Below are 72,089 nucleotides of genomic sequence, written 5' to 3' on the forward strand. Positions count from 1 at the left end.
TTATTCCATTGCTCCACGGTCCAGTTCTAACACTCACATGCCCGTTGTAGACACTTTTGGTGGTAGACGCCTTTCTCTCATGACAAGCATTACGTTCTTCATCAATTTCTGCTACAGTAGCTCTTCTGTAGGATCACAACAGAAGGGCTAGCCTTTGCTCCAGACATGCGTCAATGAGCTTTGAGTGTCCTTGATCCTGTCACCAGTTCACCAGTTGCCCTTTCTTGGCCCAGTTTTGGTAGGTACTAAGCACTGCATACTTGGAACACCCCACAAGACCTCCGGTCTTAGAGAGGTTCTGACCAGTCATCTAGCCAAAACAATTTGGGCCTTGTCAAAGTCACACAGATCCTTACGCTTGCCTATTTTTCCTGCTTCCAACACATCACCTTTAAGAACTGACTGTTCACTTGCTGTCTAATATATCCTACCTTTTGACAGGTGCTGTTGTAATGAGATAATCAGAGTTATTCACTTCACTTGTCAGTGGTTTTAACGTTGGGCTGATGAGTGTATACACACAGCATACAGTATATATTGCTGATTTTTAAAAGCAGGACAGCTGCCCTTGGAAATCCTGTGTTGGTATACAGGAACAGTGGCTCCGTCCATAATTTAAACCTCAGATTCTCAGAGGGTCAATGTGAATTCCCTCCCAAATGTAAAACACAGGACCAACTCTTTTTATTCTAACAAATACTTGAGGAGTCATGTCTACATATGTTTTGTGGACATGGAAAAAACTTATAATTGTTAACCTACAAGAGTATGGGGTTTCAGCACTTGAATGGTTCACAATGGAATGTGCAAATTCAACATTTTAGTCTTCTCCTACAGTTGTTAAAGGAGGAGAATGAGTACCTCGGGATCTTGTTCACAAGTGAGGGAAAAGTTCATTAGAAGATTACCCAATGAATCAGTAATTGACAGCATTTTCATGGATGCTATATTAAATCATGGTAATAAAGTGGGCATTAAGTCCTTAAGCAAAATAGTTTATATCCCCGTTCACACCTATGATAATAAATTCCTTGTACTGAACAAAATAAAAAACTCACAAGTGTTAATATAAGGCTTCTGGGAAGTGTTGCTCTGCTCCCTTGTTATCAGGGAGGTTAGGAGCTCTGCAATGTTTGAAGACCTTGGAATGGGACAGTTACTAGTCTTGAACGAGAGCAGCTATTTAAGGTTGCTTAGGCATGTTGTTAGGATATCTCAAAGTGCGCCCCAAAAGTGGTGTGCCTTGTAATCTGTGAGAAGAATCAGAGGCAGACCCAGGATCTACAGTAGGAGTTATATCTCTCAGGTGGCTTAGAAGCACTTGGGAATTGCCCTGAAGGAGTTCGATTGCTTTGAATGGGCATAGTATGGTTTGTCCAGCTGGTGCATTATCACTGTGACCCTCGCTAGTAAATTAGAAACCTGGAGAATATCTATATAGACAGAAGGAGAATGTGCTAATTCCAGTAAAACAAGAACAGGTCTGACAATTCATCTTAGGTCCTGGAGCTGTAAAACAGCAGTATTAACCACTGCTCTATTCATCTTACTACTAAAAATGAAACCAAAAATAAATAGTAAAACATTTGCAATTTAATTTGGATCTTAAGTCAAAGACAAAGCCTAGCTAATAGCTGAGACCATTTAAAGGCTCACGCTTGTGAGTCTGTTGAGTTAGTGCTGGAGTTAGGAAAGAGACTAGAATGCAGGAAATGCAGAAAGATAGAGACAGGGTTTTCCTTAATAAAAATAGTTGATGAATTATCATTTCCAGATTTTCCTTCTTCTTTAATGGTGATTTTGAAGGATCCAAAAGCACAATGTGCCCAGATATAATTTTACTCTTCATGTAATTTCTGTCAGTCCTTTCTGCAAAATAACTCTTATGTCCATTTAATTCATTGTTTTATAAACTGATCTGATAAGAAGTGATTTACATACCCTAAGTTGTCACTGTCACAATAATTCTGCAACTTTCCTTTTAATGTACCTGGTTGTCTTGACTTATTTTGTGTTCTGTTGTGGTGTTTACATTGAAAAGCGGAACATAAGAAATTTACAAACTGAGGAAAGCATTCAGTCCATCAGGCTTGCTTATTTAGTTAATAGCTAAACCGTCCAACTGCTTTCCTCTGAACAACCTCATGTACTGCTATGTCTATGTTGGAAATTGGTGACTAGAACTGCACAAAATACTCCAGATGCAGTCTCACTAGTGGACAGTATAGTCTAAGCATAATGTCATTTGATTTATAGTCAACAGTTTTTACAATACAACTTAATGTTTTATTTGCCTTTTTAATTCCTTCTGCACATTGCTTAGACAATGAGCATGTTGTGTCAACATAAACCCCTAAACCTTTGTCAGAGGTTGCTTCCTGTAGGGCAGTATGTCCTGTCATATTTATAATTGATGTTCCTTTTGCCCAAATGTACCACTTTGCACATTTATGCGTTAAACTGTGTTTGCCCAGTTTTTGAAGATTGCTACATCCTCAGAATCCTATATCCTTCCAATTTTCATATCATCTGTACATTTTCCAGATTTACTATGTACAATATGTCATTAATGTAAAGAAAAAAAAGAAGCAGTCTAAAGACACACCCCTAAAGTATTCAACTGATGACCACACCCTATGTGGAAATTTCTACTCTTATTGGTACTGTTTGTCTCTTACTGGTTAACCAACCGGAGATCCAGTTTTGTAGGTTACCTCTGATGTGAACAGCTTCTAGTTTCAAAATGATCTTTGATGTTGGACTGTCTGCAAAAGTCTGAGATAGGTTGGCCTAGGTTCAGTGCATTCTTGCACTTGGTACTGCTGGGATCATCTTCAGTCTTTGTGTTCCGACAATATAAAAGCATATGTTCAGCAAATGGACAGATGTATTATTTCTGCTCATAAATCCTCAGTGCCATTCTTACTACATATATTTTTGCAGTGCTGGCAGCTTATTTATTCATTCTCCAGGGTGTGTCAGACAAATAATAAAACGTGTCTAGAGAAAAAAAAAATCAGACAACTTTCACAATGCTTCAAGTGTCAAAACAAAATAAGTCATCAGGAAGCATTCCTGAAGATACACAAAGCTTAGACTAAAGCTATGCGTGTGTTTGCATTACTATGGAAAAAGCAGGTTAATATACAGTAAGAATCTGTGCAAAGGCTGCAGAAACAAAGACTAACATCACATAATCCGAACTTCAAATGTAAATGATTCTTCACTTTACCAGTTGACCTTTATTTGCTGTTAATAGTTTGGTAATTATACTTCTCAGGTTGCAGTTTGCATTGCCTTGGACCTCCATTTAAAGACCTTTCAGAGTACCTAGTCAAAGTACTCTGTCATAGTGATTACTCAATGGGTATTGGTAGCATTAGATAGATAGATAGATAGATAGATAGATAGATAGATAGATAGATAGATAGATAGATAGATAGATAGATAGATAGATAGATAGATACTTTATTAATCCCAATGGGAAATTCACATTACTAACACAGACAACAAAAACAACTAAGCTAAGTTAAAATAAACTGGTGCAAATATCATAAAGTTAGTAAAAAAAAGCTCTTATTCCTTACTTCATCATTACTCTGTAGTGTTCATGAAATACCTTTATTATTATTATGCTTTTTCAAATAAAACATGAAAATTATTTTAAAAGTACACATTTGGTGGGCATTTTTTAAAATAACTGTCCATTTACACATGCATAAAACTTATACCTGCCTGATTATTCACAATTATGAACAAATATCTTAATTTCTTACTTTCTATACAACATATTACACTTTGACCTCATTTATAAAAATACCTTTTTAAGGAATCTTTTATGAACAAAAATGGAAAATCTAAGTAGACTGATAAACTTAGCTGTCGGCTTGAGCCAATATTACTACAGAAACTCCAGATACCTTACATTCATGAAAGCACACACACACACACGCACACACACACACATTTTCTGGATGCTTTCTTTGAATGAATACCACGTCCTCGACATGGTAGTAAAGTGAGGTCTCTCTCTCTCACTTTTTCTAGTTCACTCTCGGCAAAGTCTTTCCATGGGAAAGCAAAGCTTCTTTTTAGCCCTGTGAGAATCGGCCTATTTTAAGTGTTTGCGTCATTGGTCGTGTCTTGAACTTTAAAGTCTGCTAACGGAACTGAGCATAATGAGAGTATACAGTAACGGTCCCAGGCAATGACTTTGTAGGACTGTGGCCTATAAAGGGGTTTTGAAGTCTTTGAAAGTTTTCTCTTCTTACACTTTACGATTGCAGTCACTTTATTTCAGCAGAATATAAACAATCACTGTAATATGAGCTTGTTGAAAGTTACAAACAAAGTTGTTTCGGTTCTATTAGGAAACACACAAATTCAGATTCATACTCTTGTCTGGTTTTTAAGTGTTAATGTAACAAACTTTAGATTTCTTTAAACAGATGCTATCTATCTATCTATCTATCTATCTATCTATCTATCTATCTATCTATCTATCTATCTATCTGTCTATGTACATACAGTGGTGTGAAAAACTATTTGCCCCCTTCCTGATTTCTTATTCTTTTGCATGTTTGTCACACAAAATGTTTCTGATCATCAAACACATTTAACCATTAGTCAAATATAACACAAGTAAACACAAAATGCAGTTTGTAAATGGTGGTTTTTATTATTTAGGGAGATAAAAAAATCCAAACCTACATGGCCCTGTGTGAAAAAGTAATTGCCCCCTGAACCTAATAACTGGTTGGGCCACCCTTAGCAGCAATAACTGCAATCAAACGTTTGCGATAACTTGCAATGAGTCTTTTACAGCGCTCTGGAGGAATTTTGGCCCACTCATCTTTGCAAAATTGTTGTAATTCAGCTTTATTTGAGGGTTTTCTAGCATGAACCGCCTTTTTAAGGTCATGCCATAGTATCTCAATTGGATTCAGGTCAGGACTTTGACTAGGCCACTCCAAAGTCTTCATTTTGTTTTTCTTCAGCCATTCAGAGGTGGATTTGCTGGTGTGTTTTGGGTCATTGTCCTGTTGCAGCACCCAAGATCGCTTCAGCTTGAGTTGACGAACAGATGGCCGGACATTCTCCTTCAGGATTTTTTGGTAGACAGTAGAATTCATGGTTCCATCTATCACAGCAAGCCTTCCAGGTCCTGAAGCAGCAAAACAACCCCAGACCATCACACTACCACCACCATATTTTACTGTTGGTATGATGTTCTTTTTCTGAAATGCTGTGTTCCTTTTACGCCAGATGTAACAGGACATTTGCCTTCCAAAAAGTTCAACTTTTGTCTCATCAGTCCACAAGGTATTTTCCCAAAAGTCTTGGCAATCATTGAGATGTTTCTTAGCAAAATTGAGACGAGCCCTAATGTTCTTTTTGCTTAACAGTGGTTTGCGTCTTGGAAATCTGCCGTGCAGGCCGTTTTTGCCCAGTCTCTTTCTTATGGTGGAGTCGTGAACACTGACCTTAATTGAGGCAAGTGAGGCCTGCAGTTCTTTAGACGTTGTCCTGGGGTCTTTTGTGACCTCTCGGATGAGTCGTCTCTGCGCTCTTGGGGTAATTTTGGTCGGCCGGCCACTCCTGGGAAGGTTCACCACTGTTCCATGTTTTTGCCATTTGTGGATAATGGCTCTCACTGTGGTTCGCAGGAGTCCCAAAGCTTTAGAAATGGCTTTATAACCTTTACCAGACTGATAGATCTCAATTACTTCTGTTCTCATTTATTCCTGAATTTCTTTGGATCTTGGCATGATGTCTAGCTTTTGAGGTGCTTTTGGTCTACTTCTCTGTGTCAGGCAGCTCCTATTTAAGTGATTTCTTGATTGAAACAGGTGTGGCAGTAATCAGGCCTGGGGGTGGCTACGGAAATTGAACTCAGGTGTGATACACCACAGTTAGGTTATTTTTTAACAAGGGGGCAATTACTTTTTCACACAGGGCCATGTAGGTTTGGATTTTTTTTCTCCCTAAATAATAAAAACCATCATTTAAAAACTGCATTTTGTGTTTACTTGTGTTATATTTGACTAATGGTTAAATGTGTTTGATGATCAGTAACATTTTGTGTGACAAACATGCAAAAGAATAAGAAATCAGGAAGGGGGCAAATAGTTTTTCACACCACTGTAGATGCATAGCAAAACAAATCAAATTAATTCACTACCGTTTATCTGTCAAATCTAGGTAACCAGATACATTGACAAATAGAAAAATCAGATTACTTTAATACCATTTAATAAATCAATAGCAATTAGTAACAGTAAAGTAGTCACTGAAAAATGTATCATATATATCTTTATTTCTTCATCTATCTATCTACTCTTAAAAATACTACTTCTTAATGGCATTTTATGGCTCTTCACTGGGTTGTGTGGTTTCATGCTGAATCATTGCTTGACAAAGTACCATTTCATTCTGGGAAGGGTTCTTTGCATATGAAGTTGGTTCTTCCTGCTTTGAAAAACTTTCTGAAATCTTTAATGTATGGTGGGCTACCTGGCTAAGAAAACCTGGACTTAGTCTGTTTTACTGTATCCTTTTTAAATCATGACTGATTAGCATATCACACCATCTACTTGTGGTATGGTATCGTATCTGTTATGGATTTAGATATATAAAGGTTCTTTCAGCAAACTTCATGTGGAGGGATATCTTTTGGAACATCTATCTATCTATCTATCTATCTATCTATCTATCTATCTATCTATCTATCTATCTATCTATCTATCTATCTATCTATCTATCTATCTATCTATCTATCTATCTATCTATCTATCTATCTATCTATCAGTGGTAAGCCTATTTAGTGCTTAAATATATTGTGGGGAGGTGATGTATGAAAAATAAATTGAATTAAAAGACACCTTTCCAAAATCACAAAAGTGTATTTTAAAGCAAATCTGTGGACTAAGGAACATATCGATATCAAACAGATCCAGCTGATCTCAGCATTTAAGTCGAGCCAGAAGACCAATACTTTGGGCTTGGTGTGGTCTTTATTTGGACTGCTCTTGAGGGTGTCCGTGGCCCTGTGGGGATACAGGTATGTCTGACTGGGCCCTGGATTAATTGCACGTTACCTCCGGGTAGTTCCTGTTTGTGTGTTATTCTGTATTCCCGCCCCCTGTGACCTTGAAAAGGAATAGGCAGGTCTGATAATGAATGGGTGAATATTGATGTTTTAATAACTGTAGGAACCGTCTTCATTGGCAGATATCAAGATGTTGCTATTTTCTGTGAAAACTCGTTGCCGTCAGTGACATTTGCTGTCACACGCAAACCGGACCAGTTTAGCCTAAAACAAGGTCTTTGGGATGCAGAGGAAGACTGGAATAGACACTGTCAGCCTTTTATCATTAGCTATAGCAATAAATAATTAATAATGTTACTTAAACCGCAGTTTTGCGTAATGAATGTAATAGTTTGATTGAAGTTACTTACACCTCCCATCCGTTTGATTTCTTATTGAGTAACCACAGCAGAATGGAGCATTTGCGCATTTAACAGCAACAACACGTACACATCTGCTGTTAAACAACTGAAGACACGCAATAACAGCATATATTTTCAAATTTTAATTATACGAACCTGTCCGTTTTTGGGCGGCATGGTGGCGCAGTGGTTGCACTGCTGCCTCGCAGTTAGGAGACCCGGGTTCGCTTCCCAGGTCCTCCCTGCGTGGAGTTTGCATGTTCTCCCTATGTCTGCGTGGGTTTCCTCCGGGCGCTCCAGTTTCCTCCCACAGTCCAAAGACATGCAGGTTAGGTGGATTGGCGATTCTTAATTGGCCCTAGTGTGTGCTTGGTGTGTGGGTGTGTGTCCTGCGGTGGGTTGGCACCCTGCCCGGGATTGGTTTCTGCCTTGTGCGCTGTGTTGGCTGGGATTGGCTCCAGCAGACCCCGTGACCCTGTGTTTGGATTCAGTGGGTTGGAAAATGGATGGATGGATGTCCCTTTTCGCCACTGTGTTTTAAAAAAAAAGTGAATTTCAGGCAAATAATGCAGGGAGTGCATAATCCTGAATTTAAATAGTAATTCTAATTTCCATATGTTTTAAGCATAATGTGAATCTTCACTTGTTAAACAGTATTCTGTAAAATGTTTTACGCCGGATTTTTACTTCTGTCGACTCCCACTACTAACAATAATTAATGTATCCATATTCCAGGTTAGGGGTGCCGCAGCACTGTCTGTAAAGCAGGCACCTGTCTTGTGCACATCGTGGACCATACTGACGCGCACAGCCTCTGTCGTTGAATTCAGATTTACCAATTTACCTGACCGGTTCGGCCTTACTGAACAGGGAGCTAAACTCGAAGAAACCTAACTCAAACATCGACTGAAGTTGAGCACTCCTCTCATATATAGGAGGGGGCAACAGGCCGTAAATCATATATTTATTGTTTTACATGTGAACGCTTCTGTGCGACAGGTCCGCTACTTGCTGCGCCACTTTAAAATCACCACCACCAATAATAATAAAAATTAACTCCACGAGCGTCTTGAATGGTGTATTATAGAGCAGCCCCGACAGGTTGATGATGTTAGTTACTGCAAATTGCAGTCAAAATAAAATAACACTCATAAAAATAAAGATGTCCACGTGGTTCTTTGGAATGGTGCATAGAATGGCCTTGTGTGGTTCTCAAAAGAACCATCCACATGACGGATTCAAAATGTAGATTTATTTGTTTCTTTAATAAGGACTCTTGCTTCATACTAAGCTTAGATTTTCTTGATCCTCTCGTATCCTGCCGTAGCCTACTATAAATTAAAGATTCCTGTGTTTTCTACAAACCAAAAACCTTTTCAATGCCCAAATCGTTCCACGTGGGACCGCACAACCTTGTAAACCAATTTAGAACCGTTGTTTTTAAGAATGAATTTAACATTTTTAAACCCAATTAATTAAATTCTGCGACGTGGGAAGTGGGTGTCTATTCCGGTAGCAGTGAAGTCAAGGCAAGAAATCGCTCTGGACGGACCGCCGGCTTATTATGGGTATACAAAACGCGCACATCCACACTCGCGTTACAATTAAAGGGGGCAATTTGGAGTCGTCAGCTAGCAAGTCTTTCGGTACTTTGGGAGAAAACCCCATGTGCCCGGAATAAAAGCCACGCAGTCTGATACGATTTTTGGAACTTGGGACTTTGGATCCGTGACGCAGCTGCACAATAACAACAACTGCAGCAATAATAATAATAATAATAATAATAATAATAATAATAATAATAATAATAATAATAATAATACACTGTTCAAGATAACATAACCGATTTGTTTTGATTGATTACAATGCCAATTACAATCATTGTAGAGAGGTAAGGTTTGATGTGCTTTATTTAGACTAGTAAATCTCACAATGTAGAGTTTGCATCTTCTTATGAGCTTCACCCATGGATTTTCAAATTTCTATCTATCTATCTATCTATCTATCTATCTATCTATCTATCTATCTATCTATCTATCTATCTATCTATCTATCTAGTGTTAACAGATTGTGCGTACGCTTATATAGAAGTATGTGCGCGCGAGTACATCAATAAGGAGAGACTGAGCCGCGGCTTCAACTGAAGCAATTTAATTTAAAAACGGTAACAGGCGTATTCCTTGTCTAATAGAATAAAACCATCGCATTGCCAGTTATGTCGGACAGATTCCTTGAATATAGAGCACACTAACCTTCAACCAAATGCAAGATGTAACAGAGGAGACCTGTGGACCCCAGCCTTCATCAGGCAGTTTCCCTTGACATTTAACCTAATCGTTTTTTCCCTTAATAGAAAGAGAGGGAAAGTGCGTTTTCAAGACAAGTGTTACGATGGCATTATTAGCCGTATCATATTAAGAGACAAGGCGTGCATATATATTTATTCATAGAGCAGGGAGGGGGGGAAAGCGCGTCTCGTCACGTCAGAGCACTCGGGGAGGGCAGAGCTGCTTAAAATGCTGTGAATGTGACTACCAGGAGTCCAGTCTACCACTATAAGCAAGGTGATGGGATAAGCGATTTGATTCAAGCGAGAAAATGTGACACGGCAAATGAAATGAACACAGCACTCAGTTCGACAGTTTAATAAAGAAGCTTGCCAACCCCATCCGTCAACAACGAAGAGAAAAACAAAGGCAAAGATCGTTATATTCTACAAGTGACACAGTAAAATCTCGTGCATCGCAGTTAAGGAGAGCGAGAGAGAGAGAGAGAAGGGCAAAGAAGAAGCGTGGCTGAAGAGCGAGGCGTGGGCTAGTGCTAAAAAGCAACGTTTCCCCGTGGGAAAAGATGACAGTTGTGCCCGATGAAAATGTAGATGAAGCGGTGGCACTGACCGCCCTGCCCCAAGATGTCTATGATCCGGAGGCGGTGGACCAGGATTGCTGCGAACGTGTCATCATCAACATTTCGGGGCTGCGCTTTGAAACCCAGCTCAAGACGCTCGCCCAGTTTCCTAGCACTTTACTAGGAGATCCCCGCAAGAGAATACGTTTCTTTGATCCCTTGCGCAACGAATATTTCTTTGACAGAAATCGCCCCAGCTTCGATGCCATTCTCTATTATTATCAGTCAGGAGGGCGGCTCAGAAGACCGGTCAATGTACCTGTCGACATTTTCATGGAAGAGATAAAATTCTACCAGCTAGGGAACGAGGTAATTGAAAATTTTAAGGACGACGAAGGATTCATTAAAGAGGAGGAGCGCCCACTGCCAGAAAATGTATTTCAGCGTCAGGTTTGGTTGCTGTTCGAGTACCCGGAGAGCTCTGGACCAGCGAGGGGCATTGCAATAGTTTCTGTGCTCGTTATTTTGATATCGATTGTCATCTTCTGTATGGAGACGCTCCCAGAATTTCGAGAAGAAACCAGATTCTCAAATGAGCATCATGCCCACAACAGTACCGTCCGTGCCAGTTCAAACCCTTTTACTGACCCATTCTTTTTTGTCGAGACCCTTTGCATTATATGGTTTTCGTTTGAGCTACTGGTAAGGTTTTTTGCCTGTCCCAGTAAACCTGCCTTCTTCAAAAATGTCATGAACATCATCGATATTGTGGCTATCATCCCCTATTTTATCACCCTGGGCACGGAACTGGCAGAGCATCAGGGGAACGGCCAACAGGCGATGTCCTTGGCGATCTTGAGAGTTATCCGCCTGGTGCGCGTCTTTCGTATATTCAAGCTCTCCAGACATTCGAAGGGCTTGCAGATTCTAGGGAAAACTCTTCAAGCCAGCATGCGCGAGTTGGGACTGTTGATTTTTTTCCTTTTTATCGGGGTTATCTTGTTTTCAAGCGCGGTGTATTTTGCGGAGACTGACGATCGGGATTCCCTGTTTACCAGCATTCCCGATGCTTTCTGGTGGGCAGTGGTGTCCATGACTACAGTTGGTTACGGGGATATGTATCCTGTAACAATCGGTGGTAAAATAGTTGGCTCACTGTGTGCCATCGCCGGTGTCTTAACCATTGCACTGCCAGTTCCTGTGATCGTCTCCAATTTTAATTACTTTTACCACCGGGAAACAGAACACGAGGAGCAGTTACAATACAAACACGTTACCTGCGGGCAACAGCAGCCGTCTGTGGGAGAGATGAGAAAGAGCGACAGCCAGCCATCCCTGCACAAAGTAGACTGCTTGGAAGAAGAGGACATGGAGACAATCAAATACACCAACTGCACCCCCAGAAAAGCTTACACTGGCAAGCTCACGGACGTATGATAGACACCTGATCTTAGTCAAACGCCGCTGGCAATGAAGTCTCCTGTGTATTCTAAATTTTGCGCAGCCTCATTTCAGAGCACCGAGAATGCACAAAAGCTACGTATATTCTTACATATACATTATTTTTAGCGTAGTCATTTTTGTTTCCAACGTTATATCCAAAGAAAGTCTTCCATTACACATATTTCGAAAGAAAGAAAGTTATTTGAAATCATTTGTCCTCGCTTGCCCGTGCTCATGTCCAGGTATGTCCAGGCGTTCACGCGCGACTGTTAAGAACTTGTTTCATTGAATGATGCAAAAGCGACATCCGAGAGGCACAAGAAGAACTTAAGTGGGAGGCTTAAAAGGACCAAAAAGTAAGGGTTTTGTACTGCTGGAATAGTACAGGTGGAGCCTGTAGATAGGACTCTTTGTCAGCCCTCGTTTTACCCTTCACCTCGGCACGCTTACAAGTGCATCAAAGCTGCGCAATTCATTTTAGTCAAAGCAAGGTCACCCCTTCACAACGTGGTGGGCGGGGAGGGTATTGGGGGCACGATGGCTCTGTTGTGATTTTTTACAGCTCTGTCACGCATTGTGTTCCGTGGCGATCGCTCCAAAGGAGCCAAACACATCATTGTTTATGAGGAATTAAGTGTTAGATTCTTGTTACCATGCCATTGTCTTTAATAGTGGAAAAATTGCTTTGAACGTGCGCGCGCGTGCTTGTCATATGTTGGCTGCAATATGAAAAAAAAAACAAAAACAGCTGTCTTTGTGGACGTGATGTGCAATGGACCAGTGAATCATCGCAACTGCCACATGAAACAAGGAGCGGGTCCCCCGCTTCTGACTCTCAGTGCTGTTTTTGTTAGACATATTAATCCAAAGGATGTGCCATTTAAACGATTTTATTTAACCCGTTTGTCTTCTTCCACGAAACCGCAATAGCCTTTTCTTTGTACTTGTGGTATTTTCAGGGGCCGTGCTAACCTCATAATGCATTTATTTAAACCCATTTTTTAAGACATGCGTGTTCGTGCACGCGGACGCATATCGTTTTGTTTACATTGCGAGAGGACTAAAATTGTTTATTAGTCCTGATTTACTCTCGCCCAAAGTTTAATTTCAGCAAGTGCCTGCAGAGGAGGGAGCGACGTCGACAGTATGAGGACGTAAAACGGAGATGGTTACTGCCATCATCATTTTCAATATCGATATTAAATGTGTTATCAATAAGACGTGGTTGAATCGTGTTATTGTATACTCAAGTCTGAACTGTAGCTTTGCAAACATGAAAATAATAGCCGATCTTAGTGCGCCACCTTGTGGAATTAAAGTATCCAAGCCGACTGTTTGCAAAAATGTAAATTTCTGTACAGACTTCCAGAGTGTTCGTCTCATCTTTAGGAAAGCGGTACGAGTGCCGTATGGCAAAAACGACTTTTGACCAATTGATGCACATCTGTGATTAAATATACGCCTTCATAAAAAGGCCCAGTAATAACGTATTTTTCTTCATAATGAATGGAACGTTTGATTAAAAAGAACTGACAGCTTTATTGTCATGGTACAATAGTGGAAGTAAGAATGTGTTAGGTAAGATAAAACAATAACAGCATCAAATCCAATATTCCAAGTTGAATAATAACAATTAAAAACCACACTTTAGAATATGTCAAAGCTTTATATATATATATATATATATATATATATATATATATATATATATATATATATATATATATATATATATATATATATATTACTCCGAAGGAGTACAAACTTAACTTCAATGATTTACACAATCGATAAAGTTAGGAGTTTTACTATCATTCAAAATATTGTATTCACTCTTTAGTCTGTTTAACCTATCTATCTATCTATCTATCTATCTATCTATCTATCTATCTATCTATCTATCTATCTATCTATCTATCTATCTATCTATCTATCTATCTATCTATCTATCTATCTATCTGTGTACATAGATACAAAGAAAAACAAATCATTTCAATTCACTATAATTATCTGCCAAATTTAGGTAACTAGATAGATTGACAGATAGAAAAGTCAGATTAATTGAATACCATTTAATAAATCAATAGCAATCACTACAAATAAGGTAGTCCCTGAAAAATGCATCATATATATCTTTATTTCTTCATTTGTTCTGATCAAAATGTATTTGCCCATAGGCATCTGTCCATTTGGCTATTCGTTCAGTTTTGAAACTTAAGTATGCACACTATGCATAAATGAGCCAAAATAGTGTCATTTCACAGCAAAAGAAAAATGTCTTAATTGCTTCTTTTTTCACAAAGACATTAATTACTGACAGAAATAAACATACACACACATGCATACAGTGAATAACAGGGAGAAGTTGAGATTAATTTGTCTCCTGTTCTCACAAAAATTTAAACAATTAGAATAATTTTTTTCCATTTTGTGCTATCCTAATTTTTCATGGGTACATGCAGAAAGTAGGCTTAAAACCCACAATGTATTCCCAATTTCTAACAAAAATGTTAATCAAAAAATAATGTAATTAATTACAAATTACAACTAAACAACTTTTTGAAAAACTGCATGAAGAAATCCAGTGAGACTCCAGGGTCCATGTGTACAAAAAGATGTGACCTCTCTAAATTCCGACTGTGCCAGAATGAGAAACAGAAATGGAGCAAAGAAAGATAGCTTCCTGGTTAAACGGATCAGTTGTGTTGAACTGAACTGAACTACATTTGGCAGAAGGGAATAAAAAGTTTCAAATCCTGTAAGACCAAAACACCATGCTGGATCTGCTATTAATCTGTGAAAGAAAAAAATGCAAATATTTCCACTTAATTCAATGATGCCTGTCTTTGTCTAAAGAACATGTGAAGACCGAAATTGAAGCTGCCAGTTGGTCATGAACCAAAGAGGTTAGTGGACCAAATTATGCTCTTTATGTATTTTTTTTATTCTTTACTTTGAAAAGCAATTTGTTACTCAGGTTGGATATTACCCATGGCTCATCCATACACTGTATGCTGAGACAACACAGGCTTTCAATATTGGACTTAAATGTAAAGACCAGACCAATATATTAGAAAATTACTGCAAAACTGAAGCAAATCTTTTACAAGTGCCTAAGTGTTACTGGTGTCAGCCTTCCTATCAATTTAAGCAGACATTAATGACAACTAGTTGACGTTATATAATTTTCTCTGGCATGTGGCTTGTGCTCATTGATCATTTGATATCTCACATTATTGCATTATGTACATTGTTGATAAGATTTTCTTCCAAGGTTAATGACAGACCTGCGGTTTGTGCATTGTTGTACTAAGCAGTTCCAAGAAAAAAACATTTGCACGTTTTTCACTGTTGTTTTTTTATTTAAATTGTACAGGTAAGTCTAAATAACAGGACTATAATACTAAATGTGTGATATTATTCTACAGCTTTTCAAATTTCCCCACGTAAGATGTAATTCCATCCAACAAACTAGCAATCCTGTAATCCCACAGACCAAAAAATTAGCAAATGAAGAGGTCAATTAAAAAAAAAAACAGCAGAGTAAGTCATTAATACTCGTCTTTACAGATGAACATACAGAAGAACATCAGCACTGATGGCACAGTCAAAGATTTCCCTTCATTTATTTAGCTATCACTTTTATTCAAAGCAACTTACAAATCAGTGTTTATGTATTTTCCCTATAGTTATTATACTGATAGATTAAGTAATATGCTCAGGACTTGGTGGTGCACAGTATCTTTGTAGGTTACAATCCAACCCTTATCCAGTAAGCCATATTGCCATGCCTTGGCATTTTTGATATGTTAATCTACTCTCTATATATAAAATCCTAAGCCTAAAAGTGCAACGATTTTATGTGACTTTTTATGTCACACTTTAAATTGGGCTTATTTGAAAACCTACATATATGTTTGGTATAATTCTTTTCAGAATTTATTGAACTTTAATGTGATGTTGTTAGATTTTCAGATTCTTAATCCATTTTTAAGCTATAAACTAAAAAATATCAAGAATTCACGTCCCGTGAGACGAGACTTTGTGCCAAGAGTTTTAACCACGCCGGGGGCGGAAATAAAAGACAAAGAGTAGGACTGCTGCTGTACAGGCTTTTAAATGTTCGAAGCAGCGCGCGAGATGCAGATCACGCAGCACGGCAGCAACAGCAGCAGCAGCAGCAACCCAGCAGCTGATTGAGCAAAGAGGAGGTAAAAAAAAGTGTATTTGTTTCCCATTGTATCACCATTTCAGAGGGGGTTTCGGAGGATCGACTGCGTCTCCTTGGGGTGCGCTCAGCTCCCCCCTTCACAACACGAGTGGCAGAGACGTGAAGTGGCTGGCACGTAGTGCAGGTTGTTGTCATGAGCGAAGTGAGCAGGGGGCGAACCCCCTAGTTTGAAATATTATTTCAGAAGCAAATACACAAACATTACTAATATTTTAAACATTTGTTTCAATTAGTGGAATCTTTTTGTTGCAGAGTACTGTCTGGTGTTCCTTACAAGTTATAATAATTTCTAAATGTAAAAGTGGTGTATTATTAGAATTTTTAATACCCATAAACACAAGATTGTTGAATATGGGGAGACCACAAAGTAATGAAAGCAAATTAAAAAAACAAAACAATTCCTCTATGTAGTGAAATCTCCAGTTTTGACTGAACTGTTACAGGGTTATAATAACCCTTAAAAGTGTAGATAAGAATATATAGAGTTAAGTGTGAACATTAACTAACAGATTTGCTGTGGAGTGAAGGTTCGAGGACACAACCTTGTCTTTAAAAGTGTGGTTAGGTGGATTCATTACTTTACCATCTTTCAAGCACTTCAGAGCACTCTTCCTTCTCACTTTCAATCCATGTCTGTCTTTCTCCAGTTACAGGCACTTCTGTTACATGTTTGCTTATCTTAAATCCTGACTGTAAGCTTGTCCTTCCACTGGTAATAGGACAGCCTTCGAAATTCATCCTAGATTTATGTCTAAGCCAAAGACTGCTTTTGTACAGCTATGGGGTCATTAGTTCTTGGCAGCCTTTGGAAAGTCTTTGTATCCCAAAGCCTCTATACCACAATGGCTTTCAAAGGGCTAAGTCTCCAAAGCAGCTTCTGGGCTTTCTGTTTGCCATTTAGATACAACAATCTTATGAGGAACATTTAAGCGAATGCCCTACCAATCCTCCAAAGTGCCAGTTGACTCAGGGATCGACTCTGGAGTACCTGCTCTCTAGACACAAGACAAGTCTTTTTTCAGTTCTGGGTTCTTTCCAGAAGGATCAGTTTTGGGCCACAGCCTGCTGTTATAGGGCATACCACCACCTAGGACTGCAATACCATATCAAGAGACTCTGTTTGCAAGTATGGGTCATCACTGCTTGGCTTATCATGGACTCTTTCCCTTTCCCGTGTTTTTCTAATGCTACCCTTATCCTGACCAATTCCTTTCTAGCCAGGCAATGTCCTGAAACCTACATAAAATTGAAAATATAAAAACAGCCTCAATAGCATCAATAGCTGCTCAGAGGTAAATATATACATAAAGCAAATAATATTATTTAATTTTATGCCATTTCCACACATTCATAATCAATCCTTACTGATGTGCATTTATATATGTTTCCACACATATTTCTATAGTATGATCTGAGTGTTCTTGTACATTTTGTTTTATTTATCAAATAATAATGGCCTCTTAAAGTTTTATAGGGTCATTATCAATACATGTAGACAGTACAGAGAAGTTCTTACTTGAACGTGCTAATCAACACTCAATAAGTCAAATTACATACATTTATTTCCACAGAAACTAGTATATACATTTTGTGCCTACAACTCATGCACTTTGATAAGCACACATAGTGAATAACGTGGCTTCTTCAAAATACTCACATTCTGTGCTTGAAATTAAATTTTCAAGACTAGGCAAGTGTCCTTTCAGTTTTTGTTTTTTTTTTTTAGTTCAGAACATAGGAAGATAAGTTTCACATGAGTGTCTTAAATGGCTGTGGTTCAGGTAGTTAAGATTAAAATAAAGAAGACTGGCAATATGTTTCTTGAGACCACTGGATTCAACAAAATTCAAGCACTCCATTCTCAACCAAAAAAGTTGCTATTGGGGATCATCTGATAGTTGAAATGGAGTTCAGAAAAATTAAGTGGAGTTGTATTTGAATCAAAACCCTTCCACACATCAAAATGACAGAAGAAAGCGCTTGTAAGCTTTACAGATAATTTAGCCCTTGTGCATTTATGTGAAATTCATTGATAGGGGGTCCTGTCTTTAACTATTATCTCATGAATTTCAGTTCTCTTTCACAACAACAACAACATTTATTTATATAGCACATTTTCATACAAAAAGTAGCTCAAAGTGCTTTACATAATGGAGAGAAGAAAAATAAAAGACAAAATAAGAAATTAAAATAAGACAACATTAATTAACATAGAAAGGAGTAAGGTCCGATGGCCAGGGTGGACAGAAAAAACAAAAAAAAACTCCAGAAGTCTGGAGAAAAAAATAAAATCTGTAGGGGTTCCAGGCCACGAGACCGCCCAGTCCCCTTTGGGCATTCTACCTAACATAAATGAAATAGTCCTCTTTGTAGTTCGGGTTTTTTACGGAGTCACTTGATGCTGATGGTCATACAGATTTCTGGCTTTTAATCCATCCATCATTGTTGGAACATCATGGTGCTTTGGGTAGATGGTGGTGGCGCATGCCACCACCAACAGGACACCGGAAAAGGAAACAGAAGAGAGAGTAGGGGTTAGTACAGATTTTGAATGAATAGTTATTATAATGAATTAGATATACAGAGTATCAGGATTAAATTACAGTGAAGTTATGAGAAGGCCATGTTAAAGTAATGTGTTTTCAGTAGTTTTTTAAAGTGCTCCACTGTATTAGCCTGGCGAATTCCTACTGGCAGGCTATTCCAGATTTTAGGTGCATAACAGCAGAAGGCCGCTTCACCACTTCTTTTAAGTTTTGCTCTTGGAATTCTAAGGAGACACTCAGTTGAGGATCTGAGGTTACGATTTGGAATATAAGGTGTCAGACATTCCGATATATAAGCTGGGGCGAGATTATTTAAAGCTTTATAAACCATAAGCAGAATTTTAAAGTCAATTCTGAATGACACAGGTAACCAGTGTAGTGACATCAAAACTGGAGAAATGTGTTTGGATTTTCTTTTCCTGGTAAGGATTCTAGCAGCTGCATTCTGCACTAGTTGCAAACGATTGATGTCTTTTTTGGGTAGTCCTGAGAGGAGTGCGTTACAGTAATCTAGCCGACTGAAAACAAACGCATGAACTAATTTCTCTGCATCTTTCGATGATATAAGAGGTCTAACTTTTGCTATGTTTCTTAGGTGAAAAAATGCTGTCCTAGTGATCTGATTAATATGCGATTTAAAATTCAGATTACAATCAACGGTTACCCCTAAGCTTTTTACCTCCGATTTGACTTTTAATCCTAATGCATCCAGTTTATTTCTAATAGCCTCATTGTATCCATTATTGCCAATCACTAAGATTTCGGTTTTTTCTTTATTTAATTTGAGAAAGTTACTATTCATCCATTCTGAGATACAAGTTAGACATTGTGTTAGCGAATCAAGAGATTTGGGGTCATCAGGTGCTATTGATAAATACAGCTGTGTGTCATCAGCATAGCTGTGGTAGCTCACGTTGTGCCCTGAGATAATCTGACCTAATGGAAGCATGTAGATTGAGAAGAGCAGTGGACCCAGGATAGAGCCTTGTGGAACACCATATAGAATATCATGTGTCTTTGAGTTATAATTACCACAACTAACAAAGAATTTTCTCCCTGCCAGGTAGGATTCAAACCAATTTAAGACACTGCCAGAGAGGCCCACCCATTGACTAAGGCGATTCTTAAGAATATTATGATCAATGGTGTCAAATGCGGCACTCAGATCTAAGAGGATGAGAACAGATAAATGGCCTCTGTCTGCATTTACCCGCAAGTCATTTACTACTTTAACGAGTGCAGTTTCTGTGCTGTGATTTGTTCTAAAACCTGACTGAAATTTATCAAGAATAGCATGTTTATTGAGGTGCTCATTTAACTGTATAATGACTGCCTTCTCTAGAATTTTACTTAAGAAAGGCAGGTTAGAAATGGGTCTATAATTTTCAAGAGCAGAGGGATCGAGATTATTTTTCTTAAGTAGGGGTTTAACTACCACAGTCTTAAGACAGTCTGGGAAGACCCCCGTATCTAATGACGAATTTACTATGTCAAGAACATTATCAATAAGCACGCCCGATACTTCTTTGAAAAAATTTGTTGGTATTGGGTCAAGGGCACAGGTGGAGGGTTTCATTTGAGAAATTATTTTATGTAAATCAGGTAAATCTATCCTAGTGAAAGACTTTAATTTGTTTATTATGGGGTACTGGGGTTTAGGAGGATCCTTAGTGTTGGGGAGATATACTATGTTATTTCTAATATCATTAATTTTTTGATTGAAAAATACAGCGATAGCCTCACAATTTTTACTGGAAGTACTTAGGAGGCATTCCTTTGAGTTACCTGGGTTTAACAGATGATCAATTGTTGAGAATAAGACTCTGGGATTACTAGCATTGTTATTTATAATCTTAGAGAAATAGCAGCACCTCTCAAGACGGACTGTGTTATTGTATTCTGTTATTTTAACTTTTAATATTTCATAGTCAATAGTTAGTTTAGTTTTCCTCCATTTACGCTCAGCTCTACGGCATGTTGTCTTTAAATCAGACACTCTTTGGGTCTTCCATGGTATAACAATGCTAGAAGATTTTTTAACTGTCTTTTCAGGTGCAACTAAGTCAACAGCAGCCCTCACTTTAGTATTAAATCTTTCCACCTTACTATTTACATTCTCCTCGCTATTATAGTTGGCACTATAAACGGACTGATTGGTTAGAATGTTTGAAAGTTTTAAAGCTGCTGATGAGTCAAAGAAGCGTTTTTTAACAATATGCTTCTCATGAGTGTTTTCTATCATTATTTCTATATTAAATAGTAGAAGAAAATGGTCTGATAGACCCGTATCAATGACCTGCTTTATATCAACTTTTAGTCCTTTAGTAATTACTAAGTCTAACGTATGACCTGCTTTATGTGTAGGCTGATTAACGAGCTGTCTCAAATCAAAAGAGTCCAGGAGGTTCATAAATTCTTTTACTTTCTGGTCACATTGATTATCTATATGAAAATTAAAGTCGCCGTCTATTAAGAGTGTGTCATAGTTCGTAATTAAGATTGACATCAAGTCAGAGAATTCCTCAAAGAAAGACGCGTTGAATTTTGGAGGTCTATACACGGATAATACTAAAACGTGAGAATCTCCCTGAATAATAATGGCGAGATACTCAAAAGACTTGAATTTACCAAAACTGATATTTTTACATTTTAACCTGCTTGAGTAAATGCTTGCTAGTCCTCCACCCCTCTTTCCTTGGCGATCAGCATGAGTAAAACTGTAATCCAGAGGCGCAGATTCGATTAAAACAGCTGCGCCATCTGAGCTAAGCCACGTTTCACTTAGTGCAATAAAATCTATTTTTTTATCACTAATAAGATCGTTGATAAAAAACGTCTTGTTAGTTAAAGCTCTAACATTTAATAGAGCCATATTCAATGTTTCGGAGGAGCAGAGATGAATACTATGTGCGTTATTGATATATGGAACAGGAATTAAGTTATTTTTATTAGCACCGCTCTGCGTGTATTTTTTGTTTAATCTATGATATGTTTTTATAGTTTTAATACATTGTTCATCTAAAGTAGTAACTTTAATTAAATTATTGGTGTTTATGCCGTATTGCCTAGATTTTCTATGTGCATTAAGATTGGTTATTACAGTATTTATGTTGTGCACTTTTATGGAAGATTTTATTAAACAATTATCATGACCAAGCACAGGAGTGGCAATTCGGAAGGGGTTAAAAGCAAAGATAGATAGTCAAGATAAACGAATTACCTTGGATATGTTTTCGGAGAGGACCCGGGCGCCGAAGCTATTCGGATGCAGGCCATCTCGCTTGAAAAAACGCGGTCTTTCCCAAAAGAGGTCCCAGTTGTTGATGAAACCGATGTCTTGATTCTTGCAGAAGCCCTGCAGCCAGTTGTTTAAACCAAGCAGACGACTGTAGTACTCGTTTGATCGTCTGACGAGAGGGAGTGGACCCGAGATGAAGATCTTTGCCGATGGGGTCCTCTCCTTTGTGTCTTTAATTAATGCAGTGAAGTCTGCCTTGAGGATCTCGGACTGTCGGTGCCTTATGTCGTTTACGCCAGCATGTAAAACAATTGCTCCAACTGCCCTGTTCTTGTAGATCGCCGGCGCACGTCTCGTCACATCTCGGACACGAGCACCGGGAAAACAAGAAACAAAAGATTTTCTATTAGGGCAAGTGATATTGAGGTTCCTAACAATAGAATCACCTACCACTATTACATCACTAGGAGCTGAAGGCGAACTGGGGACGCTTAGAGGGTCAAACCTGTTCTGTGTTACGATGCTTGCCTGTGCCGATGGAGGTGTTCTGGCCTTGAACCCCCGCCTGCATAGCTGAAATACACCGAGGTCATCATCGGTGTCGCTCCTACGAGGCGCGGGGGTGAAGGTGACTTGAGCGGCACAACGCGGGGTTGATATTACGCTGATAACAGATGGCGAGGACGGTTTATCCAACAGCCGAGCCTTCAGATCTCTGAGGTATCTACATCTGGACAGAAGTTTCTGAATCTGTTCATCGAGTGCCTGGAGTTCCTCGACTACAATTTCAACGCGATTCACCTCACTATCGGCCATTGTCCACTTCTGTTTCTGCTTCCGCTTCCGCTTCGTGCCCTAGGAAGAATGAGAGAGAGATAGGTTAGTGTTAGAGTCACGTCCTTTGATTAACATTTACAGATCTAGGAGAAGTTATGTTGTGCTAGGCTGTGCTGTGCCAAGTGAGTATGGAAGTAGGAGCATTACACTTTACATGTCAGCTAGGTCAGGGGACCTCTTAACAAACTAAATGTTTGCCACTCAGAAGAAGGGGCTTGCTGAGACAACACATCCACCCTGCTGTGTTAGGGCTCATTTATACTTCATGCTCAGAATGCATACGCACACGCATCATGGCTGCCACGCTTACCCAACGTTCATTTGATGCGTCTTCTGAACAAGTCCTCAGCTTGCACGAGTTGCAGCACCAACAAAAAGTCAGGGGGTGCAGTGTGATAAAAGTTGGTAAGTGACGTCAGAGTCTCTGTTTACGATCTACATGTGACAGAAAGCCTCTATGCGGATCCTATGGAATCGATGTGCACACTTCGATGTTTGATGAATGGCTCAATGTGGTGAAGCAAAATGCCGACATATAGATGCATTCGTGGTGCTTTTATATTCAAGTGATCGTAATGACACAATACATTTTAAAATTCTCAGATACCATCTTTTGTGCCGTCTTTTTTTTCTGGGTCTTCCTCCTGACCTGACAGCAGAGGCAAGCAGCAATGGATCACCACACACAACACATTAAATTTATGATATTCCAACTCTCTGCACATTTAGAATCCTTAGATTTATACTTGATATCACTTTCATGATGAAATGCATGAAAGTATGTATGTTACATTTTACAGATAAATCATTAATTTAGTTTAAATAATGAATACTGTTAATAATTACACACATGGGGTGACACGGTGGCAGAGGGATAGCACTGCTGTCTCGCAGGGAGTCACGTCGCTGGTGTTTCCTGCCTGGAGTTTACATGTTTTCCTGCTGGGTTTCCACAGTGTGCTCCGGTTTCCTTCCAAAGATATGCAGATTTGGTGACACTAAAATGATGCTAGTGTATGTGAATGCTTGTATTCACATTGCAATGAGCTGATGCCCCGTCTAGGGATTGTTTCTGCCTCATGCCCAATGCTTGCTGGAATGGAGATATCCCTGGATTGATGGATTTAACCATTAAACATCCTTTTCAGAGATATTGCAGTAAGGTGTCATCGGAATTTAATGGGTGTTCCAGCCAATTCACAACACAGCGAAGCCAAACCTATTCTCATTGCGATACTCTCTCGCACTGCCACCTGGTGGAGTCTTCCATATTTAGTAAAGTACGCACACAAGTATAAACAGTAAAACACTTGCGTAGCAGGAGTGTCCGCTGGAGCATGTGTTGCGTTGCGTGAAGTATAAACCTGGCCTTAGGGTCTGGCACAGTGTTAATCCATAAAATAAGTCAGTGCTCTGAGAGGATAAGTACACACCATGAAAAAGTGTGCGTTGTTCAACATATCTGAATTGATATTTCATCTGTATTTCAATTAAATTGATGAGTAAGATAATCTTATTTAAAAATAACAAAGAGGGTCATTGTTTGTAATACCTATCTGACAAACAGTTCAGAAATACTTTAAAAAATAAATGCACCCCTAGTTACAACAGCTGGTGTTTCACCCTTGGGTATGAATAACTTACTGTGGGCATTTCTTGTAATTGTGTTTCAGTTCTCTGAAGGAATGACAGAATTTCTTCTGCTCTGTGATGTTTGAGGGTATTCTTACATTCAAGTCTTCCCACAGCATTTACATGGATCTAAGATCAATGTTTTCACTTGGCCATTTCTTAACACTCTAGTTTCTTCTTTTACGACAATTCTCTTGAATATTGTTGGATTACTGTCTTGTTTTAAAATACACTTACAGTTCAGCTTCACCTTTGTGAGACATGGTACTCTCTAGCATTTTGCGGAACTCATAATTGACTGTGTGATGGCATGCTAGAGCCCTGACTCTAGCACTGTAAGGTTTCCACCACCATGTTCAACCATTCTCATGAGAGTTTTTTTTTTTGTTTTCACCAAACATGATATCATGGCCAAAGAGCTCTTCTTTGTCTCATCAGTCTAGAGTACATTGTGGCAATAGTCCTGTTGTTCACCAGTGTGTTTTACGGCATCAGTATTCTTTTTTGTAAGGAGAGTCTTCTTTCTTTTTGACCTTGATTGTAGGGTGAAGTTTTGTAGTCTGTTTTGGATGGTTCACTCATTAACTTTCATAATGACTGCACCAAGACTTGCCTATAAATCTCCTTATCCTTGGGGTCTTCATGACTTCTATCTTTTGGGCAGCTCTTGGGCTGAAATTTGTGGGACAACTATGCTTGAACTGATTGGCAGTGGTCTGAATTTTTCTATTTTTCTTTGTAAATGATCTTTGAGACAGTGGAGTAATTGACTACAACTTGTTTGGAATTGGCTTTGAGACCCTTCTTAGACTCATAAGCAACAACCATGTTTCTTCTGACAGCATCAGAGAGCTGCTTTTTTGATCTTGGCATGATGTTAGCCACACACTGCAATTTCTATACCAAACCACATCTTTCTGATGTTTGTAAGAGGCAAGACCCTCCAAGTTGTACTCTTTATGATGTTCTAATCGTTTACACCTGTTTGGGTGTATGTGATTCTAAATTGAGATGTTTGATGCAATGATAAAGGTGGGAGAATTCTAGCTTTTGATACATAAGAAAACTGCATTTATGCTGATTGTTTTTTTATGTTGCTGATTTAAATAGTCACATATCCCTTGGTCAATAAATGTTAAAAAGAGACAATTCTTTTCATGAGATGTACACACCAGTTACATCTGAAAGGAAAGTAGCCATTTAGTGAGAATAGAATTAGAATCCTTACTCCTACAGGGCCATTTCATAATACTGTGATTTAATTTCATTGCAAAATGATGATTCCACAAACAGAAGTGCTTTGGCACCTAATTTGATTGCAAAGCATGACTTCTCAACCATGAAGCAATATTTTTTCATGGGTTAAAGGTTTTCGACCCAATTACGTGATCAAGTGTTCTATACCAGCTAACACTGAAGTTACAATAACAGTCAGTTAAAATAGTAAGTTATATGTTTTCATTATGCAATCTATTAAAAATAAGGCTTGCTTAGTGTAGAATGTAAGAATATAAAAATGAAAGCTGATAACCAGGGATTCAAATAGTAGTTTGGTGAACTGAACTCATTAGAAAATCAGAGAGGCATACCGTATGTACCTTGAAAACTAGAATAAAATGCCTGTTATAAATTGTAAGTTCGAAGGAAGCATGTACCTGTTTTTGTGATTTTGGTAGGAGAAATGTGAGAACTTTTTAAACTCTTGATGAGTTATTTTCTAATTGAGTATTGAAGAAAGCAAACCTGACATTCCTGTTTACAATTTTTTAGAGTTTACATTTAAACCAGCATTTCTTAAACATCCAAGACTGCACTAAGATGCAAGAGATAAGATTCCCAGTTATTTGTGAAAATGAAAACATCATCCAGGTATGCCTGTGAATATTTATAACATGGTTTCAAGACTTTCTTTTATTATATGCTGAAATGTTAAAGGCATGCCCTGATGTGCTCAGGTGCCAAGAAAATAATATTCTTATAGTACAACAGTTATTCTTGTACATCTCTAGTATTTAGACAAATTAGATGCATTGATATATGCCATTTGTACAAGGTTTTCTTTATACTTCTAAATCTGTAGCCTTAGATAAATCCATCAATTCAGACATTTGTTTAATTATTCAAATTAGATGCAAAAGTGTATACTACCTTCAGGTAATGAAACATTTGGCTCTATAGTTCTCATTTTCTGATATTGCTCTTCTCAAGCATTTATTTAGCCTGTTAATGATGATTTTATATAGTTCTATAAGGACTTGTATGAAATTTTAAATTGGATTTAGTGATTATTCTTTTTTATATACTGTATGTCATTTTTTCCTTTGAATAAGGGAAATGCTTTAACTCTTTTGATTAGGCTTAGCAGCAGCTCCTTCTGTTTCTCAGGTAGAATGTCTCCCATAGAAACTGAAAATTCTCTGCTAAAATGTTATTCAGTTAGCAGATTTTCTCTTGTGTCTTCATAAAAACATGTATCAGCTTACTTTATCCAGTCACCTTCACTTTGTGATAAACAGTGCTCAGTCTTTCCTCTGTTATGAAAGGTGCCTACCAGCAAAATAAGAATCTATGTGGATTGATAGGTACAGCTTCCACTGTTTTGTTTTTCTTTTTAAAATGGTATAATTAACTGTTGTTATCCTGGTACCACTTACAACTTTCTTGGTCTTGCTTTACTGAGGCAGTGTAGAGACTTATTCCAGTAAGGTGATAGTTGGTGAATTAAAGTTCCTTCTTTTAATTTTGTGTATGGTGCTTTTGAATTCTCTCATTCTTCTTTAAGTAAATTTTGAAAGCCTTAGTTTTGTCAATAATATAACCGTGAAAGGACTTACTTATGCCTATTTTGAGGCCTGTGGGACCACAAACAGTAGGTAGAGTTTGACTTCATATTTCATGTTGTACCATCATGTACAATTCTTTATATTATTTATCATGCTTTAATTAAATCTTTTAGTTGTTCGATGAATGAGTGGATAATAAAGAGTGTGCATTTTATTTCTAGATGTACATCAGCAGTGGTGGATGGCCCTATGAGCAGACCTTTGAGCAGACCAGGGTCCTATGAGCAGTTAAAGAAGTGATTTTTAATAGACACAATGAGGACATTGTAATGTACATTACATTTTGAATGCAATGTGTATTTCATATTACAAAAATAAAACAGTATCTACAGTATAATTCAGTTATTAATTAACAGTCAACTCAGTTGCCAATCATTCAGACTTCAAAAAACAGCACCATAGAGCACTGAACTGTTTATATCAGTAAAATGTCTGCAGTAAAAAATTAATATTCTATCATTATTAACATTAGATTGAACTATTTCAAGTATTTGGCTTAGCTGCCTAAACTGGCTTAAAAGACATTTTATTTAACTAAATGTAGAATGTCAAAAACAGTTTATAAAATTGTTTTATTTATTAATATATATTAAAGGGTTTAGTGTTATGGGCGGCAAGGTGGCGCAGTGGGTAGCGCTGCTGCCTTGCAGTTAGGAGACCCAGGTTCGCTTCCCGGGTCTTCCCTGCGTAGAGTTTGCATGTTCTCCCCGTGTCTGCATGGGTTTCCTCTGCGTACTCCGGTTTCCTCCCACAGTCCAAAGACATGCAGGTTAGGTGCATTGGCGATTCTAAATTGTCGCTTGGTGTGTGTGCCCTGTGGTGGGCTGGTGCCCTGGCCAGGGTTTGTTCCTGCCTTGCACCCTGTGTTGGCAGGGATTGGCTCCAGCAGAACCCCGTGACCTGTAGTTAGGATATAGTGGGTTGGATAATGAATGGATGGCTGGGTTTAGTTTTATTTTTCACATTACATCCCAAAAATACTAAATTCTTGGTAATGTGGATCAGAAATTTTAGAGAAAACATGATAATACAGTATTTTCATATTACACAAAATATTTTTATAGAGATTCAATGAATTAATGCAGTATTACTGCAAGTCTGAATGCACTACAACAATTACCCATAAAATATTCTTCCATATTGGAACAATCAATTGATATTGGCAGATAAAACACTGCGTAAATAAATATACTGTATGTGCATTGATTTGTTTTAAAATATTTACAGTGTACTAATCAATCACTCCAAATCCTTGAGGTGTTAACATTACAAAAATGATTATGCAATATTTTTTTCTTACCAAACTTAGCTTTTATGACACTCACGAGGAAAAGATGAATATAGTATATATCATTTTATTTCTTTCGTACAGTACTGTGAACAACTTTGTAAAAGCTTACATTTTGCAGTGCAAAACTTTTGATCACTAGGATCACTGAACTTCAATGTTTGTAAGTTATAGTGAATCATACTGTAAGTAGTTTTTGACTCTTCTACTGGAAGTGGCCTGAATGAATTTTCGCTGATTGTATTTGATAATGCTCTTGTTTGATGCTAGCACTACTACAGCTACAAGATGCAGCTTTTCTTTGATTATGTGCTTCCAGCACATCACTCATTAGACGTTCACAAATTAAAAAAGAGTGATGTGCTAGAAGCACATATAACTGTCCTGTATGTTACTGTTCTGGAGCTGTTTTTCACTTTCTGATAGATACTGACATTTCATGTCACACTTTATATAAACATATTTAATGGACTTTCTAAACAACATGGTTTGCTGCAGAGCAAACAATTAGAACAACTTACGGAACAAAATCCTTTTTTTCCTGAACTACCACAGACCGAGAAATTGACAGAATTGACAATCAAGCAACAATTACAAGAGGATGTATAAGATTGGAGTGTTGAAATTAGCTTTAAATTCACAGGAAGTAAAGTTTAGTAAGTCACTAAAAGATACAAACACAGAACATAATTTTTTTGTCATTTTTTGATTTTGGGGCAGGGGCTCTGCTTTTCAGTGGAGGCCTGACTTCTGTGCAACTTGCACGCTCATCTAGATCTACCTCTGCACATCAGCCTACACGATTTTTTAATCACTGCTTTTGAAAGTGAAATGACTAACACATCCTAGATCTGGACAAATGTGGGTATTTTGTTGTGCCCTCACAGCTGTTGAATGTGGCATACATGGGCATTAGTGAATAAAGACTTATTAGGTAGATGTGTACCTTTAGAAAGTCATAATGCATCGGTGTGATTTTTTTCTTAAAGACAAGCACAAAGATTTTAAGATTGTCCTTTGCTTGCATTTTTTGAGCATTTCAAGTAAATGCTCCTAGTGGAACAGCATTGGGATGGCCAGATTTCACTGGAATCAATGCAGAATTGAGGCTACAATAAAAGTTTATATTTGTTCTTGTATGTACAGCAATTATTTTCCTTTCTAGTTCTCTGCTACACCTTTTATAAAATTGATTTAAGAATGCACACCCATGTATTTCACCTACATTAACAATATGTTGAACTTAAACTATATGTTTAGTAAATTACACAGTTATTCTAAAAATTGGAATATTTTCTCACAAATTTTGAAAGCACTTTATAAATCATTATTAATTAAGAATTATTCTTTAAAAATTATTCTGATGGTGTGTACAAAAAACCATGTTATATTGCTAGGATGGACAAGAAGATAAGCAGTGCTCTCTACTCACAAGCTTCACAATCACAGGACATCTTATTGTATTTTTTGATTAAAACTGAAGTTAAATACTCTATATTGTAATGTGCTATGTGCAACATCCCCAGCAAACAAACAAACTCTAATTAGGCCAGTATAAGCCCATTGTGGATAAATATATTTGCCCTCTATGGGCAGCCTACGCCGGCCTAATTGGGATTTGCATTTCGGGGCAATATTGGCCTCAAAACACTCGCTCAGTGTGAGTAAATAGACAGGGAGCCCAAATTTGGCCATGAACCTGAAAAGCGTCCATACGTTGCTAGTCTGGCCATTCCTTTTCTCTACCTGCTTATACAGGGTGTGGTTGCAGGTACCTGGAGCCTACCCCAGCAAGCAGTGGGCACAGGTAGTAACAACCCCTGGACAGGGCACCATCCTATCACAGGTTGAACACACTCACTCGCAAAGCAAATCAACAGCCACGGTAGCGTATTATATATAAAGATTACTAAAATATTGCAGGGGTAACACTGACTTCCTATATTGAATTTAAATCAATAAAATACAAAGAGCCGGTAAATAATTGTAAATTACCAGTTTGTTCCACAATCCTAATTACAACCAAGCAAATCAGAGGGAGAACACTGAAACTCTATATTGATGCAAATTAGAATTTAGTTGTTCAAGTCTAAAAAAACTCTGTTAATACTGATAGGAGTTAGATGTCCATTGTCCACAAAAACACATTTAAAACAATAACAAAAACAAAAAATCTCCAGTTTCTGAATATAACTGGAATCTTCACTAAATCACTTGTAAGACACTTTGACTATCATTTTGAGATAATCAAACGTTTTATTGGAGCTCGTAAATCATTTAGCCATTTAACAGTAAAGCCTCCACATTCACTTTTGGGACTTCTTCGGTAGTAATCCAGATGGACACAAGGGTCTCCAATACTTCCTGAAGAAGTTGGATTTCTGATAAAGAATTAAGCTAGTCTTTGTGAACCCATTGTATAATATACTTCTTTAGGCTCCTATCCCTTATTTCATTTCTAGTACATTAAATCCAGTATAAATTTGCATATTCCATGGTCTCGGTTATGGACTTCTTATTTTAATATTTAATAAAAATAAATAGAGAGTAAAGCTAACTTCTAAAAATGGTATCAAAATAACACATTATCTTTAACAACAAAAAAAAGCTCAAATAAGTCACAACAGTAATTTACTGACATATTAAACTCTTTCATTCAAATTGTATCATTTGACTTTGAGCAACTGATGAACTATTGACATTGGTTATCAAAAATGTAACTAATTTGCTATTGAGAGGTATATTAATTAATCGTGCCATCTCACCAGTACAACAAAGCAATGCTATGAAGTACGGAAATCAAACAATGTGTGCATGGTCAGAGCTCCAAAAATATTCTTTGCCAAACATCATGCTAAACTGTGTCGATAAAGTTTAAAAAATGTTCAGTGCATGTTTATATCACTTTGGCTACACATGAGGGGAGCCTGCAGAGCAACAGAAGTCACAAGGCATTTGGCAGGCAGAACCTGCCAGCAGGGTTTAACCAAGTTCTTGTCATTATTGGTTGGCAGAAAAGTTCTGATTTGATTGTCTGAACCACATGAAGTCCCTGCTGCTCCTCTACCCTGTAACCAAACCTCAGTGTACTTCTCAGTGTAGTTCTTCTTTTCTCCATCCTAGCGGCCTTCTTCTCTTCTTTCTTTGGCATCTTTTCATGTTAAAACTGATTAAGTCAGTGTTTGTGTTGCAATTACTTAGTACGTTTTCTTTAATTTTTCACTTAAGCTGGCATTTAAGTCTTCAATCTGCGTCAAGACTGATTTAAGATATAAAGAGGTAGGTGAAGTGATGGCGATGGTGGTAGGGATGAGAATGGCACCCATAAGCATGCGCCGCATGGCCACCCTGCTGGCCGCTACCGAGAGTTGATTCTACAATATAATAAAATAAAACTAAAAAGAGGAATAACCTTGGAGGTCAATCATCACCCTGAAAGCGGACAGTACAGGTCACGTAGTATATGTGTACCAAATTTCAAGTCAATAGGTCACAACGGTTTGCGAGCTACAGGTGATTTAAAATTCTGGACAGACAAATGAGTAGCCACAGTAGCTAGTTCTATATAAATATTACTGATTTAAGTGCTGCTAAAGTATGATTGTGTGATAGTTCGTGGATTTTAAAAAAAACAACACAAACAAGGCATATTGTAAGATGTGTCTTCTGCACAAAAGGAAAAAAAAATGATCAAAAAAGTGCGTTATATAGATATACAGAATTATATAAACGACTGTCCATAAATCTATTAAAGTTGTACTTTACTATAGTGACCGTTCATAAATCTATTAAAGTTGTACTCTACTATAGTATGAACATTTTAAAGGTCAACAAGGGAATCTTTGTAATATCTTTGATAACACAGTGTCATGTAGTAAAAAATGTCAGTTTTTGACTGTTTTTCAATTTCAATTTATTATTATTAAGCACAATTCCATTGATGAGGCCAGTGCTAAATTACAAATGATACGAAAAATGAAATCCACAACACCCAATTTTTTAGCATTTAATTTGTTTCTTAAAAATTTCAGGTTAAGTCAAACTTTGCAAATGTCCAATAACTAATTAAAAAGAAAACGTGATTTTTAAAACCAGGGCAATATTATACTTTTTCTTGATTTTGGATCCTTTATTAACAGCATTTGCCATTTTAATATTACATACAGTCCAGTAAGCAGGCCCAGATAAAATTATCAGATTATTAAGTCCCTGTCATCACAAGGTAACCTTCCTGAGGGAAGCCCAAGGTTAGGGTTTCCAGATCCAAAATAGAGATGAGCCTCATGGGGTCTGATTTGACTTTATTGATCTCAAGCCAGGAAAACTAAATCCACATTATCTGTCTTGGAGTCTGGAGGAGTGCCAAGTTTCATGACTTCTCCATTGTTTTGCATATAACTCAGATTTTAAAAGTGTGTTTATGATGAATCTTAGATTAGAGACACTTATCCTTTTGCAGTCCTTACATTTATCCTACACCAGAGTGTCTGTAAAGGTAACCGCCAGAGGATATTTATGGTTGTAGTATTTGAGCCTTTATTTTATGACCAGAGTCTGACTTCTTCCATTTAAGGATGACTCAGAAACATCCAGGCAGAGAGCAATTGCCCCTGTTGATCATTTGGTGAAAGAAGCAGTTAAGGGAGTCGTGTTTTGTCTGTTTCTTTAAAAAGTAGAAACCTAGTAAACAAAAAAGTCAGGTTATTTCTGGCTGCTGTTGACTGTCTCTGCTACTGGCAGTAGTTTGCAAGGCTGAATAAACTAGGAGGACTCTTAAGAGCTTTCAAGAAGAAGGTTCATCAATTCCTCTGTGTGTCTGGGTATTGGGCAGGCAGTGAATTCTGTTTTATACAACAGCACCTTTCTGAGAAATTCTAAACCTGTACAAAAGGATTGTAATGAAGACTGTTTCCTGTCAGTCTTTATTATGCTAAAGCTGTTGGGAAAGAAAGGTTACCAGCCAGCTATAAAGATATAGAGGGAGAAAGGAGGAAGCTTCAGGAAACTCTCATAGTTGGTCAAATGTCAAAGAAAAATGAAAAATGAAAGTTGGCTGTATGTCACTTGTTTGATACTTCCAAAAGACGTCTAAGCCACACACTATGAAAACACATTATATTTTGTAACGTGGTGCCTGTTTTTATGGGCTGTTTATAACATTATTAATTATTGAAGTTTAAAAATTTGCATAATATAAAAATAATTTATTCAAATACACTGAAACTGAACACATTCATCTACTTTTTATAAGCCATTTTGACCACTAATCTACACAAAACTATTTTCTAGATATCTTTGAAAATATTGCTCTGCAATTAAAATGACTAAATATTTTATTTCATTGTTCATCTGTTTTACAGGAAGGGTGTAAATAATACACTACTGGTCAAAAGTTTTAGAACACCATAGTTTTTCCAGTTTTGCTTCAAATTTAATCAGTTGAAATGTAATGATGACCTAAAATGGAGAGAGGGTAAAAAGTAAACTAACAGAGGTTTAAATTTAAAGATTAGGTAAGCAAAAACTGAAAAGTGGAAATATCAGGTTACAACCTACAGATGTTCTGCAGTAGTTAGAGTAAATTAAGCCTTTCAAGTTGAAGCAAACAGTTTGCACAGCTGTCCCAACTTCTGTTGATTACTTAAAAACCTCAGTCTGTCTTAAAGCAAAGTTGGAACAGACTGTGTTACTACACCCTCTGAAGTACTACTTGGACAATATTACAGTGATAATGGCAAGAAAACGACAATTAACAAATTAAATGAGACAGAGCGTTATTACCCTTTGAAGTGTAAGTTTCTCATTTACAGAAACTGCAAAAAAATCAAAGTGCCAGTGAGTACAGTGTCGTACACAATCCAAAGGCAATTGGAAACTGAAAGAAACTGTTATAGGAAGAGATTTGGCAGAACCAAAGTGACAACCCAATCAGAAGACAAGTTTCTGAGGGTCACTAGCTTGCGTGATAAGTGCCTCACAGCACTATAGCTTCAAGGACTATAGCTTTATGGACTTTGTGCTACAGGTTTAACATGGCAAGTTACAGTAAGAAAGCTATTCCTTAAGGGACAAAATAGGGCCACCATTCTTTCAGAGACAAAAAGGGCCTTAAAATACCAGCTGTGGACTACTTCAGACTGGACAAATTCTCCTCTTCACAGTAGAAACTGAGACTTGCTTTTTTCAATCACTGTGAAGCTGTGCTTATAGCTATTGTGCTGTGAGGTGCCTATCACACCAGCTGGTGACTCTCAGAAACATGTCTTCTGATTTGGTTGTCACTTTTTCCTAGCACCCCATGATGCTCTGGAACATGGTTATTGACATATAGACCACAGGGTAAGCCTCCCCTGATGGCCTCACCAACATTTTTTGCAGAAGCAACCCAACTTTCCTTGTTTGTCTACCATCCAAATAATGGTCAGGCTCAAACATGCACAGCTTTAGGTGGATTACTTGTTCTCAAATGCCGGTGGTATGACTGCTACAAGTTGTGATACTGAGTAGCCTATATTACGGTTGATAATACAAAAGATTACAGAGGACAGCTACTGATACTAATTTACAAAGCTGAAAAAACACAAATTTTTGAAAGTAAATCTGCCTGTAGTGTAGGGAAATTAAATTTACCTTCAGGGATTGAGAGTTTGTTGTTCTGGAGGAACTTGCACATTTCATGGTACCTTAGGGCTATGTTGTTTAGAGTCTACTACTACACATAGGGTAGCAAATAGGCCTAATGAAAGAGTACAGACAAAGAGTAGTCCAGAATTTGACTCCTGTTATAGTTGTTATTAAATCTAAGCAACTGGAACAGGAACACCTCTAGGAACTGACCTCAGAGTGATGTTGAATACAAATTGCATGTTAGAAAGGTAATTCACATAATTTTTTGACTGCGATTGTGTAGACTCAGTACCTCCCAGGCAAAATGATGGATGTCATGCATCAGTTTAGAGACCAGCATGTGTACAGTATGAACAATGCTATGACAGTAGAAGATAACCTTTGATACATGAAGTGCTGTGTAGTTCAGTTATGAAAGGACTCTCCAATATATGCTGAATTACTCTTGGAAACAAACTTTTTGATCAGGGGAAGTCTTCACCTATTCCAGAACTGACCTCTGGGAGAGATTTGCTATGTAATTTCCAGTTTATTGCTTGTGGTTGAGTGAATTATGTCAATGTAACTTTGAATTGTAGAGAGATTAAACATTAAACATTTGTATGAACCTAGCAGCTATTCAGAGGACTTACCTAACTGGCACCAAGTACTGCCTCTGTGGTCCTTCTTACAGACTTCAGTGATCATTTTACTTGAGAAAATGGTTGCTCCCAAATGTACCTAATGCCAAAGTCTGACCAAAGACCATGGCTTTCCATGAAAAGTATGTATCTTTAGCTAAGATGTTTGACAATGTAGGGATTGGAGATGAAAGCCATAATTAGAAATCAATAAAAAGAGAATGGTTGAGTGATTGTGCAACACAAGTCTTTCCTTTATGTTTAATTTAACATTCAGACAGGGAGCATCCACAACTCATTGCCTCCAAACAAGATAATGACTGCCGTGTCACAAATTGTTCTTTATGTAGTAACATTATCGGAGCAGGAAAGTGTTCCTAAAAGCAATTGCGAAAAAAAGGTGTCTTTAATAATGCAACAGAAAATAATGTAAAATGTAAACTAAACTAATTTTAAGGAAAACACAGAAAAATGTTTTATCGATGTTAAAATGGTCTCAGACATGTTTAGATCTTTACATAAGCACCTTGGTTCGAAGGTCATAGCCGTTTCAATTAAAGGGAACACCATTTCACTTTGTACACTTGTGTAAAGAATGGTGACACGTAGTCTGCTGATTATTTTTTGGTGGTGAGTTGGCACAGACTGCTGGGTGGGTAGTCTAAGTCATCTGGAAGGAGTGAGCAGATGCATTAATTAAGGATAAGTTCACCTCTAACCTCTAGAAAAAAATCTTTTACACATTTCAAGAGAAATTGGAAACATACAGTCTGACTTGTGTATTTTGCAGGGAATATTTGCTCAATAAAATGTATTCATGCCCAATTGCAAGCTTTCATACACACACACACACACACACATTAAAACAGATAATGAATTAAAAAAAGATTTAAAATATCCATCCATCCATCCATTATCCATCCCGCTACATCCTAACTACAGGGTCACGGGGGTCTGCTGGTGCCAATCCCAGCCAACACAGGGCGCAAGGCAGGAAACAAACCCTGGGCAGAACTCCAGCCCACCGCAGGATTTAAATTATTAGAAAAAAAAATCATCCTTACTTTTAAATCATACAAGTGGCTATAGAGACAGGCAGGAACATGGGTGTTTTTTTTTGTCTAATTCTGAAGTCTTGACTCTGTGGCTATATATAAGTGACATTGTTTTAATAAATGACTTTCAAAGGCTGGTTAGAAGTTCTGGCGAGCAGTGTGCTGTTATAAAACAGAGACAAACAGAGAGTGATCAGGAGGCTGTTGTTACTGCTTTATTTGAATATTGTTCACAAAAATTAGCTCTAAAATTCCTTATACATACTGTAAACAGCAAGTCTTTTTCTCTTGTGTCTGACTTTCTGTTCTTTTTTGTTTTGTAGTTTTGTTTGGTTGTTTACTCTTGAAGAAGACCTTGTCTTAAAGTCTAAAAATTTATTTTCAGATAGCATCTGAATATCTTAGTACACTAAAATATTTAGATTTTTCACATAAATGCAAGCTATATCTGTTCCTGAATTTATAAAAAACAAAGAATCACTTAAATTACCTAGACATTTCAGTTTCATTTATTGCTCACTTCAAATGGATCAAGTTCTCAGCTTTAGTACTAAATGAGATGTTGTCAAAAAGTGATTGCTGCCATATCAGCTTTGCAACATCAGATGGGAAGAAGTGTGTCAAGTTAAAAAAGTAGGCTTTCCATGCAATTTTAACTTACCATCATAACCAAGTCAAAATCCAAGCATCTAAAACTAATGTCAAGCAAACTTACTCTGCTGAGCAACTAAGTAGGCATTATCAATAAATTAGTAATGACTGAATGTTATCATATCATATACATTTAAAATTAAAAAAGCTTCCAGCTAATTAATAAACTTTACCCTCCATTCATCACCAATATTGTCACAAATGCAGATTTAAAAAACACCTATTGTTGCAGTACCCATACTGCTACACTAATAGTGTTTCCCTTACTATTATATATTGCTAAAATAAATGGAGCATGCAATCTTGTCAGTTCTTCCTTAACTTTATTAACTTCTTTCCTTTCTTTCTTTCTGTCCTCCTCCACACCTTTCCTCACAGCGACCTCTACCTCCTGACTGATTACATCACTATCCCACATGTACCCCCTTTTTTAGAAAAAAAAAAACAACAAAAGGGAACAATCATCAATAATATTAATAATAATGTAATATCGTACATTACATAATGTAATGCCATAATGTAATATCAATAACAGTACAATAAAGAGAAAACTGTAATCTCTTATTTTCAACATTAAAATAACCAACCAATTCAATTATCCCATTCCCTTATAACTGTTCAAGTAACATATGTAGCTTCCAAATGCTGTAAACCTTTATCTGACATAGTCCACACCGGAGCCTGTCGCACTCTACCTCTCCGTGTATTTGAAGAAGATTGACCAGGTGTAGCAATAGAAATAGCAGTCGACTGAATTAGACGGGTTGGAACGTATAAATCCTCTGGTTGTGTGTCTAATGTCAGACTGGACTGGGTTGCTGTTGCTGGGCCAAGGTCAACTGCATTCCAGATCTTGCCAACTGACAACAGGTATGTGGCAGGGCCTTTCTGAGCAATTATTTAGTAAGGATAACTAAATTTGGAGTGATCCTTTTGGACTATGCCTGGCTTCCTAATACGCACAAAACTCCAACAAGTGAAAGAAGGTGATTTTGCTCTGCGACGCATATCTGTGTATTTTTTTCATTTGTTCTTGTTTCCGTTGTTCATGCTGTGTAACACTAGTATGTTGCTTCAAAGGCAAAGTTGGAAGCAGGTCTCTAATGTTTAATTTAGTTATCATTGGGCGACCATGTATGAGTTCAGCAGGTGACTTTTGTGTTACTGCATGTGCAGTAGCACGATATGTCTGTAAAAAATCAGTCACAAATGACTTCCAAGGCTTTCCTTCAATATTTGCCGTTTGCAAACAGTACTTTAATACCCTACTAAAACGCCCTATCTCACCATTTGCTTGTGGATAGTAAACAGAACTGCGAGCGTGTATGATATCCCTATCACTAAGAAATGCTTCAAATTCAGAAGATGTAAACTGAGATCCATCGTCAGTAACAATTTCCAGTGGATTCCCTTCCCTACTAAAAACAGTGCACAAAAAATTTATAATGGTTTCTGAAGTCACAGCAGATGCAAAAGCAACCTCTGGCCACTTACTGAAGTAGTCAATAAGTGTAATTGCATAGCGATAGCCATATGGTGCAGTTTGGAATGGCCCCACAATATCAATGGCAAGTTTGTTCCAAGCTGTATTTGGGATAGGCACTGGTTGTAATGGAGCTGTATTTGTGTTAGCAGTTTTATTGTGCTGTATGCAAATTGTACATGATTTGATAGCTTCTTCCACGTGGGAGTCCATGCCAGGCCACCAATATAAATCCCTGAGTCTCTGTTTCTTCATACAATCCCTTGATGGGAAGAATGTGCCAGCTGAATCATCTTAGACTGTAATTCTGATGGAACAATGACCCAATGAGTGCCATGAATAATAAGCTCATTTTGTACAGCCAACTCTGTCTGAATTCTAAAATATGGAATAACATCAGATTCAAGTCCTTTTGAAGTACAAGGCCATCCTTTAGTAATATAAGTCTTGACCTTTTGTAGAATAGGGCATGAGGCACAAGCACTTTGAAACTGCTCTGCAGTCACTGCAGCAAAGTCAACAGACACCAGCGCAACAAATTCCATGTCAGGGTCTTGTTCTGATACTGTCTCAGACAGTGGCAAGTGTGATAAGCAGTCAGCAGTGATATTTTCATGCCCAGGTTTATACTCAGTACTGTAGATGAATGACAAAAGTCGCGCTAACCACCTTGCAATTCTCATGCCCGCTCTTCCAATCCCCTTGCTAGTAAGTAGTGCAGTTAATGGACAGTGGTCAGTGCGTAAGATAAAATGACATCCCCACAAGTATGTACGCCATTTCTCTGTGGCCCAAACGCAAGCAAGAGCCTCTTTTTCAATAGTAGGGTACTGTCTTTCACAGTCTGACAATGTATGAGATGCAAAGGAAACAGTTTTCTCAAATCCACCATGATTCTGCATAAGAACAGCACCAATACCATAATCCGAAGCATCAGTAGTCACAATTGCAGGCAATGAAGGGTCAAAAATTGCAAGCATTGGACTGGTAGCAATAAGTTTCTTAATACAATTATAGCTTTCTTGTGCAGCATGTGTCCAAGAAAATTCTCCAGAATGCCTAAGCAATACATGAAAGGGTTCTACCACAGTGGCATAATTTGGAATAAACTTAGTGTACCAAGCAGTCAGTCCAAGAAATGAGCGTAAAGAAGATACATCATGAGGTGGAGGAGCTTCAGTTACTGCACTTATGTGTTCAGCATTGGGTTGAAGGCCAGCAGAAGAAATTATATGGCCTAAAAATGTTAGTTTTGTTTTTCTGAATTGACATTTCTCCATATTAAGCTGCAGCCCACTGTCATGAAGGCAATGAAGTACTGCTTGTAACCTGTGTTCATGAACAGATGGTGAGTCCCCATATATAGTACTATAATGTCATCTAAGTAACACTGCACTCCATCCTGCCCTGCTAGTATCAGGGACATCATTCTCTGAAATGCACTTGGAGCTGACGCCAGACCATAAGGTACTCTTTTAAAACTAAAAAGTCCATCATCTGTTATAAATGCCGTAATATCTCTGCTGTCCTCATGTAAAGATACCTGATGGTAAGCATTTCAAAGATCAATGGTGGAGAACATTTTAGCTCCTCGATGCTGTGTAAACACTTCTTCAATGTGTGGTAAAGGGTCACTATCTATCACTACAGCTTTGTTTGGCTCACGAAGGTCTACACATAGTCGTATTTCACCTGATTTTTTTTTTTAATTACTTCTAACGGTGACACCCATGGAGAAGAATCAGTTTTTTCTATAATGTCTTCCTGTTCAAGTCTCTTTAGCTCTTTAGAAACAGCCTCACAGACAGTAAATGGTAGACGACAAAGTTTCTGTCGAACAGGTGTTACCTCATGTCATAGTTTAACCTTATGTATAAATCTATCAGTCACACCTAATGTATGAGCATTCTTAATATTCATTACTGTCATCTTGTATACGGGCATTTTCTTGGCTGCAATTTGTCCATTTCTGATTTCTAAGTTAAGTGCCATAAAAAGGTCCATGCCTAACAAAGCTGCTCCCAATGGCACAATGTAAAATGTAGCTTGTGTATGGTTTGTATCCCATGTAATGAAAAGAGTAGTACTGTACATCCTAGTACTGAAATTGGTTTCTGCATATAAGTCTTTAGTTGCACTTTTGACTGAACAAGTGGTACATTACTAAAATGTTGACGATAGAATTCTTTTTGGCAGAATTGAAACTGCCGAACCAGTGTCCACAAGTAAGTTTGCTTGAACTGGTTGAGTGCAGGCAGCTTGAAGGAACACTGTGTGCACCAGAGACCCTTTCTCCGTTGTGCAACTCTAGTGTCATCAGTGCTAAGAACCGTAAGGTCAGGCACAGTAACTTCTTGCACAGCACAAGTGGATGTGGTTCCACAACATACTTTAGCAAAATGACCAAATTTACCTCAATGTCTGCATCTTACTGCTTTTGCTGGACAATTGGGGTTATTAGCCAGGTGCATTCGAGATCTACAGCAATAACATGTTTTTTGTTACACCTCAATTGAAGTCTGGGCTGCTGCTGTTTGTTTTGCAGATGCACGCACATTAAAAGTAGGTTCCTGCCTCGCTCTTCCCGTACCTTGTGAATTTGTGTATATAGTATTAACAGACAATTCAGTATTAGTAACCATAGCATTAGCTTCAGCCACAACACATTCAATTTACCCAGCAATAGCAATAGCTTTTTGTAATGTAAGGTCTGTCTCTAGCAATAATTGTTTTATTTCTGAGCATGTCATCTGCTAGCACTCCAAAATCACAATTAGCAATGAGCTGGCGCAATGTGGCAACATATTGCAAAGTAGATTCACCAGGCTTCTGCACTCTTTGGCGAAACTAACTTCTTTCAGCCACAACGTTCACTTTTGGAATAAAAAAGTCTTTTAGTGCAGCAAGGGCAGCAGCGAATGTATCATCAGCAATAGCAAGAGTGTAGAAAATACACTGAGCTTCAGTCCCTAGGCAATGAATTAATAGTGCACATTTACGTTTATCCGATAGCGGCATGTCAGTAAGAGCTAGCACATAGTTCTCAAACATCCTAATCCAAGAATTAAACGGTATTGCAAGCTCACCCAGAGTTTCAAGAGACGCAGGAGGGGGCGAGAGTCCAAAAGTTGACATTCTTGTTGCCAATATGTTATATATTGCTGAAATAAATGGACCATGCAATCTTGTCAGTTCTTCCTTAACTTTAGTAACTTCTCTCCTTTCTTTCTTTTTGTCCTCCTCCACACCTTTTCTCACAGCGACCTCTACCTCCTGACTGATTACATCAATATCCCACACTTACTTCCATTGCTTTTTGCATCTTTTGTAGAATAGCCCATTGTTCCTATGACCCTAGTTGTGATCATATCTTGAGGAAATAGCATTCAGTCACTAATTAAGATCATTAATTCATTCAATAGTGTGTAGAACTGAGGACTTGTAGACATTACAGAAGCCTGTAGTAATGCATTTATAGACTTGTCTGTGCTAAATAGAAACCAATCATAAAATACACAGATGCAAAATAAAACTGATATATTAAAGGACTAAGGTACTACATTAAGAAAACAGAAGATGGTAGTTAAAGTGCAAATGAACGTAGGTTAAGTGAACACATTCTAGGACTTAGTTTTGTTTTTATTTTAAATGGCAAGAATTTTGGAAGACAGGATCCAGGAATGGATGCATTGCTGGGCTGTATAGTAAGGTACAATGATCAGCATACTGCTTCATAAAATCAGAGTTGCCAATCAAACTAACCTGCATGGACAGGAAACCAGAATACCACATGGATGATAGCATATAAACTACACATAGATATGCCTGAGGATGGAATTTGAAGCCGAAATTTTGCAGCCATGAGAAAAAAGCAATAAGAACATTTAGTCACACTTTGTGATAGATAGATAGATAGATAGATAGATAGATAGATAGATAGATACTTTATTAATCCCAATGGGAAATTTAATAAATAAATAATAAATAATAAATAATAATAATAATTTAATAAATGGGAAATTGTGTAACAGGTTTTAAGAAATTTACTGACAAATATAACATGTACAGATATGTGTAGGAGGAATTTCTTCTTCTTGCTATCTGCCTAATCCAATTCAAGATCAGAATCAACCAATGTCAGTACAAACAACTTGAGGCACAAGGCAGAAACCAGCCCTAGATGGCACACCATTGCATCACAGGATTCTATCATGACCACATCTACATCTTTAACATGAAGACAGATTCTCCATGCGGCTCACATACTGTAAACACATTTTTTCCTAGAACCCCATGATGCTTTGCAAGGCCAGTGTGACATTACAGGGCTGTAGCATCCATGTAGGATAGGGATGTCACTACCTGATCTGTGCTGCCTTCCCAATTTTGATCATGCATGCACAAAACTTTCAAGCATGCAAGCTGTGTTTTACACATGTGTGAATAATGTTTTGAATATACTTTGATAGTGGTGGTATGTGTTACTTTGATATATACCACCTACCTAAAGACTGTTTCAGACCACTTACACCCCTTTGTGGCCTCTTCAGCAGGATAATGCACCAAGCCACACTGCAAAAATTGTTCAGCAATGGTTTGAGGAACATGATAAAGAGTTTAATGTTTTCACTTAGCTTCCAAATTTCACAGATCTCAATCTGATCGAGCATCTGTGGGAAGTATGGGAAAAACATGTCAGATCCATGGTGGCCCCACTTCATAATGTACAGGACTTAAAGGATCTGCTCCTAATGCATTGGTGCCAGATAACACAGGACACCTTCAGAGGTGGAGTCAATGCCTCATCAGGACAGAGCTGTTTTGCTGGCACACATTATTAGGCAGCATTAGGCAGGTGGCTGATCGGTGTATATATAAAAAGAAATTTGATGCTGAATGGGAGTCAGGGAGTGGAAAGGGTAGAGTAAATTTATTAAAGAATATTATTATCTACAAGGGGCTGCACGGTGGTTCAGTGGTAGCACTGCTGCCTCACAATAAGGAGACCTGGGTTTGCTTCCCGGGTCCTCCCTGTGTGGCTCCAGCAGACCCCTGTGACCCTATGTTAGGATATAGTGGGTTGGATAATGGATGGATGAATTATCTACAAGCAGCTGATATAAATGCAGTTCATAATATTGATACTAGATTCCGGTAAGCATTAAAATAAGATAGTAATTCAAAAAGCAGGAATTTCTTCTAAACACAGCCTTTGTGACCATATTGGAAAAGAAAAAAAATAAGATAAGTCAGCAGTATTAGGGCTTTAAACTGAAATGTACAGGACTGTAAGAGATTCCTTTTCCTCAGGTTTTACAGGATTCAGATTCTGATGTCAGATGATGTGGAGATTAATGTCTGTTCCTGACTGATGTTGATCAGTATAATTTACCAAAGGGTTTTTCACAGTGAATATGCTGTATTCACCAGTGACCTTTAAATAGAATATTCTCCTGTAAATTCACTCTGCCACCACTTAAACAAAGATTTTTTTTTCCAGTGTCCCATGATACTTTGAAAAGCCAGCATGACATCACAGAATTTTCATGTATGTTTACTGTAAGATCATTGCAGAGCTGCTTTGAACATACTTAATTTCAGGACCTGATCAGCACTCCAGCCTCCCACCGTGCTTGCATTTTATGTAAGGGGATGCAAAAGTGCATACACCTAACAAGCCCCAATAAGGGCAAAACGTGTTGTGTACTCTTTGTATTATTTGGCAGATAATGTATCACATATCTATGATCTGCTTCTCACAACTGAGAGGACATAGCGGATGTTTCCTGACTGGCAACCAACCATAAGCGTTACCTGGTAGGAAACCACCTAAATAATCAGATTACAATTCAGAACTAAGAATATAATACTGTATTCCGATCTTCACCATGTCAAATAAGCGAACTAGCCACTGTGGCACAACGTCAGAGGCTTCACCTCAGGCGCTAACATCCGAAGTTCGATCTTTGTAAGGGAGAATAAGGGAGAAACATGTGTTGTTTACTCTTTGTATTATTTGACAAATACTGTATCATATATATGTATGTAGTTAATACTAGAATGTGGCCGTTAATTTTGTTTTGTTTGTGGTTATTGTTCACCACTGCACCATTAAAAGCCACACAATGCTAGTTCAGTTCCTCCTTCCCCTTTCAGTTCAATGCATAGCATAGAATCCGCCGAAGTTCCTAAACATTTCCTTGATTTCACTGATTGCTCATCACTATTCTTGACATACAGGAATTCCCATACTATTGTCTTAATGAATGACACAAAATGCAGGTATGGCTGTGAAGCTCAATTCTGGCATTGCTTTATCTTAGAATTAAGCTTACTACAAATAGTTAGTTTCAATGTTTTTGATTTTTTTTTTACTTTCATCTGCCAAAAGTCAGATGGAGCCGAAGGAATTACCCTGCCGAGATGTACAACAACAGTCAGAAAAAGTATGGAGCATTCTCATGCTCAAGTGAGTTTACCCAAATAGTCTAAGTCAGCTCTTCGTTCAGTTTGTTATTTTTTGGTTACAAAAGTGCTGGCTGAGATCAGTTAAAATTAGAGTAAAATACACCAAATTAAACTAGGCTTTGGGCAATAAATTTTACAACGCAGACTTACAAATTCAGTTTGCCCTTCTGACTTAGTGTGTATTGTTGGATACTAGTAATATTGAAATTATAGCTTCATATTTGTAAGGCACCTTTTTATAGAAAGATGTGTTAAAAATAAATGTTTATTGTGTTTAGTTTATTAATTTTTAAACCTTCTTAATCCAGTTGTAATTTTACAGTGATCTAGAATCTATCTTTGCAGCGGTGGGCAAAAGGAAGGATCCAGCCCTGGAGGGGGTGTCAATTCATCATCATGTATAAATAATAACCACACAATTACTCATTCCTAAACTAATTTAATACTGGACAATTAATACTGGACAAATACTGTCAAATAAAACTTTAGACTACTGATCATTAAAGTCACATACTCCAGCTGCCAGAGGCCAGACACTATTCTGTCGGGATCAGGTACCTGGCACAATGCGTTCCTGGATGGGACACCAGTGCATCACAGGGCCAGATTTTGCATACACCCTGTCACTTTCACATATAAAGTTGCCTATCCATATAGCACATATTTTGACAAATAAAACTCTAATTCAATTAAGAATTAATACAAATATTTCAACAGCATTTTCATTTTTTTATATTTTCTATACAATTAAAGTATAATTTATGTCAAATTCCAAATTTTGTCAATTTGTCATTTGTTACAGGAGTCATTGTCAGTCAGTCATTGTCCAACCTGCTGTATCCCAACACAGGGTCACGGGGGTCTGCTGGAGTCAATCCCAGCCAACACAGGGCGCAAGGCAGGAACAAATCCCCGGAAAGGGCGCCAGCCCAATGCAGGGCACACACACACACCAAGCACATATTAGGGACAATTTAGGATCGCCAGTTAACCTAACCTGCATGTCTTTGGACTGTGGGAGGAAACCCATGCAGACAGTGGAAGAACATGCAAACTCCACGCAGAGAGGATCCGGGAAGCAAACCCAGGCCCCCTTACTGCGAGGCAGCAGCGCTACCACTGCGACACTGTGCCGCCCACATGTCCAGCTTACTAACCTCTTATTCTATCTGATATACAATGTTTAAAAGTCACATTCAAATTTTTAAAAGGCAATATCTCACTTTAAATAGTTATTACCACTTGATAAAAAATTACATAAAAAAAATCAAATTATAGAGCATTTGTTTCAAGTTTTGAAGAGCTGAAAATAATTTTTAATCTGCTTATAGCGTAGGTTGATATAAAAATTGAACTCAAATTCAGGTTCATATATACTGTACATGCACATCTATAGGAAGCACCATGTTAGCATCTAGTAAGTAATACACGCATTTAAAAAACAATGTTTTATAGCAGTGGAATTACGCAAACACAATTTCTTTGATATTCATTTATTTTCTAAACTTCCTTATTTCATCACAGTGTTCATGCAGAAAGGGCCTATCACAGCAGCTGCTTGTTAATGCTGGAACCAACCCTAACTTAATTAGTTTTAGAGATATGAAACAGCCTATCCTGTATGATTTGGAAATTGGATGGAAACCTGAGTTCTCAGAAAAAAAGCAAAACATAAGCAAACAGGGAGAACAATCAAAATCATCACAGACATTGGCCATGACTTATACCCACCAGTGGACCATTAAGCCACCCCAATGGAGTGTCCTATAAATGTTTTATTAGTAGAATGCATGAAAGTTATTCAGTGACAAATACTATGCGGTAGCTGGTATAGGTCAGGCTAGTTTGGTTTCAATAATTCTGCCACATTTAGTTCTATTTCACATTCCACCAACATTTTAACATTTAACAATATTCAGAGTTGTTCTTCATCTGACTTTCTTTGTCAGTCGTGATTATTTTAAAAATCCAGTTGCCTAGGATAACAAAAAAATGCATGCAGCACTGTTCATTAAATTAAATTGTTTTTAATTTGTAAAAATATTTAACATATAACGATTCAAAGACCGTTATAATACTATAATATCATAATGGCAGTCTGAGCTAGAAAAACAGGTAGTTGCCAGACCTTACTACTTCAAATGACAATCTGACTGTAAGAATGCAAGGCAGCAGCCTTATGAGATCTGACTGTGTTTGACAGTGAAAGGAATAAAAATGAACTCTTTCAGGATCTAACATAGAAGAGTGCTAGGCAGCAGCTTGTTCAAAACTTAACAGGATTAGTTTTTAAGGTTGCAGCGTTTCACTCTTTATATATCTACTGGGGATTGCACGTCAAGGTCATGAATCTGAACACTTCTCAAATGTGACAAGTTCAGGTTTCAAGCTGCCAAAGCCACAGGTTTTGGAGATCTGTGAGAAATAGACTCCAAGAGGATAAATCACTAGACGTGAGCTTAATTAGCAGGCTCAGAGCCGCTGAGAGTATAAAGCTAAAGCTTATGAAATCTGATAGGTTAATCTCAAAAGAGCTAAAGTTCTGTGTTTTATTTCTTGTTCACTCTCTGTCTCTCTAGTGCTTTAGATAGAAGAGCTGGAAAGGTTTTATATGCCTTTCAAATTAAAGGATTTCTGTGTCCTGTTTAAATTATGTGCTAATAATTGGACGAAACATTCCATTCGTTGGCCTTTAATATTTGTATTATGTGTTTCCATGTGTATAATGATGATAACAGGCCTCAGATTAATAATGTACGTAGGCAAACATTTCTATATAGTAAGAGCTAAACATGTGTTTCCATGTGTATAATGATGACAACAGGCCTCAGATTAATAATGTACATAGGCAAGCTTTTCTATATAGTAAGAGCTAAACACATTGCACTTGTCTGAATGTTTCAAGTAAAAATGTACCACAGTTATTGGTATAGCATTGCATTCATAGAGGAGAGAAGGGAGGAGCTATTGGTTAATAATGCTGCCATGGTGCTATAAGGATCATGGTTCAGTTCCCAGTCTCGTCACTATATGCACATTTTGTGGTAAAAATCAAACACTGTAGAAGAAATCTAACATATTAATTAAAGAAAGAAACATATCATGTACTACGAGAGGTTTTATAAAATCTGTTTGAATCAGAAACCAGGCAGGGGAAAACTTGACCATTCCATCTCTTATTTATTTACTCTTAAAGCAAATGCTGAAGAGGGAGCATTCGTCACAGCAGTCTGATCAGAATGGTCAAAAAATAAGGGCAGAAGTCTATTTTATAAACAACTGAATTTAAATAACAGTTAAATTATTAATGCGTACATTTACTTTGATTGGTTTGTTGGTTTACACCTGAATGACTTATTGAAATAAAAGTCAATTCTACTACACTCTTGTTCTCCTCATATCTATAATGTTCAGCTTTATCCTTGAAATCTCTATGTGTCTGACAACTGTCCAGTCTTGTTGTTTACAGGACATCTGCTGTTCTCTTAATCATCTCCTAGTACATTTCGTGCATTACATCAACCTTCTCCTGGTACATCCTTGTCTTTGTTGTTCACTTGACCTTTATCTGATTTCCGGACATGCTTGAATAGGTCTCTAACATTTATTAACACTTTTATACTTCTAAGATAGATACTATATTTTAATATGGAAAGTATACCAAAATACTTAACTACTGTTACCTTCAAATTATTCCCTCACGTTATATCTCTCAGTGCTTGTGTCTTTTCACTGGTGGTTTCAGTTTTGAGCAGACTGTGTTATTTGGATATTGTAAATATTTCTGGTAAGATGGAATGCGGGAGATTGCACAAGTTCTCTCCACAAAGAACTGGTACTGTATCATGTCCTGAGTAGGATACAGACTGCTTTAATAGGCTCCAGGCTATTAAGAAAAATAACATGTTTTAAGAATGTTCTCTTTTGATTTCAGATTATGAACACGATGATGAAGTTTCAAATCCATTTACCTGAAAAACACTGCCCTACTTTCATCAACGAAAAAATAAATTGCAAAAATCTTGAACTGTCGGGAGCACACAGCACGATCAGTTCACAATATGGAGATAATATGAACAAAAAGACAAAAACAAAAGAACTTTACTTTTAAAGGCTCAAGGCAAGTAACCAGCTTCTTCAGTACTCTGTAACCAAAAGACCGTTATATTGTCTGCTTTTGTTCCACTAAGTACAGAATAAAAAAAAAAATGAAAACCCAACAAGGAACACAATGGAGGTCTTCTATTCAGCTGCAGTTAATGATATTATTGTGTGAAACATTTTCTGTTCTCTTCACATGACAAAGTAAATGCTGCATTAGGATTCAGCTGTACGATCAATATCTCAAAAAACTGTTTTTCTTGTAAAAAGTGCTTTCCTCTAATTGTTTCTGACATAAAATGTTTATGCTGTCCAATTAGTGGGGTGTGTGAAATGCATATTTGTGTGGCTCTTCCAATATACTTTAAAATGCTGGCTAGCCTCTTGACGTAGATAAAAATATTTCAATGATTTGCCTTTTTTGTAGATTACATGGGGTATAACATTTTATATGCAATTGTTGAAATGTGTGGGAATTAGCAGATATAATGTTCTATACTTGCATTACATATCACTTGCCATAGCAGAACATCGACTAAATACTTGTAACATGAAATTTGGGGCACTGAAAGAGACACTTATATTTGCTTTCTCTTTTTTCATTTAAAATTTTGTGTTTAGTATAAACATCCAGCACTTGAACTTGTGGGATCAATTTCTCATTTTTTGGGAATTATTGTCTGTTTTTAAACACTTGTGAGTAAAAGTAAAATGCATTAAATCTCTATTTTTTTATGTATCATATATGTTTTATATAAAATGAATCAGTTACAGCAGTGACATTATTTTTAGATTAAATAAATCTGTATCTATTTAAATAATGCCAGCCCTCTTCTGACTTGTCCCCCCTATATTGCATATTTTATTAGAAAGAAACTTTAAAGTATTAAAATGTGTACAGATTTTTTTTTTCTTTTTAAGCCTTTCTGACACAAATTAATTACAATGATGATAGAGAAGCAGGAATTTCATTGAATCACTGCCATTTTTTAAGTGTATTTATTTATTTTGTACTCATCAGAATGTTGTATTACTGTAATTTAAAACATCTACCTCAATGTTTAATTGTTTGTCATTGAACTTACTTAATGCCTTGTCAACTACTTGTATTGTACGAGTGATGTTTCTTTTCTTCTAAAGCAATAATTAAAAAATGTTAAGTCTGAACCTGTAAGTGGTGTTATCAACTGTGATGTGCAGCGATTGAAAATGTACCTGTAAACCTGTTGTATGATTTCAATTCAGACATGTGCTCCAACAAAGGCTTTTAATATTGTGTATCTTATTTTGTTATGAAATCACTGCAAAACTGATTCCCTACAATCATTCTAAAACACTTTGAGATTCATAGTGGTGTAAAAACATCATTGGCAAGCAGTACTAATATAAGTCTCAAAAGATCACTCAAATCCTTAAAGAAGTATAACAAATTGTTAATATGTCTATTTACATATATAATGAATGTATGTAGAAAAGCTGTTTAAAACATCAATGCCAAGTGAAGTTGATCTAAGCGAAATTAATCTGATCTGTGTTTTTCTCTTTTCAGAATTCAAATGTTAATCAAATGGGCTAATTAATGATTACTGATAAAGAAATGGATACAATTAAAGTTTGATGTGGTTGTGTGTTCTGTTTCAACCTCATAAGAATAAGAAAGTACCACAGTCATGGAGGCCACACCAACACATATTCATGAGCTGCTAAGAGTGGGTCATATCTCTGCTTTCTTAATAGGACAGCTGCAGTCACAAGGAAGTGTCCACAGAGAGAAGGAGTTCGGAGCCTTTTCTTGTTGATGCACCCCTTTTGTCTACCATACCTTGATGCTGGCTAGTTGGAGCCTTTTTAAATTTTGTACAAAATTATTTACATTATCAGAAAAAAAAAATGCAAATTGGGTCCTCTTTTGTCAGTTCATTAAGGCCTACGGTGGGTCACCTCATGAAAGACTGAATTTTGTGTATAACTAACAGTTTGGTTAAGTTTATTGTAAACATTAAACTAAGTGCAATAATGACAACATTAGAATCAGTAAAACTGCTACCGGTAGACATGGAGAAAATTCACATTTGAGCAGATATGTGGTAGATGATGTTTAAGTAAAATATTGGATGAAATGACATGATGGGTTGGTTAGAAATCAAAGTACACCTGATTAAGAAACACTAAGGTTTTGCAATTTAATCATCCCTGTCTACACACTAAAAGTATACAGAAGCAGCTAAGAAGAGTGATAGGATATTGAGTGTGGGATTGAATAAAAGTCAAGGGATGATGTTCATAGATAGATAATACTGTATTTGTTGTAATGGTGAAATAACCTATATGCAAGGCCTCATTTAGAATGTAGTACCTATTTTGGCCTCCATTTTACAAATGAACTAGAAGTATACCAAGAAAGTAGAATACAAGGTACAAGAAAACAATAAACAAGCTGAATCATTTCAGTTTTAGGCAAACTTCAAAGATTTGAAGTGTTTATAATTATGAAGCCAATTATTAGGATGGAAGGCAACTGTTATTTGAAATACTTAAAATAAATCATGGAGGCCAAGATGAAATCTGGAGAAATTTCACACAAATGTTTGATTTTTTTTCTTCCTACAGAATGTATACATATTATGTGTAAAAATGATCATACCTATAAAAAGTAACCAAGGTCTATGGTAGGTAGGAGTAGTTTTGGGACCTTTAATTTTCAAGTATATTTTGCAAAGGTTAGTAAAGGTTGATGAGTTATGCTGGGCTGAATGGCCTGTTCTAGTTAAAACCTTTTTTATGTTTGCATGTTCTTATGTGTCTCTTCTAGATCTAGTTGCCTAATTCAGCTTCTGCTTTCTCAGTTTACTGAGTTCAGGTTTAGTTTTGCAAGTGTTCTCAAAGTTTAGTTTCAATTTATTACACCATTTAATAAACTTTAATATTTTCTATCAAATATTTATTGACAATTCAACACCATTAAAATAAGTAACAGTTTTGAAAATTGATTGCATGAGCTATAAACATGCAATAAAAGCATTAAATAAAACAGCAAACTCTTCATCAGTTTCCACCTCCTCTGAGCTTAGCCCTGTTATGGAAATCAAATGACACAAGAAGACAAACTATTAATAATCACACCAAGGATAGATGTGTTACTGATGTAGGAGATTTTGTAGGCTAGTAAAGGGAGACAGCAGTATAGCTATGATGTAGCTATAATCACAGGACAACAGATTATTGCAGATTTTTTTTTATTTTATTGAATTTATTAACATTAAAGAACACTCCATACACATAACTCGAGTTTTACAAAAAGAAAAAAAAGGGTTCAAAACAAATCAACCCCCACCCCTGAGAAAGAGAGCTAGGCCAGCAGTATAAAAATTTATGCTAGTAAAGACAGATGATTATATAAAATAATAGATTAAAAAAGATAAATGGAGTAAAAGACAGGAGAGAACCTGCTTCCTCAAATTAAATACTTATTCTAAAATGTTACTGATTAGATCCTGCAAGGTTTTGGAAAAGTTTTGTACAGATCCTCTAAGTGCACATTTGATTTTTCCAGTTTCAAATAATATATAACATCAGTTACCCACTGACTTAGAATAGGTGAGTTAGGATTCTTCCAATTGAGCAAGATAAGTCTACGTGCCAGTAGTGTAGTGAATGCAGTCACAGCTTGTTTATCCTTCTCCACTTTAAGCCCATCTGGAAGAACACCAAACACAGCTGTTAATGGGTCAGGAGGGACTGTGACACCAAGGCTGTCTGAAAGGCGTTTAAAGATTTTGGTCCAAAATAATGTTAATTTGGTGTAGGCTCAAAACACGTGACCCAGTGAGGCCGGAGCTTGATTGCAGCGTTTGCAGGTTGGATCTTGCCAAGGAAACATTTTGGACAATTTTAAATGAGATATATAATTTTAAGTTGAATAATTCTATGCTTTGCGCATTTGGAGCTCGATTGAATTCTGTGCATTGCTACTTTCCACTCTTTTTCTGAAATATTGAATAAGAGATCCTTTTCCCACTGTCCTCTTGGATCTTTGAAAGGGAGGGACTGTAAAATAGTTTTATATATTATGGAGATGCTGTCTGAGTCCTCGAGACTGAGCAATATTTTTTCCGGTATAGAGGTAGGTGGGAGGTGAGGAAAATTGGACAGGTTCTGTTTAACAAAGTTTCGAATTTGAGGGTATTGAAAGAAATGTGTTGCTGGAAAGTTAAATTTGGAGTGTAATTGTTCATAGGATGCAAAACCGTTGTACAAATCTCTAAGTGATTTAATCCCGGATATTTTCCAGGCATTGAAAACTGCGTAAGTTTGAGAAGGTGGAAAAAGGTGGTTCTCGTGCAGAGGTGCCACAGATAAAAGCTTCTCTATCTCAAAATACTTCCTACATTGGTTCCATATTCTGATTGAGTGAAGCACAATTGGGTTGTTAGTAAATTGGCGATAACTTGCATTTATTGGGGCACAAAGCAAAGAATATAAAGAATTACTGCAGGATTTTATTTCTATTGCGGACCAAGCCTGTGTGTGTTCATCTATTTCTGTCCATGTTCAGGTTTTTATAGCTTGTATGTTTGCTGCCCAGTAATAAAATTGAAAGTTAGGTAGAGCCATGCCACCTTCCGCCTTAGGTCTTTGTAGGGTTGTCCTTTGGATACGTGGATGTTTTGAATTCCAAATAAATGAGGTTATGGTTGAGTCTAATTTCTTTAAAATGATCTGTTGATGTATATTGGAATGTTTAGAAATAAAAAGAGAAGCTTAGGAAGGATATTCAATAACAATTAACAATGTTAATTCTTCCAGTTAAAGTGAGATAATTTTTTTTTTTAATTTTTTTTAATACCCCCTTCTCCCAGAGTGTATAAATATTCCCCTTATAGATCATGGTTAATAGTTTTCATTTGAATTAAATTTCTACTGTGTCATGTGTTATGTAGTATCCATATTGTTTTTCATACATTTCTGAAAAGAGCCAAAATCAAATAGTTCTAATTTTACAGTGTGAGAGAAGGCCACGTTAAAGAATTTGATAAACGTTAACAGAATTGAAGGCTGTCAAAAAAACTAAGGCAAGGAACCTGTCTATGCAGACTTTGCACATGCTCCCATTGTAGGTTTGGGAATTTTTTCTGGTGCTCCAATTTTCTTTCACTTTTTGGAGATTTTAGGTTAATTTATAATTGCAAATTGGCCTCAAATAAGTGAGTGTGGGTATGCATAAGATAGTGTCCATAAAATTGATTAACTTATTAGTTTTACTGCTATATTTTTAAGCACCAACTCACTCATCTGTGTTTATTCCAGTCAAGCAGTCAAAAAGTCTGATATGAATTCACTCTTAAAATGAAATAATCACATTAGATGTAACAGTGGGAACAAACCAGTGGCGGTTTGCAATGGGGGGAGCAGGGGTGCTGTCCCCCAAATAATTTAAAAACTCTACTTAAATTAATTAGGTAATGTAAAATAATTCTGAAATAAATTTGTTTATTTGCACAATGTGCCTTGGGTCAGCACAAGTCAAAATCCATTAAAAATTGGTTCTGACTTGTATTTATTTAATTTCTGCGTGAATTATATAAAAAAAATATTCTGTGTGAATACCTATATTTCCTGAGTGAAGGACGCTGAAGGACGCTGGCCAAATGAGAGTCTATGAAAGTCCTTGATCTTTTGGAAAGCAGGTGACCCGAGGCTGCCCTTTAATTGGTTGCTTTCAGATTTTTCTGGAGATGTAACTCTCTGCAATCTGGACATTCCCACAGTTATTGGCAGTGAACTGGTATTGTTTTAGATTTTTTTTTAATCTAATGCTATTGAACAATCATCAATGCACTATGTTTACATCAATGATTCACAGCTTACAGTTACGTAACTACAGATGAGAGTGCGACTTTGATGAGAACTGCGGGCGGAACTTCAAAAATGAATGAAAATTCTGTTATTTCTTTAACAAAACACCCCTTTATAAATCGTTCACTTTATGAAAAAAAGAAGATAAAGGAGCATGGACCGGACCAACCTGACTTAAGAATTTGAGAATGAGCTTACACACAGATTTTTTCCAGCTCTTGTTATGACAAACAGAGTTGGCTAACTGGGTGTGGTGTAAGTAATGTTTTTTTTTTGCTTTCCCTGTTTGCTATTTCAAAGAGTCGAAGAATTGTGGACAATAATAGGGGTACAAGAGCTAAAACATCTTTCTGAAGAATGCAAATGGCACGAAAGTAGCCGCAGTCATCTAGACAATACCATGAGGCTAATTGTTTTTTTGGAAGGCTTAACAAAACCATCGGATGACGGCTACAGGATTGGCATTAAAGACATAACGAAAAGGTGACCAAAAATCAACATATCATGTCCAAAGTAATAGATAAGATATATATGTGTTTGTGGTTAGCAGAATAGTGTGTGCCTTGGGATGATTTAGGTTACAGAAAGTGGGCCACTACAGAAGAAAAGGTTGGGAAACACTGATCTAGACAATAGTATGCAGCTAATTTTATTGGCAGGATTAGTGAAATGGCTCAATTTAATCAGAAAGTAATTGAAAATTTTTCAGGCCTGAAGGAAAGGTGGGCAAAATTTATGTTCATGGAAATATAGGTATCCTGATCATAAAGGCAGAACAAGATTTAAGTTGGACTTGTCTTATGGATGTAGTACAAGATAGGTTGGGGGTAAGTTATGTTTTAAGATGGGGTCTGTGGATTTTACAATGTGAATCTGTGCCTTTGAAAACTGGTGTAGGACTGGGCAGACTGGCAGTAAATGTAGAGAAATATTATGGTGGGAATGACTATATGGGTGTGGTAAATGATAAACTGGGATCCAAGACTTGAGAAAAATCAGATGGCTAGTTATTGTATGATGTGGATTTATGGAATACAGTGGGAATGGCCAAGGACTGAGCACTCAATTAGCAAAAGCAGAATAAGATTTGGATTGGACTTATGCTATGAATGTGTTATAAGACAGACAGAACTCCACACTATTGGAAGATTATGGAGGTAGGGGTGCGGACATTATGGTGTGGATTTTGGCATTATGGAGAACTGGGCAATTTGGCAGAAAGTTTGGGAATTTGGAGACAGGTGTAGTATAAAATTTGGGTGGCAGGTGCACATCTACACATCTATAGGGCAATTTATCGGAAGAATAAGGGGACTGTGGATGTCATGTGAAAGGTACAATATAATAGATAAGTGCTACTTCAGTTTGCTCCTACATACAAGGTGTGCCCCAGCCCAAATTCTTTTCACCAGCCACCACTGGAGCAAATGTAAGCTTTTATTGGGGCAAAATAAAAACAGCTGACATGATGGACTGTGAAAATCAATTGGCACATCCTGATATTTAGTAAGGAAACAAATATTGAACAAATAAGTAAATAACATCCTCTTATATAATATGCTACCATGGCTGTCTGTTTGTCTGTCCAGAATTTTAAATCACCTGTAGCTTGCAAACCGTTTGAACTATTGACCAGAAATTTGGTACACATATACTATGTGCCGTCTACTATCCGATTTCAGGGTGATGATTGACCTCCAAAGTAATTCTTCTTTTTATTTTTTTTATTGTAGAATCAACTCTCGGCAGCAGGCAGCAGGGCGGCCGTGCGGCACATGCGTACGGGCGCCGTTCTCATCCCTACCACCTTCACCGTCACTTCCTCTTCATATCTTAAATCATTCCTGAGGCAGATTGAAGACTTAAGTGCAAGCTAAAGTGAAAAATTAAGGAAAACGTACCAAGTAATTGCAACACAAACACTGTCTTAATCAGTTTTAATGCGAAAAGATGCTGACAAAAGAAGAGAAGAAGTGGGCCGCTAGGGTGGAGAAAAGAAGAACTGCTCAGGAAGCAGCAAGCGCATCAATCTCTGAGCAAATGAATGCTAACGGTACAGAGAAAGAGTATGAAAATTAGGAATGCTCAAATAAAGTGTATTCACTATACGTTATCGTGCAGTGCGCCATTACTGGTATATGCATAAATACAATTCATTCATTCAAATCACATTGCATTTATTTTTTTTTAAAGGCTCATTGCACTAGAATAGAAAAGAAACAGCACAAGCTTATAACACTACAATTGAAGTTTTACAAAAAATGTTCTTTACATTCAAACCTGTCCATCTGGAAAGTGATATTAGAGTGGACCTGACATGGCTTCCATAACAATAAAATGTTGCATTCATGTTCACATTCAGCAAAGCTTTGTGCATAAGTTTTTTCAAGTGGGGGCTTTATAGTCTTATCACTAGGGCCCACGATTTACTGCGGCACGAATTCATAAATTCCGCGGCATGTTTTTTTAAATTCCGTGGTGTACCGTGGTGCGGCAAATGCAGTACCAGAACTCCATAAAACTAATTCGTAACCCAAGCAAAATAAATGCAATTTTTCTTATTCTTAATCCTTAATAATAATCAATCATAATTCATAATACTAATCCACAGATTTGCTTTAGGCAAATGATGCTGAAACATATGTAGGCATAATATTATTCTCAACAAACTATCGAATAATGTTTCTAAAGTTATTGTTTATTTATTGTTGAAGAAACCGGCACTGTAAGCTCGTGGGTTTCTTGTGACAGAGAACATCGCAGTGGTGACAACACCGATCCATATTTTGAAAACGAACGTTCCACATCAACAGAAGAGATTGGCAACGCAATGTAAACTTTAGCAAGAGCTCCTAAGCGAGGCAGTCTGTCCTCTAAGGCACGCCAAATAGCAGTGATATCAGCTGGAATTACTTCACGAGATGCTATGTCCAGATAAGCTTGCCATTCATCTGCTGCAGCCATCATTGTTGGCACTGATTGTGCATGATCAGCAAAATTCTTCGATAACAGTGGTAGCTGTCGTGGATCAAATATTCTCACAGATCTGAATAGGTCTATTGCCGGCTGTTTGGTTCCCACAAAATATTCTTCAAGTTTAGCAGCAGCATTGTGCTTTGCATCTTCACAGCTGCTGGTTGCAATTGGAAATCCGGACGATTTCAGGCAAGACAGTAAGTCAGACACTTTATTGTAGACATCGACAGCCATGAATGACTGTGCCTCAAAAGAAGTCAGAGTGTTCATAATTGGCTGGCAGTGAACAGATACAAATTCAAGTTCAGCTCTCAGCTCGTTAAGTTTATCACTAATGAGATGATGCCATAGGCTAAAGAAAGAACTTAAAGAAGTAAGCAAAACTAATCATACTAATATCAATATGCTTCAAATGGTGAGATTTCATTCAGATTTGGTATTTTCCGCAGCACTTACTGTAGGTTAATTCCGCGGTGTGGCGTTTTACTGCTGCAAAACCCTAAATTCCGCGGGTCGATGTAAATCGTGGTCCCTACTTATCACAATGGAGATAGGACATTTTCAAATATTAAACATGCTATGTTAAAAATAAATCAGTGTTTTTCTTTGCAAGGTGTTCCAAAATCCAACTTTTATAATCTTTTCTGACATGTTGTATCATAATGGTATTTATCTAGAAATTATGTAATTTCACAGATTGCTTTTGAATGCACTTATGAATTGCAAGTCATTCATCTGTTTTCTAATGTGCATTCTTTGTGTGGGTTGTCATATCAACAAACTGAGCAGACATGCCAATCTATGTTTGCCAACAAAAGATTCCAGATTTGTCTTGTAGTTCCCAAGGATTTTCCGGTTCAGCTGTAACATGTAATCCTTTCAGACATTCTTGGGTCTACTGCATGATCTCCACACAACAACCTATGCTTACATAGGAAGGTGCACTGGAGGCACTTTCAGCTAATGCCATGCCATCTCAGCACTGTTCCAGAGTTTGTTTTACCTTTCAAATGATGTTAAATCAGAGTCATGTGGAAAACTCTAATTTCTGTAACATATGCCAGTAATCTTATTTTTTTGGTATTCCTTCACAAAACTGAAAACAGGAGGGAATAAGGACAAATATTAATTGGTAAATCAAGTAATTTGTCATATTTTTCAGCTTCAGCTTCACCATCCAAGATCAACAAATTGTACTAAGCTCTGCAGTCCCCATTCCATTATGCTGACCAATGTCTCAGTTCACTTTTCACTTACTGATGACCATGACAATAAAGGACTACATCTCCTACTGACTCACTTCACAACTGCATTATACACTGCAGAAAATCACTTAAGCATGTCCTGGAGCCTCATGCATAACGCTGTGCGTAGAATTCACACTAAGACATGGCATACGGATAAAAGCGGAAATATTCGTACGCACAAAAAAATCCAGATGCATAAATCTGTGTGTACACCAACTTCCATGTTTTTGTACTCCATAAATCCCGGTCAGCATGAAAAGTAATGCACGTGCACGCGCCTGCTGCCACTCCCCAACTCCTCCCAGAACTATGCCTCTTTGAGTATGCAAATTAATATAAATAGCCCTTAAGCTCAGCGTTCTGTGAAAAGACAATGCCAAAAGCATGGGGGAAAATAGACGAATTTCAGCGAATACCAAGTGGAGGCAAGGAAAAACGTACTATTTATTGGTTTAAACAGTGGTATAAACAACAAAAGGAAGTTGATCAAGTGACACAGAGTGGCAGAGAAACTCAAAAGTTCAAGTTCACAAAGTCGCACAGTGCCCGAAATAAAAAAGAAGTTGTCAGATATCAAAGTTGCAGTGAAAAGGCGAGTCGTAGCCCACCATCTGAGTGTCACATGAAAGCTTATTAGGGTACAGAGAAAAGAAAAAAAAATAGGTACACAGTGGGAAAAAAGCTTTAAATGTCAAATTTAATGCTGACATTTCCACTCTGTTGGAAACTACTCACATAGTTTATTTTGTCATTAAAGTAGAACATCATGAACTTCATCTTAAAATCGTTTAATTTACTAGTTTCTCAAATCCCTTTGTAACTAAAGTAGCACGTTAAATGCTTTGTATTGTATGTGTTCTTCTATGTGCTCTATGTGTGCGAATCACTACGTGCTTCTTAAACGGGCTTTCTCTTCCTCTGACAGGACACAGAATCCATTTCATTTGTGATATTACAGCTCTCTGAATAATTTAAATACTGAGATGCATACTTGATATGATTTCAGTATTCATATCATATCAATTAAAGCATGTATTAAACATGGGAACACAGTGGCGCAGTGATAGTGACAAACTGTTGCCCCATCCAGAGATTGTGCCTGCCTCATGCAAGATGCTTGCTGCGCCGTGCACGACCTTCAATGAAATAATTTATTGCAGCAATACTGTCTCTTTCAAATGTACTAACCCCCAATTCTTGTCCTTCCTTTTCTTTCTCCAAGTAGCCAATCGCCACACAATAAGCTCAATAATAGATGTTAAGTCATCTGTAAGCTTAGAACTCCGATTCTTCAGAACTTTTAAGGAACATTGAAATATCTTTGTAGTACATGTTTGATTATTCTGTCCATCTATCCTTCCAATGTCGCGCCAGCCCCAGCAAGAATACAGCATGAGGCAGGAACAATCCCTGAACAGGGTGCCAGCTCCTTGCTAGCGCTGCAATGTTAACATTTTATCTGTATAATGTAATAAACATATTTTGCTGCATTTAATCTTAAATATGATATCATCATCATATGTAAATATGCGCTTTATAAAGTGGCTCAGGTTGTGCAATTTTATAAATGTATCGCAAGTTTACAGTGAGGTAATTGTACTTATAAGTACAAACAGTTCTACAAGGAGCACTTGATGGACTGATTGATTGCATTTATAGTTCTTGGGATGAAACTGTTTCTGAACCGCAAGGTCAGTACAGGAAAGGCTCTGAAGCGTTTGCCGTATGGGAACAGTTCAAATAGGCAGCATAGCTGAGGCAGCATGTGCTTGATGCTGTATACCGATAATTCTCTTTCTGATCAGATGCTGTACAGCTGTGATTCCACACTCAGATACAGTGATATAAATACTCCGAGTGGTGCAGTGAGAGTAATATGGAAAAAGACGATCCGCTGTGGCAACCCCTAATGGGAGCAACTGAAAGAAGAAGAAGAAGGAGGTGCAGTGAGAGTAAGAACGCTAAAGCAGCTATGGTATTTGGAATAGTTTGGCCGTTCTGTGGACCATTATATTGTTACAGGTTAATTACAATCAGATGCCTTAAACTAATAAACAATATGCGGTTAATTTCAGTGTATATGATAAAGCCATGTCAGGGATGTGGATCTAAAAAAGAAAGGGAAACTGCACTGGAACAAAAGCACTGCTTCGACGCTGGGTGCCGCCAGTTTGCAAAACTGAGCAGAGAACTTGTGTACGTCAGGGTTTTACCTAGTGTGAAAATGGGTGTGGCTTTATGCCAAGTTTAGATTTTATACATTGCAATTTGAGCATGGAAACGGGCATATGCAACATTTTTGTGCGTACACACCGTTTATACATGAGGCCCCTGGTGATCACATTTAAATAAAGTAGAAGCACAAAGTCAATGATTTTCCACCTTTAAAACCTGGTAAGTCACTATTAAAGCTGAGTGCAGTGTTCAGTTGGTAGTCTTGACTCCACATCTGGAATGCAGAATCAACTTTCCTTTAATAACAAAAGCAAGAAAATGTCATCCTATTTTCACTCCAGCAATCCAGTATTAAATATACTGGTAACAGAAGCCTTCTCCAAATCACAAAACCGGTATAAATGAGATTTATAAGCTTTAAAGATTTCTCAAATATTTCAGCAAAATCAAAAAGCTTGTCACAGTATATTCTGGGGCATGCACAAAGCTACACCTTCCACATGCTGTTTGCCAACACTTCTCAGATTTAGTTGCTTGTCTCCTGCCGCTCTATGGCAGTCACCTGAAGCCTTAGCAGCTTTTACTGACATCATATCTAAAATTGCTTCACTTACTGCTCAATTACTAACAGCCTCCAGTTATTGTTACTTTTTATGTTTTAGGCTACTGTACCCTTACATTTTCATCAGTGTTTTTAACCGGATTAAACAGGATTAGGCAGCACGGTGGCACAGTGGTAGCGCTGCTGCCTCGCATTAAGGAGACCAGGGTTTGCTTCCCGGGTCCTCCCTGTGTGGAGTTTGCATGTTCTCCCTGTGTCTGCGTGGGTTTCTTCCGGATGCTCCGGATTCCTCCCACAGTCCAAAGACATGCAGGTTAGGTGCATTGGTGTTCCTGAAATTGTCCCTAGTATGTGCTTGGTGTGTGTGTGTGTGTGTGTGTGTGTGCCCTGCAGTGGGCTGGTGCCCTGCCCGGGGTTTGTTCCTGCCCTGTGTTGGCTGGGATTGGCTCCAGCAGACCCCCAGGACCCTGTGTTAGGATATAGCGGGTTGGACAATGACTGACTGACTGACTGAATAAACAGGATTAATAATGTTATGTGCAAAACTATGTGTAAAACAATGAATATATACAGGCTTTTCCATAAGTCATTAGATCTACAGGGATTACAGTGCTCCTTTTCCAGTGTGCCTAGGATGATCCAAAGGTGTCAGAAGGTAGTCCCACAAGGGTTTTATGAAGTATCCTTTGTAAATTATTATCACACACCATCTGGGAGTTAATGCATGCATAAATATGGCATAACTATATAACTAAATAACTGGGTTTGAAAATATCCATGAAAATATATGAACACAGTCAATAATGCATTTTTGTGACATGGAATGCAAAGTGTGCATATCACAAAACTCTGTTTTTATGCAAATTTATTAAGGATGTTTTTCTGCAATTTTGCAAAAAAACAGCAGTAAATTTTTATGAAAGTCTTTTACTTGCATCAGGCACTATATTTTTGATATGTTAAATTAAGTGTAGAATGCATTGTTTGTACAAATAACAATTCAATTGTTTTCCTTAACAGACACTTCTATCCAAAACAACTTATAAAAGAGGTCAATATAATCGAGTAAACATAACTCTGGTGGACTGTTTTGGAACAAGTCTTACAATAACAATACATACAGTATGTATATATAATGGCTGAACAATTTGTGCTTCTTTTGAAATTGGTTGAATGTGATTTTTGTATGCATTCTTTTTGACAGACTGTATAGTGACACAAACTACATAGCTATCTTGCATAATTTTGTATTATATAGTTTTCAATTAGTAATAGTGCATGTATCTGCTCCTGAGAAGCTTTAGGTTAACAGACTACCTCAGCACATCAGTTTCAAGATACATATTGCACAGATACAATCTTAGACCACAGCCATTCCTAATATGGTTTTACTAGACAGGATATCTGCACACTGAAATTGGGGTTAAATAAATTAGGATTAATCCACACTACTGAGCCTTCTCCAGGAACTCCTACAAAACACAAATAAAAACAAAATAATTTTAAAAATTCTAGTAAGCACTGCTGGTGCCAATGCATAATATAGATTTTAAACAGCAACAGGAGAACTTAGAAGAGAAAGAATGTGGAGCTATGAATCATAACAGGCTCTAAGAATCTAGAGACGGAGTTATTACAGTAGAGTAGGCAAGGGCTTGCTTCACTCAACCTATATATGCATGCACAAATAAACACGATGCTAAAAAATAAATAAAAAAAACTCTACATTAAAATAAACAAAGTTGACAAAAGTATCAAATAATCAATGTATAAAGAGTCAACATGTAGAATATAAAAAGCAGTAAAACATATGGTAGGGTTAAAGCCACCAAGGCAAAACAGCAGGAAAAACACATAAATGTATGGTTAAAATACAGAAAGACATCAAAAAATGTGGACTATTATCAGTTGACAATCACCTGCTTCTTATCACGCTGTGGAGTGAACACATAATCAAGCATGGGCCAATGTTTACCATGGGGGTGACTCCATGTTGTTTTAAAATGGGTTGGGAATCGAAACTGGGCATTAGTGATGAACAAATATTTTTCTGCACATAGGCCAAGAAAATGTAGTCCATTTGTGTCACAGTTTCCAACTCCTTGCTTTCCCATAGTAAAATGTCTTTTCCAAGTCTTACTGGGACTGAAGAGGTAACCTTGCTGAGCTGCTGTTCAAACTGGTCTTTCATCGACTAGTCAGCATGCATGGTAGGGGCATATGTAGAAATATGGGTGAAAAAATTATCTTCTGTAATTGGTATTTAGTCTCAACAACATTCGTCTCTCATTTACAGACGTTCTTTTCACCATCTATGTTTTCACAGTGAACCTGACTCAATGAATACGCCTTTCTCTATCACCTCTTCCTTTCAAAAGACAGAATATCCAGTAGCGCTTTCTTCCAATTTTCCATCTCCAGATAGTTTAGTCTTGCTCAGAGCTGCAACCTCCACCTTTCTTCTTTGAAGTTCTTGTGTCACCAAAGCGGTTTGTCTCCCTGGTCGATGGTCATTATTATTGCCATTTAGGTCAAACAGGGTCTGACATTCCAAGTTCCAATTATGTTTTTTCTGGGCTTTATAGTAATATTTCTAATTCGACTGCATTTTGTGGTGCCTTATTGCGAGCAGTTTCCCAGTCATGAGAGATTGTGATTTCTGATGTTTAGCCCACATTTTCTAGGGTCACCCCTCAATTTGGGTGGGCAGTGGTGATACTAAAGAGGCCTACCCAGTCACAGATGTAGGGCCAGATCTCTGAGTAGTCACAGGGTCTCAGGAATGCATCCATAACACATCTGCCACCAGCGTGCAGGACTGGACTAGAAGCTTCCAGTTTCTACCAGAACCTGCTCATATCATCCATATCTCACCACCATGAGACTTCTTAATATGTTGGGAAGTAGAGCCTTCAGCTGTGTCTTGTATAATATGTGACATACAGGATCTGACATTAAAACTGCAAAGAACTGCCACAAACTCACATTAATGGAGTCATGCTTTATAGCCAGTCCATCCAGGATTGTCCTGATTGTCCTCATCCATCTGTGCAGCCATTGGGAATCTGTATATTAGATCCTCCTTTCTCTGCTTTTCAGTTGGGGATTGGAGAAGGTTTTTGTTTGCCATAATCCTGACAAGGGTTACTGAGGGGTTTCTGGCATTTGCCAAATGTATTCACCCAAACTTTGGTGGTTGGGATCTGAAGATACAGTCACAAAGTTAAAGACAGGCCTTCATTCCATGATGCAAAGTACAAGGCCCACTTAGGAGCAACCTTATGTTCCATTTCCCCTTACTATACTCTTTCAAGTATGTCCATCACTGCTGAACACAGAAGTCCCCCAGTATGACTATAAAGTGAAAAGGGGTGTTATGCTGATCAAACGACCATGTGTCATAGCCAGGTGGCACCTTCTAAGTTCATTGTTTTTGAATTATCAAATAGTGTCTTACTGCTGCATTTATTTTGTCTGTAATACAGACATTATCTATCAAAAGGAAACCGAGGGGAATGATGAGGTTTTAGAAACTCTCATTAGGATGAAAAATTAATTGTTATTTATCTGATCCCAAATCAATGATCTATTGGTCAAGGACAGCCACCCTAATGACAAGGTCTCTAGCACTATAGCTAAAAGATCTCTGGAGTACATAAGCCCTACAACCACCACCATATAAAGGTGTTAATTCCATCTGAAATTTAAAAATGCTTAATTTTCTATTCAAAAATTAAACAATTATGTATTCATTTTTCATGCAGTGGGAATAATATATGCAGTGAATACATAAGAACTAAATTACTGCAAGTAGGGACTGAACAGGAAAAAAGTAACTGAGCTCATCTGCAAATCTTAAAATGTATTATTGGTGCATCAAATCTGTTATATAAACCATACAAGTAAAACATTAAATGAATTTCCAAGATATAGCAGTATAAGTGCACTATAAAAACAGCTGTTGCAAGAGGTAATAAAAACTCCTCATAGTCATTCAATAAGTTGCAATTTTGAAAAAAGAAAGGCAATTCATTTCAAACATAAATATGAATAATCCATACAAAAACAATATTGATCTGAAATTTTGAAAGATGTCTAAAACTGTCTTCCATCACAAACTGCAGTAATGTGCAAATAAATCCAAGTATGGTACTTAAATGTGGAAGGTTGTCATCATGGAGAAACAACTTGTCCTCCAAGTCTGACCTGCCTGCTCCCATGATCCCATTAAGATAAATCATGAATTTCAATTGCTTTACATGCGTAGGCACATGCATTTTTGAAGGTTACTGAAAAACATTGCAAGACACCTTGAATATTTATTTCATCAATGTGAAAAATAGAACTTCGAAAAACAAGCATGGCAAATTTTGCTTGCTATTAAAAATGTTTATGATAAAGTACAGGCAAGTAAAATGTATGTCCATATTCAACTTGTCAATCTTCAACAAGGACAGTGTGTAGTAAAACAATATTAATTTTAATTAGCAAAAGTGCTCGAAAGTCCTTGAGATCAGGTGCCATTTTGATGTAAATATTTTTAAAGTATTATACAGTATGTTCTCATTGAAAACTACAGAATGCTACTGAAGTTTGCTCAGTGCTTTTCTCTGTGTCTTCCTGAAAGGACACGCTTTAAATGTTTTAACAAACCTATTGCACATTGTTGTAACAATTATGCAATAATTTACCTCCTATGATACACTACGGAATGATTCTCCTGTAAATTTAAAATTAGATGCATGTTACCGAAATAAAACTATATTTAAGGAAAAACACATCAGCACGGTCAAAAAGTGCTACCTGCCAACAAAATAATTACATACTCCAGTATTATGTTAGGATGTTGTTGTAAAAATGGCGTCACATTTATTTATGTCTGCTGTCTCTGCAAATGTAGGGATCGGATGTAGACTGCACTCCACTGTAAGTATAAACAGATAAACAGTCAGGTTTAAAAGGTATAATTATATTATTAGTTGTCAGTGTATAGTGTGAAAGACACCCAGAACACAGACAGAAACGGACTCAGAATGTCCTAAATCACATGCTTTCATTTTGTTCCTTCTTCCTCTACACAGCACAATGCACAGTCCTTAACAGCACACATAGTGCACAAACCAACAAGAATAACGCTCACAGATACCTAGTCCTTTACTTTCTTTCTCTTTTTACTTCTGCCGCCTCCACTCCTCTCTCGCAAGCTCTGTCCTCTGCCACCCGACTCCAGCTCCCTGAGTGGAGTGAGGCGGCCCCTTTTATAATGCACCCGGATGTGCTCCCTGATGACCTTCCTGCAGCACTTCCTGGTGTGGTGAAAGTGCTGCAGTCCAGGGCTCTGGAACCATCCAGGTGCCTCCTGGCAGTGGCCATGGGTCCCCACAGGGTTAAGCTACCCAGCTCCGTGGTTCCCATGCAATCCCGGAGGGCTGCCATCTTGCGTCCCGGGGTGGGAATTACCCCTCTCCCGGTCCCCTGATTCTCCAGGTCTCCCAGTGGGGCAAGGTCCCTGGCTGTCTATCACAATAGGTAACCTTAATCTCTCCTACTGGAGTATCCAGATCTCTTGTGTAAAGCTATTGTTGATTTTCTCCCCAAATTCAAAGTTCCTCTCTTAAGAGAGGACTGTTTCTTATAGATCTCTGAATAGGAGATGACAGGTATCCTTCTTGATGTTAATGAATATAATTATTCTTTCTAAGATTCTGGTTAACCATCTGGGATGTGTCCTGTTAGGCAAGTCTTTGTCTTATTCCTGAGGAAATTCAAGAAGAGGTTTTGAAGCATATACAAACTCTTAAGTCCCTTGCTGACAGCATTTCCTGTACTTCCTCACAGCAACATGGGAATCAGCTCTGAAAACTATGCAATTTAAAAAAATTGAACATAGCAACATAAGAAATTTGACAAATGAGAGGACACCATTCAGTCCATCAAGCCTGTTTGTTTAGCAAATAGCTACGTTGTCCCAATATCTCATCCAGATTCTTCTTAAAGGTTGTCAAGGTTTTATTTTAACTATATGTCTCTGTAGTTTGTCCCAGAGTCCCACAACTCTTTGTGTCCTGGCATTCGGTTTTAAATGCATTTCCCCATAATTTCCACTGATGTCCTTGAGTACATGCTTCACCCTTAAGCCAAAAGAATGATGCTAGATCTACTTTACCAATGAAGTTCTTATGTTTGTTTCAGTATTTGTTGCTATGTAATGTGCTTTGATACTGTTTTAATGCAAGCTGGATCAGTAATTTTGGCCAAAAATGAATTAACACTTGCACATCATATATACATCTCCTATGATGAATGAAAACTTTGGACGGCGTTTTCCCTTGCCCGGACGCGGGTCACCGGGGCCCCACTCTGGAGCCAGGCCTGGAGGTGGGGCTCGATGGCGAGCGCCTGGTGGCCGGGCCTGCACCCATGGGGCTCAGCCGGGCACGGCCCGAAGAGGCAACGTGAGTCCCCCTTCCCATGGGCTCACCACCTATGGGAGGGGCCAAGGAGGTCGGGTGCAGTGTGAGTTGGGTGGTGGCCGAATGCGGGGACCTTGGCGGTCCGATCCTCGGCTACAGAAGCTGGCTCTTGGGACGTGGAATGTCACCTCTCTGAAGGGGAAGGAGCCTGAGCTTGTACGTGAGGTTGAGAGGTTCTGGCCAGATATAGTCGGACTCACCTCGACGCACAGCTTGGACTCTGGAACCAATCTTCTTGAGAGGGGCTGGACTCTCTACAACTCTGGAGTTGCCCCCGGTGAGAGGCGCTGAGCGGGTGTGGGTATACTTATTGTGCCCCGACTTGGAGCCTTTTCATTGGGGTTTACCCCGATGGACAAGTGGGTAGCCTCCCTCCGCCTTCGGGTGGGGGGACGGGTCCTAACTGTTGTTTGTGCGTATGCACCGAACAGCAGTTCAGAGTTCCCACCCTTTTTGGAGTCCCTGGAGGGGGTGCTAGAGGGCATACCTTCTGGGGACTCCCTTGTTCTGCTGGGAGACTTCAATGCTCACGTGGGCAATTACGGTGAGACCTGGAAGGGCGTGATTGGGAGGAATGGCCCCCCGATCTGAACCCGAGCGGTGTTTTGTTATTGGACTTCTGTGCTCGTCACGTAATTGTCCATAACGAACACCATATTCAAGCATAGGGGTGGTCATATGTGCTCTTGGCACCAGGACACCCTAGGCCTCAGTTCGATGATCGACTTTGTGGTCGTGTCGTCGGACTTGCGGCCACATTTCTTGGACACTCGGGTGAAGAGGGGGGCGGAGCTGTCAACTGATCACCACCTGGTGGTGAGTTGACTTCGAAGGTGGGGGAGGATGCCGGTCAGGCCTGGTAGGCCCAAACGTGTTGTGAGGGTCTGCTGGGAACGTCTGGCAGAGCCCCCTGTCAGAAGCAGCTTCAACTCCCACCTCCGGCAGAACTTCGACCACATCCTGAGGGAGGTGGGGGACATTGAGTCCGAATGGGCCATGATCCGTGCCTCTATAGTTGAGGCAGCTGACCGGAGCTGTGGCCATAAGGTGGTCGGTGCCTGTCGTGGCGGCAATCCCCGAACCCGTTGGTGGACACCGGCGGTGAGGGATGCTGTCAAGCTGAAGAAGGAGTCCTACAGGACCCTTTTTTCCTGTGGGACTCTGGAGGCAGCTGATAGGTACCAGCAGGCCAAGCAGAATGCGGCTTTGGTGGTTGCTGAGGCAAAAACTCGGGTATGGGAGGAGTTTGGGGAGGCCATGGAAAACGACTTTCGGATGGCTTCGAGGAAATTCTGGTCCACCATCCGGCGTCTCAGGAAGGGGAAGCAGTGCAGTGTCAACACTGTATATGGTGGGGATGGTGCGCTCCTGACCTCGACTCGGGACGTTGTGGGTCGGTGGGGGGAGTACTTCGAAGACCTCCTCAATCCCACTACCATGCCTTCCAATGAGGAAGCAGAGCCTGGGGACTCAGAGGTGGGCTCCCCCATCTCTGGGACTGAGGTCACCGAGGTGGTCAAAAAACTCCTTGGTGGCAGGACCCCGGGGGTGGATGAGATACGCCCGGAGTTCCTCAAGGCTCTGGATGTTGTAGGACTGTCTTAGTTGACATGCCTCTGCAACATTGCATGGACATCAGGAACAGTGCCTCTGGATCGGGGTGGTGGTCCCCCTCTTTAAGAAGGGGGACCGGAGGGTGTGTTCCAACTACAGAGGGATCACACTCCTCAGCCTCCCTGTAAAAGTCTATTCGGGGGTCCTGGAGAGGAGGGTTCGTCAGATAGTCAAGCCTCGGATTCAGGAAGAACAGTGTGGTTTTCGTCCTGGTCGCGGAACAGTGGACCAGCTTTACACCCTTAGCAGGGTCCTGGAGGGTGCATGGGAGTTTGCCCAACCAGTCTACATGTGTTTTGTGGACTTGGAAAAGGCATTCGACCGTGTCCCTCGGGGAATCCTATGGGGGATACTCTGAGAGTATGGGGTACCGGACCCCCTGATAAGGGCTGTTCGGTCCCTGTACGATCAGTGCCAGAGCTTGGTCCACATTGCCGGCAGTAAGTTGAACCCGTTTCCAGTGAGAGTTGGACTCCGCCAGGGCTGCCCTTTGTCACCGATTCTGTTCATAACTTTTATGGACAGAATTTCTAGGAGCAGCCAGGGCATTGAGAGGGTCCGGTTTGGTGGACTCAGGATTGGGTCACTGCTTTTTGCAGATGATGTTGTCCTGTTTGCTTCATCAGGCCGTGATCTTCAGCTCTGTCAGGATCGGTTCGCAGCCGAGTGTGAAGCGGCTGGGATGGGAATCAGCACCTCCAAATTCGAGACCATGGTCCTCAGCTGGAAAAGGGTGGAGTGCCTTTTCAGGGTTGGTAGCGAGATCCTGCCCCAAGTGGAGGAGTTCAAGTATCTCGGGGTCTTGTTCACGAGTGAGGGAAGAATGGAGCGTGAGATCAACAGGCGGATCGGTGCTGCATCCGCAGTAATGCGGGCTCTGCATCGGTCTGTCATGGTGAAAAAGGAGCTGAACCACAAGGCGAAGATCTCAATTTACCAGTCGATCTATGTTCCTACCCTCACCTATGGTCATGAGCTATGGGTAGTGACCGAAAGAACGAGATCGCGAATACAAGTGGCTGAAATGAGCTTCCTCCGCAGGGTGTCTGGGCTTTCCCTTAAAGATAGGGTGAGAAGCTCAGTCATCCGGGAGGGGCTCAGAGTAGAGCCGCTGCACCTCCGCATCGAGAGGAGTCAGATGAGGTGGCTCGGGCATCTGATCAGGATGCCTCCTGGACGCCTCCCTGGTGAGGTGTTCCGGGCATGTCAAACCGGGAGGAGGCCCCGGGGAAGACCCAGGACACGCTGGAGGGACTATGTCTCTCGGCTGGCCTGGGAACGCCTTGGGATTCTCCTGGAAGAGCTAGAAGAAGTGGCTGGGGAGAGGGAAGTCTGGGCATCTCTGCTCAAGCTGCTGCCCCCGCGACCCGACCTCGGATAAGCAGAAGAGGATGGATGGATGGACATCATCTTTAGATTGGCAATACATTCAGTCAAATGGTGGGGTCATTTAATGTGATTTTTTTCCAATTGCCTATTGTTGGTTTTTGGAGGCACAGAGGTAATTACCTGTATAGCCATATTCAGTATATTTTAAAGTGATGTTTTACGACAAGGAGATCACATGCAAATTAGCCACTTCCTGCCACTGTAGTAATTCAAACAAAGTAATACCATTTTTCTGCCACCGACTACTTCCATCTAGTAAGGTCCTTGATGAAGTAATCATTTTTCAGATGAATAACAAAAACCCTCCAGGACCCTGCCAAGGGTGTAGAGCTAGTCCATGGGCAATCCTGTGGGGGGTGCTCCGAGAGTATGGGGTACCGGACCCCATGATAAGGGCTGTTCAGTCTCTGTACAACCGGCGTCAGAGCTTGTTCCGCA

The 72,089-nt window shown here is 38.4% G+C and overlaps 1 protein-coding gene and 1 long non-coding RNA gene across 2 annotated transcripts; both read left to right on the top strand.

Moving 5' to 3' along the window:
* Nucleotides 1-9,827: 9,827 nt before the first annotated feature.
* On the top strand, nt 9,828-12,484 carry LOC114654555 (potassium voltage-gated channel subfamily A member 2). The gene has a single exon (XM_028805171.2). It carries the CDS (start codon nt 10,300-10,302, stop codon nt 11,731-11,733), a length of 1,434 nt encoding a protein of 477 aa, XP_028661004.1. The 5' UTR covers nt 9,828-10,299; the 3' UTR covers nt 11,734-12,484.
* Nucleotides 12,485-13,641: 1,157 nt separating this feature from the next.
* Nucleotides 13,642-50,971, top strand: LOC114654564 (uncharacterized). Its single transcript, XR_003716726.2, has 2 exons — nt 13,642-14,645; nt 49,193-50,971. It is a non-coding gene; the product is annotated as an uncharacterized LOC114654564 (long non-coding RNA).
* Nucleotides 50,972-72,089: the final 21,118 nt, after the last annotated feature.

This window comes from Erpetoichthys calabaricus, chromosome 1, assembly GCF_900747795.2.
Source record: "Erpetoichthys calabaricus chromosome 1, fErpCal1.3, whole genome shotgun sequence".
Lineage (NCBI taxonomy): Eukaryota > Metazoa > Chordata > Cladistia > Polypteriformes > Polypteridae > Erpetoichthys > Erpetoichthys calabaricus.

What these genes read in the sequence shown, in the direction of transcription:
- LOC114654555 (XM_028805171.2), top strand. Translation starts at nt 10,300, where the DNA reads ATGACAGTTGTGCCCGATGAAAATGTAGATGAAGCGGTGGCACTGACC.